The 70,009-nt window shown below is 52.1% G+C and overlaps 4 protein-coding genes and 4 pseudogenes across 5 annotated transcripts; 3 read left to right on the plus strand and 5 right to left on the minus strand.

The window, feature by feature from the left end:
- Positions 1–10,231: 10,231 nt before the first annotated feature.
- On the minus strand, positions 10,232–11,773 carry LOC147341170 (heat shock transcription factor, X-linked member 3 pseudogene; annotated as a pseudogene). The gene has a single exon (XR_015159267.1). The product of XR_015159267.1 is annotated as a heat shock transcription factor, X-linked member 3 pseudogene (transcript).
- A 3,994-nt stretch (positions 11,774–15,767) lies between these two features.
- LOC147341171 (uncharacterized) lies at positions 15,768–18,128 on the minus strand. The gene is made up of 2 exons (XM_086388519.1): positions 17,769–18,128; positions 15,768–17,723 (listed from the first exon to the last, which is right to left on the minus strand). The coding sequence occupies exons 1-2, from the start codon at positions 18,126–18,128 to the stop codon at positions 17,130–17,132; spliced, it is 954 nt and encodes a 317-aa protein (XP_086244645.1). The 3' UTR covers positions 15,768–17,129.
- LOC147341172 (melanoma-associated antigen 9-like) lies at positions 16,313–16,928 on the minus strand. The gene is made up of 2 exons (XM_086387157.1): positions 16,924–16,928; positions 16,313–16,826 (listed from the first exon to the last, which is right to left on the minus strand). Exons 1-2 carry the CDS (start codon positions 16,926–16,928, stop codon positions 16,313–16,315), a joined length of 519 nt encoding a protein of 172 aa, XP_086243283.1.
- A 9,743-nt stretch (positions 18,129–27,871) lies between the features above and the next one.
- LOC147341173 (melanoma-associated antigen 10-like) lies at positions 27,872–28,909 on the minus strand. Its single transcript, XM_086388837.1, has one exon. It carries the CDS (start codon positions 28,891–28,893, stop codon positions 28,099–28,101), a length of 795 nt encoding a protein of 264 aa, XP_086244963.1. The 5' UTR covers positions 28,894–28,909; the 3' UTR covers positions 27,872–28,098.
- A 5,496-nt stretch (positions 28,910–34,405) lies between these two features.
- LOC147341174 (protein EOLA1-like) lies at positions 34,406–37,925 on the plus strand (annotated as a pseudogene).
- Positions 37,926–39,345: 1,420 nt separating this feature from the next.
- LOC147341175 (melanoma-associated antigen 10-like) lies at positions 39,346–40,655 on the plus strand. The gene has a single exon (XM_086388520.1). It carries the CDS (start codon positions 39,374–39,376, stop codon positions 40,160–40,162), a length of 789 nt encoding a protein of 262 aa, XP_086244646.1. The 5' UTR covers positions 39,346–39,373; the 3' UTR covers positions 40,163–40,655.
- Positions 40,656–54,884: 14,229 nt separating this feature from the next.
- Positions 54,885–55,857, plus strand: LOC147341176 (melanoma-associated antigen 10-like; annotated as a pseudogene).
- An 8,883-nt stretch (positions 55,858–64,740) lies between these two features.
- On the minus strand, positions 64,741–65,538 carry LOC147341177 (melanoma-associated antigen 9-like; annotated as a pseudogene).
- Positions 65,539–70,009: the final 4,471 nt, after the last annotated feature.

A 70,009-nucleotide genomic window follows, 5' to 3' on the forward strand; every position in this document is an offset into this window, starting at 1 on the left:
CAGGGTGGGCGAGCAAGAGACAGCTTCCAGATCATGGGCTGACAGAAAACCACAGTTTTGCTCAGGGAAAACATGGCTTTTGCAATTTTGGGTCCAGGTCAATCCTAAGAATATGATTAGCTACTAAGCATGTTGCAAGTGAGGGCCGGGTGCCACTCCCTGAAGGCAACTTTCCATCCTGTCCAAAGTTAACTCACAGGTTTCTCCGAGACAGAGGGAGCCGCCCAGCAGGGCAAGCAGCACCAACTGCAGCACAATGCCATTTACGCCATCTCCTCTACCTGCATTTCCTATCAGCGCTTGAGAAGTGTGCAATGAAAACAAGTCAACGAGGTGGGCTTAATGCTGCTGAGCTTCTGGTGTCATCGCCTGTATCTCAAAACCAGAGACTCCTGAATCACGTTAACACCCGAGAATTGTGTGGCTGGATCCAGGTTTTGTGAGGCTGTAGTGGGAGACCGCACCAGGCTCCGGATGTCCTGAAACAAGATGGTGTATAGGTTTCTGGAATTACAACCTAGTGAATACACGTGCTTGCCAAGGGTCCCTCCTCTTTTTAGCTCTGCTAAGTCACTTCAGTCGTGTCCGACTCTGTGCGACCCCATAGACGGCAGCCCACCAGGCTCCCCATCCCTGGGATTCTCCAGGCAAGAACACTAGAGTGGGTTGCCATTCCTTCTCCAATGCACGAAAGTGGAAAGTGAAAGTGAAGTCGCTCAGTTGTGTCTGACCCTCAGCGACCCCATGGACTGCAGCCTTCCAGGCTCCTCCATCCATGGGACTCTCCAGGCAAGAGTACTGGAGTGGGGTGCCATTGCCTTCTCCCTTTTTAGCTCTAGGTTCCTCCCATTTCTACCACAGAAGACCATGGTTGGTACCAAAATATTCCACATCCTGAGGCAGTTTGGCAGATGGTGGGGTGTGTAGTCATCCAGGTTGACCTGGGGCTGGCCCTCAGTCCTGCCTGTCCCAGGAAGGGCATTCCTGCAGGCCGAAGGCTGGAAGAAGGTAATGCATCCAATATCCCTGGGTCTCTGTCAGTCCTCTGAAAGTGTTGGCTCTTATTGGGGCTGGGGTCATGTGTGCCTAATGTTTTGTCCAAAAGCCTTGGGGGCCACGAGAGTTTAGAGATTTAGAAATCATTAATAGGGACACAGAGATCATCAATATGCAGGCAGGGGCTGGCAAACATACTGACATGGCTGCAGTGAACCATGAGACTGTTAATACCAAGTGGGATACGTAGAGAAAATTCAGGATACTATAAATAGCTTCTTGGTATCATCTATTTTTGGTGGGACTACCAAAAGGGTTTAGATCAAGTTGCTGAAAACACTTGGCTGCTGAAGTGTTCTGGGTGATGAAATGGTGAACAGAAGATCATGGACCTGAGGCAGCAGGCAGATGTTGACTCCCGCACAGTTCAGGGAAGAGGCTTCCAGCTTTATGGATTCCTGGTCATGGTACAGCCCCTAGTTCACAAAGCCTGTCAGTTTGACTCAGCTCACACTGCCTTCTGACCCCAGGGGCCACTATATACATCTTTACTCAAAATCCACCAATGGCCCTCAAGTCCCAACCCAGGCCACATCCTATAGGACCTTTGGGACTGGGGGCTGATGGTGGCCATGTTCTCCTCCTTTCCGAGTTGGAGGCTCTTCACTGTCTGCCTGTCTCCCAGCTGCAGGTTTCAAGGCACAAGCCTGCATTGCCACTCATTCTGGGGAAAGTTCTCTTGGGAAAAGAGATGCCTCTTCAACCGCTATTCGTAGTAGGTGCTTTCTGGTTTATAGATTGCTTTCATGTGCTTTCATCTTGTGACCTCCTCTCTCCTATCAGATGCACCGACAAATAGGATTACTCCTAATGGGGACATTTCACACTGTGCTCATCCTTCAGATAAAGAAAGGGAGACTCAGAGAGGGAGTGATTTGCTGAGACTCACACTCCAGCAGTGGTGGTGCTGGGAACAAATCCAGGTTTGAGATGGCAGAACGGAGTGTCTGCTTCCTCCCACACTGCCTCTGTGGAGGACCAGAGCCTGCCCAGCCTACCTGGCTAGTGCTGCACATACCAGCACGCAGCCTTGCCTCTGCAGGCAATGAATGCAACTTTACAGCACATCAGAGTCTCTAGAAATCCTTTGCCAAAAATCCCTTGGGGGACCTGAACTGACGGTGTCAGCTTGGTGACCCTACACAGACTTGCCTGTTCCAGCCACACACCTGGGCTCAGTTCCCTCCATGGGTCTGACCTATCGGGGGGACCTCCGCCCATTTCCCAGCCAAGGAGACCCTCTTCACTACAAGGCCCGATCCAGATGGCCCTCCCGTCTAAAAACCCCTCCATGGTCCTTTGATATGAGTCAGTGGTTGGTTCCCCACTCTTAATACTCCCCAACCTCTGCCTCATTTCAGGCTCTGCACTGCACAGGTCTGCCTGGAAAATGCACTCCAGTCTCCCAACACTCCAGCCCTGAGTGATGCAGGGGTGAGTGGACACCTGACACCCTGCACGGTGGAGGAGCCTCTTGCAGGACAGGTGTCCTTGGGCTTGAACACGCTTTGCCTCATGAGGTCTGGCACACAGACCTGCCCTCTCCCATCAGGCTGTGCTTACACCAGAGCTAGCAGATGGCTGGGTGGCCAGTGCACTGGAAAGAGTTCTCCTCCCCAACCCAGCAGCTATCTGCTGTGAAAAAAGCCAAGAGCCCCTCCCACCAGGCTGCATGCAGGGCAGAGCATGGCGCCACCCAGGCAAAGCACTTGGCATCCTGTGTGTAGACACAGCCACCGCTCAGGCACCAATTCCTTTTGTCAGTTCTACTGCTCGGCCAGTAGTGATCATGAACCTCAGGCACTGTGAGGGCCCAGGCACCAGGGCCCACTGTGGACACCTCCAATGCCTATCTGTGCTCTGCACCTCCCGACCGGCTGGCAGGAACAGTCAGGTCAACGTTGCAGGTGAAGGGATGCCCTGCCCAACTCTGCCTGCTCCCTGTCCCCTTCGTGGTGAGTCCCCAGCCAGCCTCTGGCACCAACTCCCCCCTCCACCCCACCCCCGGGAATAGCCTCACGAAAGACCCATCCTAAGAAGGTTGGCCCGAGTGAGAGGTAGTGAGATGGGGCCTTGCTACAGGGTTGACATCCCCTGTCCCACTGTTTATGAGGACCCATCCTGGGGGTAGTCGGTGTGTACTCAGCCCTGGGCTCAAGGCCACAGCCCAGCTGCTAGAATTTTGCTGGGCTAGCAGGGGGAGAGGAATTCCCTGGCAAGTGAGAAGATCCAGGCCTGTGGATCATGGGAGGAATAGAGGGAAGTGACGTTTTTGCTTTGCTGTCCACAGGGGATGAGCAGCTCAGGGTGAAAAACAATGAGAACCAAGGGGTGGCCCAGGGTCTCCCCGATAGCTGACAAAACCTCAGGCAGTGGACAAACATCTGCCCAGGATTCAACAGGAATGGCTGAATCTCAAAGATACTGAGCATTCTACCAAGGTAGGCCTGACCTGCTGGCATCAGAGGTCCTCTTGGGAAAACCTGCATCCCTGACATTAAGGCTGGGAGACCAGGAGGCAGGCCCCTGAAGACCAGGACTACCCAGACATCTCTGAACTTCTGAGCTTGTGGCAGCAGCCCACCCACCCCACCCCACAATGAGCTGGAGAACCCCTCACCCCCACCCCCAAGGGAGCAAATGGGACTGGAGCCCTCCCTCACAGGTGCCCTCCGTCCCAGGAAGCAGGGGAGCTCGCTGCCTCGAGTTGTGGCAGGACCCACAGGACTACCAGCAGGAGAACCAAGGAACCATGGGAAGAGGTGGTCACCTACTGCCCGGCCACCAAGCAGAGCGAAGTCACCACACAACATAGGCTCAGCTCGCCGGGCCTGGTGATGGAGGAGACGGACAACACCTCCTTCCCACCATTCCCACTGCCCAGGGACTGCAGCAGAGGTCAGGGAGTTGTAATGAGTGGCCAGGAGCCAGGGGCCATGACAAGGGTTGCCACTGCCCAGGAGGCCAGATCCACAGAGTGGGGAAGGTGATCAGTACAACATGGCCTCCTTGGGGCTTGATGGGTGGGCAAGGGATCAAGGTACAGTCCAAAACAACACTGAGGCCAAGAGCAGCCGCCCCAGTAAACAGGTCAAGATCCCTCGTTCAGGTTTGGCCCCTGAGCCAGTTCTCAGATCTGGAACACGGATGGAGTGGGTCCCAGAGGAAGGACCACAGCAAACAGACACTGGAACAACCCCAGCTCCTCTCACAAGGACCTTGGGCTCTGCGTTGGTGACCCCACGCAGGGAGGTGGGACCACCAGAGGGGTGGAAGTTGCTGGACCCAGGGTCAACTTGACACTGATGTGAGATACCCAGGTAATTCTGACTCTGCAGCCACTTCGGGAAGACCCCCTGGGTTGGGGTTTCTGGGCACAGGGGATCAAGGGGCAAGGGACACTGGGCCAGTCCCGAGGATTCATCAGTCTGTCTTGAGCTGGGAGAGCCTGGAATGCAGTATCCCCCGGAGCCAAGTGCAGGGCTTAGTGAGACATCTGTCAAAGAGTCCTTCAGAACCTGGGGGCACATGTTATGTGAGGGAAAAATGGTAAGGCCAAACAGAAACCCTGCATGAACTCCAGTGATTAAGAGAGAAACGCACAGAAAAAGAGGGGGAATACATGCCCCACTCATGAACTGGAGATCCTTCTCAGCTCTGGTGGTGCCTTATGGGCATCCTCTGCTCCTGACTTCTCACATCCTCCTGGTGCTTCGCCAAGTCACCATGGTGGGCACGCAAGTACTCAAAGGGTAGCTCGATGGGGCTCCCACCCAGAGCATGAGAGTCCACTCACTAAAGTCCTCTCACCATGAGTATGGGATGGCAATGCACACTTGAGACCACCCTCCCTGCTCCTCGATCTCTCAAACAAAGCACCTGGACCCATTCAGTGGCCCTCAGCCAGTGTCCAGAAGCCCCCTCCAGTGCTGGGAGGGCCTGGTGCCTGAGTTGTGGACAACCTGCCCAGACAGAAGACAGTGAAGAGCCCATAGACCCCAGAGCTTGAGTGTGATGGAGATGCACAAACCAGCATCTCCAGGTCCCAGATCAGATGTGATATAAAGGCCTGTGATGTGAATGCAAGCCGGTCAGCGCCAGAGTCTCACAGAAGGTCCTGAGGTCCCCCTGGGGCAGTGTCCCATCCCCTTGGCAGGCAGCACCCCGAGAAGTGGCAACCAAGTGGCCACTCATGTCCTCTCAAGATACTGTGGTGAAACTGAGATGAAATAAAAACATGTCCAGTTCTCAGGCTTGCCCCTCGATCTGGGGTGTATGGAGAGGGATGCAGCCAACAGGAGCTGCCCTGGGGACAGAGGGGAAGGCTAGTCAACCTCCTGGAGCTACATGTCCATGCCTGGGCTTGTCCAGTGTGTGGGAGTCCAAGGCCCAGAACTATAGCTAGGCAGGGACCGAGGGACTGACATGGATATGAAGGAGCCCTCTCTCATGGGCAGAGTGCTGGATGCCAGGGCAGAGTCTCCTTGGGGACTGCTCGGCCCAGGTTCCAAGCCTGGGGGTGGATGGCAGCCCCCATTGGGAGGACCTGAGGGACCACGCACTGACCTCTGGGGTACTTAAGGCTCCAAGAGACCAGGTGAATACTGAGTCTGCCACTAGCCTGCAAACAGAAGAGGATAAATCTGAAACACAACCAACCAGGGCAGGATAAGCACCCAGACCCAAAAGAAGTGCCCAAAACTCAGCACAGAAAAGACACACAGCTCAGTGGAGAGATGGGCAACAGGCATTTCAGAGAGGAAACCGCATCGGCCAAGGAGGACATGCGGGAACCCGAGAATCTGGGTTGAGCCCGTCCCAGGTCAGTGCTGCCCTCAAACACACAGCAGGAGCAACGTGGAACCCTCACCAAGCCTCAGAGACCCAGGTGGGGTGGGAGGCAGCACTCCCTGTGGCTCAGTCCCCACATCTGGGCACGTGAGGAGAGCTGGGGCCAGCAGCAGGGAAGGGATGGGTGCAGAGAAACACCATGGAGCAGGTCCTCACAGCTGCTCCCATCAGCAGCCACACATCATAGGTCTCCAGTTCACTGGGCAAGGTCTCGTTCAAAACCAGGATTTGGAGGAACAGCAGCAGCCCACAATCTGTTCACAGGACCCTCCCTCATGATCTGAAACCACTACCAGGAGGTTCTGGGGTTTCTGGAGACAGCTGGTAACCACTCTTGGGGCGAGGAGCAGGTTGCCACCATGAGGGAGTTGGGTGTGGTGATCGCTCGGGTTCCTGCAATGCTGAGGCCTCAAATCCAGGAGGCAGCCTCTACCCCTCAACTTGTGCCTGGGAGGCTTCTGCAAGGAGAGAGCAGGCTGCACGCTGGAAGAGAAGACTGCTTTACCACTCAACATTCCCATGGCAGCAGTTGTGTGGGTGCCTGGCTAATGGGAACCAGGGAGACACCGACCTTGCCTTCCTGGAACTTGGTGACCCTTGGGGGGGGTCCAGATTCGTGCACAGCAGCCACAGCCTGGGAGGAAGAGAGGGGCAAAGACAGGCAGCAGGAAGATGCAGAGTGCCCCAGAACTCCCAGATGAGAGCATCTGGCACCCGAGTGAACGGAGAAAAGAATGTTACCGTCGTACCTGGAAGGAGGACAATAGGTTGTCAGGACAAGAGGAGCCAGTGGTCCAGGGACAAAACTGCACGAGAAAGTGTGGGGTCCCGGATGTGCTCTGTGCAGAGTGCAGGGCCAGCACAGCTACCCAGAGTGCGGGGTGATGAGGAAGGAGACCTGAGACCACTGGAAGCCTCCCCCCAGGGCACCACAGACAGGTTGGGGCTTAAACAGGAGAGGGCTCAGCTGCACTTTCAATCCGAGGTTGACAAGGACATAGTGTGTGGTGTGACACAGAACCGATGGTGTGCAACTGGAGGAGAAGAGACAAGAGGGGTCTAGGCAGGTGGGGAGACTAGGCTGACAGCACTGGCCCCAGGCCATGAGGCCTGAGCTCAGCTAGTAGCAGTGGGGACAGGAAAAGGAACATTTACTCTGATCAGGCACTTGGGAGGCAAGGAGACAGTAGGGAGGGCGGTGGTCAGGAGCAGAGTCAGGTGGCTGCCCTGGGTGGGCTGAGCCCCCGGATGAGAGCAAGAGTTCAGAAAATAGTTTTGAAGGTGAAGCTGTCTTTCTCTGAGACATCCCAGGTCCCAGGGGCAGCAGGAGACACAGTGAGGATTTTCCTTCTCATCTGCCAAAAAGACAAAGAAAAAACAAACAAACAAACAAAAAAAAGACTGTTGCTCAGCACTGGGTCAGCAGCCCCAGGGTGGCTTGGAGGCGAGCTGGCCTGGGCTTTAGGCCCTGAGATGGGGGATTCCGCCCAGAGGCCACGCCTCTCACGGCTTCCCTGGCCCCTGGGGTCCAGTCTGAAGCTCAAATGTGATCGCTGTCACTTTGACTCTCGCCAAGTCTCGGGGAGTAGACGCCTATGGCAAGGGCTCCAAAGGGCACGGTCTGGCCTCCTCCAAGAAGCTGGACAGGCCCAGCCTCCATGGGTTCCCCGGGCCCACAGCTCCATCCCTGTCAGCTCGGCCCTGCTCTACCCCAGCCCAGCTCCCCAGGGGCACCACCCCGCCCTACGCCAGCCCTGCCTCCTTCTCCAGAATCTCCTCCTCACCCTGGTCTTTCCCACACTTCAGCCCAAGACTCCTTGCCCTGCTCCTCCCACCTCCGTCCCTCTCTTCTGCTGGCTGCTCACTTCCTGATCCTCCTCCAGGTCTCTCTCCAGGCTGCTGGTCTCGAGGCTCCTTCAGGCCTAATCTTCCAGGCTCCTCAGAGTATGGAGGCTCCTATTTTGTCTCCTAGCAGACAGGGCGAGCAAGGGAATGTGCTTTGTTCCTACGTGCATGCCTACATGAGTATGGGAAGACATACACACTGGAAATCAAGGGCTTCAGTGTTTGTGGGCAGGACGTGACCAAGGCCAGCTTGCACTTTCACCTGTCAGAGGTCTCAGGTGTTGGTGGCAGATCACTGTCCTGCCTGGTGGCCGCAGCCTGGCCATCCCAAAGCGCCCATGACTCGTTCTGCTTGCAGGAAGGCGGGACCTGCTTCATATGCAGAAGGTACCTCCTGGCAGGCTTTCCAGGCTCTGCGGCCAGGACCGCCTGCCAGGCAGCCAAACTCCACCGTCTGGTCCCCTCCACGGCCACAGTCCCTGCCCACCATCCTTCTAAGTGTGTGTCCTGGCATTGTGTCCTCAACTTCCTTCCAGCCTCCTCCTTGTCCCTGGACTGTGACCTCACGCAAGCGCCACCTGAGCACGGCGAGCCAACCCCACCAGGCCCTGACCCTGTAGGGCTCAGCTGCTTGTCCATGGTTCCCCTCCTGGTGGGGCCTAACCACAAGTCCATGGAGGACGACGGCCCACTGACTTGGCGGGCCCCCAGATCCTTCCAGAGTGGCAGTGTGAGGGGAGACGTCATTTGCTCTTGTTCCTTGTGGAGTCTCCTGGGCTGTAAATCTCCATCACTCCTGGGGGATGGGTTTCTGTGCTGTGGGCCCTGTCCCACAGCATGGGGTCCCTGTCCCAGCCACAGGAGGACAAGCCAGCTGCTGTGATGAGCAGAACCAACCCTGAGGGAACCTGCACGTGTGTTTCACATCAGTTGGGCCCTCCTGGGTCCCCGTGGTCTGAGGCCACTGCCCTGAAGAAAAATGTGGTGGCTTGTTGTCCAACATTGCTGTCTCGTCACAGGTGATTTTCTCCCTGTTCCAAGGGTGCAAGTGAAGACGCCCAGACAAGCAGGAAGAAGAGTGTTTTCTCCTCTGGCCGCCAAACAGGCACCCTCTGCTTTGAAAGGTAGGAGCGCTTGCAGCCCCTTCTTACTCAGGGATCCCACCCACACAGTTGAGATTTGGTGGCACCCAAAAGGAAGGGGTTGGGTTGGTTGAGACACTGAATGGTGGAAACTGGGCAAGCCAGGGATCCAGTCACATACCCGAGTAGAGGACATAGCAATGGCTAAACCCCTGGCAAGAACAGGGAGCGCTCCCTTCACAGACGTTCCTACTCTCCTTCATTCTTTCTCTAGGATCTGGGCAGGGCCCAGGGCATCTGCTGACAGTGGAGTCAGTTGTGTGGGAAGGGCTGGGAGGAAGGTGCCTCCCAAAGGCTTAGGGAAGACACCTGGCAGGGCCGTCCAGTGTGGCCCCAAGGCCAAGGCCAGATTGGTTAGCACAGATCTGCCCTCAGCAGGCCTAGAGTAGCATGAGGGATCTTCAGAGCATGGGCAGTGATGGGGCTGGGACCTGAGGGGTGGGGTGAGGGTCAGGGGGAAGCCAAGCCCAGGACTGTGCCTGTCTGTGCTGAGAAAGGACCAGAGGCAGGTTATTAGGCTGCAAAGCTAGCGGGACCCTTGCCCCCTCCTCAGTGCTCCCAGAGTTTCAGGACCCTCTGTCTTGGAACTCACCAAGTGCCTCTGTCCACCTGTCCTGCCCTCCTTCCTGACTTCCCCACAGACTGCATGTGATGGACGGGTCCTCTGGGTCACCACGCCCCTGTCAACAGACAGCATGGAGACAGATGGAAAGAGCCAGACCTCTGTGACCCCCTCTTCAGTGTTACCAGGCTTGCAGGATGCTTGGGCACTTGGGCTTATGTCTGGACCAAGGGGTGTGTGTTGGACATGGTACCTAGATCCTAAATACAACTATGAGGGCAGAGCAACAAGGGCTGGTATTCAGCTTGTGGAAATCTTGTACTTGTCTTTGGGTTTGGGGTCATGTGTTTCCAAGGCCCTTGGCAGGTGGAGTGACCCTGCTTTCCAGTGGGCCTCTTGGGCATGCCCCTAGATTGGGAGCTGAAGACACTCAGCTGCTGATCAGAAACTTGTGGCATTGTCGGCGGACCCAGGAGGATCGCATTCTGCTTCAGGGTGCATGACTCATGGAAGTTGACACTCCCATCATCAGGAGCAGGACTGGGTCTTCTGCTGTGTGAAAGGCAAGGCCCAGGGTCCCACCTGTCCTAGGCTGGCCTCAGCGCATGGCTCGGGAGCCACACTCTCGGCCAAACGTGTGAAATGCTGCTGCTTCAGATGAAAAGGGACCATGGGGACCAGACTGAGGCCTGCTTGGGGTGTGGGCTTCCAGCCTCATCGGGCTCACCCAGTGCCGTGTGTGAATAGCATAGACAGACAGAACACAGACTCACACTTCTCATTCAATTCTTTATTTACTCCCGTCGAGTTTTGCTGTACTTTATTAGAGCTAGAAATAGATTTTTGCTTACAAGAGAATGCTTTTGAGTGTCCCTAGGGACCTGGCAGCTCAGGGATTGGGATTGTCCTTGAACTGCTCACAGAGGGCACACGTGTAATCTGAGGACTCCTCCTCCTCCTCGTCCACCTCAGGGGCCTCATTTGGGGCCACAACTGAAATGGCCACCTTCACGATGGAATCATAGGTGTTGTACCTATGTCATCACCAAACCATAATCTGGGTACCTTGGGGGACTCTTGGGCAGTTGCCCTGCGCCGTCCCTTCCAGCAGTAGCCGGGGATACAGACATGGAATTGCTGGACATGCCCTCTCCACTGGGGCCACCCAGCTCACTGGGGAGATGGTTTTCCCTGGCCTGCCCGGCTATACTGCCTATAAACCAAAGGCCACAAAACAGAAATGAGCACTGGCGGGGGATTCTGTGAACCGTTGGGGTTCCCTTCTGGACCTTCTTGTCAGCCTCTTGGGTGGACTCATTGTGATGAAATCGAGGAGAGTGTCTGGTCACCACCACTTGCTTCTTTCTCTTTGGGGACACTGTTGAGCTGGTGGTGGGCTGAGCAGTTGTTTTGGGGTCGCCTTTCCTCTAGATGTTCTGCAGGAGCAAAGGCTTGTCTCTCTGAAACTTGGAATTGCGATAGATCTGAAAGGAAATGAATCACTTTAGCCACCGTGGGGGAGAATGGCCATTCCTCGCCGCCCTCCTCCCCACCACTGTCCTAGCCTTGCTTAAGTACGGAGATAAGGTCTCTTCATTCCTGGCAGGTTATGAGGCCCTAGCAAGTGCACTCCCTAGAACTCCCCCAGTGCTGGCCACACTCGATGTGTTACCGGCACTCCCTGACATCAAGCGGCCCCTCGGGGTCTGGAGTCACCCCTGTGGATCCTGTCTAGGGGATGGTGGAACACGACAGGCCCTACTTTCTCTTCTTTCCTTAACCACCCTCTCATGAGAAAAAAATCTCTCCTGGGAAATGAAACCTGTCTAGCACTCAGCTCCTCGAGTCTAGTCTCCCCAGGGCTTTCTACATTACCATCATCCTCTTCTTCCCCGCAGAGCGGCCTGAAGGGCAGATTTTATTGAACATACAGGTTCAGTTTGTGAATGAAAGTCTTAATGCTGTCTGTCTCGAAGATCCTGTCTGCACCTCTGTGCTGGAAGACCTCCGTCTGGAAGAGATCTGCCTTGATGACCACCGTGTCTCCCTCATCGTTCCAGTGCACAGGGGTGAAGGCTGCATTCTCCATGATCATCCAGAGCTTTCTTGGGAAGGACAGCCTGAGGAAGGCATTGTTCTCTTCCTCATTGGCTGTTTCTGGATTCAGGCCCTGTCGGGGCGGGTTGTTGGGGGCCCAGATCTGGACTTTCAGGTTGGTCCCATAGCTTCTCCAAAGCCTCCCCTGAATCCACGTTTGGATCTGGGGAGACCTGCTGTGGCCTCTCCACCAGTTGATGGGGCCAGCGGGGCTGCGCATGTCTCATCAGAACTCTGACTAACCATGAAGCCAGTCTAGCTCAGGAGCATTCACTACCTAAGCAGTGAACACTCATGGCAGAAGGGCCTCAGACCACGGTCAGGGTGCCCAATAAACACTGTCTGGAGATTCTAGAATCTCGGCTGTGGGCCATGCAGCCAATTAAGTGGTCAGCTTCCTTAATTCCTTCCTGATATCACAGAGGTGATGCGGAGAGGCAGCCCTGGCCCAGTGTGGGGGAGGGGGGATGGGAAAGGAGATGGGATCCCTAGCTTGTCTCTTCACTGAAAGTACAGAAAAGTATGTTTCAGGTTGCCTGAAAAGGCTTCCATCTGCTGCCAGGCGCCTTGTTTCAGGAGGCCAGGCCCTGGATGGGTTGACAAATGTGCTCCTGGCTTCACTCCCCTCCCTAGTAATGGGCAGGCCTGTGGCTGGCTTTTCTTGAAGAGCCCTGATGAGTCCTAGCTCGGCTAACACCAAGAGAGACCCCAGGAGTCAGATGGGACCCTGGCAGCTGTCCCTCCCAGAAGATGGGGTCCGTAGTGTCCTGGTTGGCCTAGCCTGAGTTGGTGGCCCCCCTATCCTCGCTCCTCTTCTGGCTTTGGCCTCCTCCATTTGGCGCTGCTGGTTGGCAGGTTGTGTTCAGATGGCCCCAAAGTCAAGAGTCCTGTTGTCTTGCCCCCACTGCCCCTCAGGTTGAATTCTCCCCAGAGTAGGGCTGTGCTCAAGCACAGTGGGAGCGACCTCACGTTCCATTTGACTGTTCCCAAGCACCTGAAACACAGACTCCCAAGGAGGCCGTGTGGGAGGGCATAGCCAGGCACTCCGCTTAGCTTGCAGCCTCCCGGGCTCTGCCCACCCCCAGACCTCATCCTGCTGCAGATCACAGGCTGTTGTCTTCAGTTTCCATTTGTTCTCATAAAGACTGCTCTTGTGGCCCTAGAGTGCTCAATATGGGAAAACCTGTGTGTGTGCTTTCCCCATCCCTTTCCCAGAGTCTCGGATTCAGCCTCCCTTGAGGCTGCCTCAAAAGCCCTATTTCCTTTTGTCAATGGGGTGGTTGGGCTTCTGCTACCCCCAGTCCTGGCCTCTCATGTACAACTTGGGTCTCCATGGGTACTTGCCCTTTGAAGGACTTGATTGGGGGCTCAGGGTACAGCCTGTTCTGTTGAAAACAAGCATTTCACTGGTCCTCTTCTCTGCCCCTGCCCCTGTCCCCACCACCACTGTGGACCTGTTCTCCCTTACCCAGATCCAGGTCCATCAAGTGATTTTGCTGGCTCTTGGGTTAGGCGCTTTTCAATGGGCCTCCTTTACATACACTCACTCTCAGGGACATGTGTGACTTGTTGAGTTAGATGTGACCAAAGGAAACCCGTCTACCTGTATTTGAAAATGGCTGAGAGTCTGGGTGTGGGACTGGAGGAAACCCTAATGAGAGTCACCTGTCTTCACTGTAAGTGGACAGTTGAGCAGTGGGTTTGGAGATGCGTGTTCTCTGGCCTTTGTGGGCCACTGTTGTTCAACGTCACCATGTAGGGGACAGACTGGCACCTTGGAAAGGCCTATGTGCAAGGACCCTAGGGCACTGTCCCTCAGTTCTTCCACTCAGCAGGCTCTTTTGTCCTGTGTGAGGGCCACAGCCTGGTATCTAAAAGGGGACTGCTAAGAGGGTGTGAAAGAGGCTCTCCCAGGGGTCATTTGGGCTAAGGACTGGCAGCGTGGATGGAGCTCCAGGCCTTGACTTGGGCTTGCTCCCTGGCCTTCTTGCTTCTAAACAGGCTTACAAAGCATTCCTTCAGGTTGGTTACTCCGGTTGGGACATGACCCTGGAGGCTGTGAATATCAGTGGGGGCCCCTGGTGGCTCCTCAGAAGGGGACGGAAGGCCATGGCATCTGTGGGCAGCCTGGCTAGGTGGCCGTTCCTGCCGCTGCACCATCCCACCCCCACACTCGGGGCCCCTCCTTGCCCCCTGGGTCCTGAGGGAGCTGCCTTTCCTGGTTTCCCTCCCCAAGGCACCACCCAGACCCTCGCAGTGGGTTTGTGTGTCACCAAGGGGTCTTTGTCAGCCATGGCTCAGGACACTTGTGTTGTGCACACACAAGCCCTCGTGACGTTCAATACCTGCCTTTCTCAGCCTGGATTTCCTGCCCTTGTGCTTGGTGGCCCAGCCCCGGTGTCCCCAGCCCAGAGGCCCTCCAGCTGTTCCCCTCCCTCACTGCAGCTGGGGAGACCTGGAGCCTCAGGGGTCCACCCGTGTTACCTTCCCTCCCGTATTGGAGGAGGCTCCTGTAGGGGCCTTATCCAAGTGGGCACTGGGACCATAGAGTCAGATCTTCCCTTCCTCCTGCTCAGTGAGGAGCTGGCCAGCCTGGCAGGTTCAGTTGGGCAGGAGGCACCATGGCAGCAGCAGGGACAGGGCACCGCCCTCACGTGTGAGGTGCTGGGACTGGACAGACGCCGGCCCCCGGCACAGTCAGTTCTCAACAAACCCCAGAGCAGCCCCACGGTGCTTCTGATTCTCCTTGTCCCCTTCCTTCCCTGGGCCAGCTTTTGTCACCTCAGAGGCATCATGTGGCACTGAGAAGAGGAAAGCGTGAGAAGTCGGAAGGTCAGGCCTTGGCATGGGGTGGGCGGGAAGGGCAGGGGCTCCAGAGGAATTAAGACCAGGGCTCTGAGCCCACCCCAGCCGTCACTAGCACGTGATCCTGCAAAGAAGCCCAAGCCCCAAGGCCTCAGTTCTTCATCTTGGAGGTGAGCAGGTGTGAGGAGCCCTGTGTGTTCGGCTGCAGGATGTGCTCGAGGGATGCGACTGAGCTCACAGGGCCTGAAGGCCATAGACACTGTGATGGTGGGGCAGGAATCTCTCACACTGTTGCCCCCAGACACTCCTCCACTCTCAACTGGATGGGGTTGGCATCTTTGTGATCCAGGGCGTGTCAAACAATATGAACCTCAATAGGATGTGGAATAGCTAATCAGCCAAACAAGATGTTTCATAGATAAAACTATGTAACTTTTCCAGTTAGACCATTGTGGACCATAGTGCTAGTCCCTCGGTCGTGTCTGACTCTCTGTGACTCTGTGGACTGTAGCTCACCAGGCTCCTCTGTCCATGGAATTCTCCAGGCAAGAATACTGGATTGTCTGCCCTCCTCCAGGGGATCTTCCTGACCCAGGGATTGAACCCAGGTCTCCACATTGTGACCAGATTCTTCATTGTTTCAGCTACCAGGGAATGCCCATTTGCATTTAGAGGACCTGTTAAATTTGAGTGTGGAAGAATGTTCCAGCAGGACATGACAAGATGCTCCAGGAAATAGAACAAGAACCTCTCCTTGCCTCTATCCCCACTGATTTCCCATCCAAACCCTTACTTTCCATAACTTCAGCCCCAACCAATGTCAAGTCCTTGATTACAATGGCCAGTTACAGTCTAAAATTAAAAACTAATTAACACCTTGGGTTCTGGCTCCCTGGAACCAGGAAAGAGAGGGTCAGTCTATGGATTTCTGGGCATCACTTCAAGGGAGTGTGACCGGAGTTCTGCAGGTTTCCTAGCAGAAAGGGGGTAGAGAAAACTCCTACTTTGCCCCTGTGGTCAACAGCAATGTATAAGAGCCAGGACCCCTTCCTCCCCCAGAAAGAGATCCCTCTGGGGTTTAACCAAGGCACAAAAGGACGCCACACAGCAGTGTCCAATTTCGGTTTCTCCTCACCCCTAAGACACACTGCACATGATTTTGGCTCCTAGACAAACATCTCTCTAGGTGTGGGGGGTCTTCTGATTCCCCTAGGGTCCCCACTGCTAACACAAGGCCTTTCACGGAGAAGAGGCTCCATGAAGGTCTTGGGAATTAAGGAGCCAAGGAACAGGGGCTATTTGACTCAAATTAATTGTCTGCTATTTCCTTAGATATCCCAGGCAAATCCAAATAAACAGAGATCCCTTAGCTTTACAACATGACATGCAAAAAGTCTAAGAAGCAAGAATTCCAACTATCACTTTTTATTTTCTAATTCTTCCAACAACCAATGTGCTAAGTAAGTTCACATTTCCAAAACTGTTCTAATTCTAATTACATACTATGCTGTGCAGGACCATGAAATAAAATCAAGAGTCCCCAGTCTCTTTTATAAAACAGCAAAAACTCTTGTTCTTGAACTGGCTAAGTACAAACACACTGTGATCAACGTCACTGAATTGTTAGATACTGGAACGCACTGTATTCTATTAAAAGCAATAACATTTGAAAAATTCCTAAGAAAACAGAGATGAGTCTCCATGTCATTGTAGAGAACAGGAACACAAAGACGCCACACACCGAGTTCCCCCAATGGGCTTGGGCTCTCACTGCTGAGAAGGCTGACTGGTCCCTCTTCAATCATGGAGGAAAGGATAAGCCTCCTTTCTTGTCCCCTAGGACAAGCTGCTGGACATGGGCCTGGAAGGAGCCTGGCTTCTGCTCTGGCTCAGGGTCCCTCTTCCTCCACCTTCAAGCCTCTGTGGGTGGGGTGGGTGGAAGGAGCTGACCCTTTCAACCCACTCTTTCCAGATACTCCAATACCTTAAACTTGCTGGTCTCCACATTGGCCTGGGGACCCCACAGGAACTTGTAGTGGGCAGGGTCGCTGTCAGGCACCTGCTGGTACTCCAGGTACACCTCCTGCACCCACACATGGGCCAGCAGCTTCGTGGGCTCCCCATAGATGTAGTGGTCCCTCCCAGGACACAATCCCATCCAGCAGAGTTCTGCCCAGACCTCCTCAGGGGCACAGTCTTCATACATGACGATCAGGCACAAGATCACCACCAGGAAACTGGCCTTGGGCAACCTCTGCCCACCCCGCAGCATCTCATTGAGGGTGAGACCCAGGGTGGGGACCAGGACATATCTGTGCTCATTGGGGTCCACCTCCTTCACCTCCAAGCCAAAGACCACCTGCAGGCTCTGCCCGGCTTGAAAGATTACCAGAGGGAAGTGGTCCTGGTAATCTTTAAGGACACTATTCAGCACTTTTGCCTTTGAGATCGGCTCCTTGGTGATATACCTGCTGAGCAGGAATCACACCAGCTCATTCATCTTCACCGTAGTGTATCTTGGAGTGAGGACCTGGCACATTCCTGGTCACACAAGGTGCCTGGCACTTCATCTTGCCTGCTGAGACTGTGCTCTTCGGATTGGCTCTCCAGAGTGGCAGCCAAGGCATGGAAGACGGGCAGACACCCAGAGAGCTCTGGGGGAGACTGGCTGTTGCAGCAGCAGCCACCTCTCCCAGGGTGCCCCGGACCAGGAGAGAGGAGAAGGAGGAAGCTGCATCTCCTTCCTCTACCTGCTCCTCCTCCTCCTCCATCTACTCCTCCTCCTCCACCTCCACCTCCACCTCCACCTCCTCCTCCTCCACCTCCTCCTCCTCCACCTCCACCTCCTCCACCTCCTCCTCCTCCACCTCCTCCTCCACCTCCTCCTCCACCTCCTCCTCCACCTCCTCCTCCTCCAGCTCCACGTCCTCCACCATCTCCTCCTCCTCCTCCAGCTCCACCTCCACCTCCGCCACCTCCACCTCCGCCACCTCCTCCTCCACCTCCTCCTCCACCTCCTCCTCCTCCAGCTCCACGTCCTCCACCACCTCCTCCTCCTCCTCCAGCTCCACCTCCACCTCCGCCACCTCCACCTCCGCCACCTCCTCCTCCGCCTCCTCCACCTGATCCAGCTCCACCTCAACCTCCAGCTCCACCTCCACCTCCACCTCCTCCCTCACCTCCACCTCCTCCTCCACCTCCACCTCCTCCAGCTCCAGCTCCAGCTCCACCTCCATCTTCACCTCCACAACGTCCTCCACCTTCACCTCCTGCACCTCCACCTCCTGCACCTCCTCCTCCTGCACCTCCTCCTCCTGCACCTCCACCTCCTGCACCTCCACCTCCTGCACCTCCTCCTCCTGCACCTCCACCACCTCCACCTCCACCTCCTGCACCTCCTCCTCCTGCACCTCCTCCTCCTGCACCTCCACCTCCTGCACCTCCTCCTCCTGCACCTCCTCCTCCTGCACCTCCACCTCCTGCACCTCCTCCTCCTGCACCTCCTCCTCCTGCACCTCCACCACCTCCACCTCCACCACCTCCACCTCCCCTTCCTCCTCCACTTGCTCCTCCTCCTCCACCTCCTCCACCTCCTCTTCTTCCTCCTCCACCTCCTCCACCTCCTCTTCTTCCTCCTCCACCTCCTCCACCTCCTCTTCTTCCTCCTCCTCCTCTTCACCCCAAAATAATTGTGCCTGTATCAGGTCCTCATTTGCTCTTGGATTCTGAAAGACTCTCTCAGGCTGGCGGAGCTCATGCATCCCAGGCATGATGACTAGGATCAAACCACAGAGAGGAGTGAGGCAGGGGGACAGATGGGGACCACGGGCCTGCAGGAGAGAGTGGGTGAGAATGGCCTTAACTGAGAAATGCACCCTGGGCGGTCTGATACAGGTCTCCTCTTAAGGGGTGCTCTTGGGCCTCACAGGGGTGCTCCTCCTGGGCAGGCTGTCCCCTGGCTACCCCAAGGAGGAAGGGCGGTGGCTCCCTAGGGTGCAGTCAGCAGAGCCCTGAGCTCTGGGGCTGACACGGTGGAGGGATTTGGGCTTTGTGGGGTCCCCTCTATTCTGGGATGGGGTAACCCTGGTGCATGATCACGGCACCCTTCTCACCTTGACTTCTGGCACTGCCTGGACCTCCTCTGCTCTCTGACCTCAAGACAAGGGCCTCAGAACTTCACCTTTGCCTCCTCGTTCCCGAAGCTCCTATGAGAGAAATGGAGGGATCACCTAGGGTGCACACTGTGGCAAAGCCCTAGGTCTTCTGTGCTTGTTGGAGGGATAGATTCTCTGAAGTCCCCCAGCTGTGGGGTGAGAGGTTCCCTAGGGGCTCCCTTGTAGTGCTCCCCTTTTCCCTGGCATGGCCTGGACCCTCCCCTTTGGGGGCTGCCCAGGGCCTCCTGTGGGTCCTAGGCAGGGGAGATGCTCCGTCTTCAGCTCCTCCTCACGTCCTGCCTGGCCTCCCAGCACTGACCACAGGGGCGGGTTCTGCTCAAGCCAGGGAGTCCAGCCTCTGCCGACCTGAAGCTTCTGCTGTCCACCTGAAAACCTTACCTCCCGAGGCCCCAACACTATAGGTGAATAAACTACTCACCCTGCTCACCCTGCTCTGGGGCCTCTGAGACCCCCAACAAGGGCTAGCAAATCTCCCTGCCTTGGGGTCCAATCGCCTCAGTCCTTTTTCGTGTGGAGTCTGGACTCCAGGCAGGACCAGGAATTTTCCTGTCCGCCACTTTGAGGCCCCGTCACTCTCACAAGGTCCCGAGTTGAGGCCCAGATGTCAGGATATGCTGCACGTGGTCTTCCCTCCTGGGGACAACCCGGGTCCCCTGTGTTCTGGGGTCCAGCTCCACTCACTCCTCCCTCAGGATCCTTACCTTCACTCCCGCTAAGACCTCGGCTCCATCCTCTCCCCAACTGAGGCCCTGCTCCTCACACCAGGGCCCCAATCTCTCTGAGACCCAGATGTCAGGAACTCCGCCTCCTGTACCAGGACCCCAGTCCGAGACGCGGGTGTCAGGAACTCCGCCTCCTGTACCAGGACCCCAGTCCGAGACGCGGGTGTCAGGAACTCCGCCTCCTGTACCAGGACCCCAGTCCGAGACGCGGGTGTCAGGAACTCCGCCTCCTGCACCAAGACCCCAGTCTGAGACCCGGATGTCAGGAACTCCGCCCCCTGTACCATGACCCCAGTCTGAGACCCGGATGTCAGGAACTCCGCCCACCATACCGGGACCCCAGTCTGAGACCCGGATGTCAGGAACTCCGCCCACTGCACCGGGACCCCAGTCTGAGACCCGGATGTCAGGAACTCCGCCCCCTGTACCGGGACCCCAGTCTGAGACCAGGGTGTCAGGAAGTCAGACCATGCCTGTTGCGGTCATCGTATCCCAGGGTCTCTCAGGACCGACAGCAGGATGGGCTTTTCTGAGGTCTTTTCTCATTGGGGTCCAGGGTCCCCTCAGTCCTCCCTCAGGCACCTCACTTTGCCTCTAGTTAGGACCTGGGATTCTCTCCTCTCCCCAGACGAGGCCCTGTTCCTCTTAACCGGGGCCACAGTCTCTCTGAGACCCGAATTCTGAAAGTCAGGACCAGCCTAGAACACTAATTCCATACCAAGACCTCCCAGACCACCCGAATGTAGGGGGTGGGGGTCTGTGGGGTCCCCTCAGATTGGGGTCCAGGATCCCCCAAATACATCAGTGTATGCCCTTTGAGTCCCATGAGGACCTGCACCCTTCCCTCTGCCCACATGAGACCCCACCCCTTATCCTAGGTCCCCAGTCTCTCTGAGACCCTGATGTGGAAGTCAGGACACGCTGCCAAGTGCTCATCCCAACGCCAGGGATGCCCAGGGCTGGCAGCAGCAGCGTGAACTGTGGGGTCACCTGTGATCTCCCTCTGGGTCCTCATCCTGAGCCCTGGCAGGTCCTGGGATGCCAAACTCCTCGGCAGAGGCCAGACCCTCACACCAAGGGCCTCACTGCCCTGAGGCCCCAGGAGGAGGCTATGGACATTGCAGCAGGGCTCCAAGCCCAGGGCTTCTTAGTGGTTGAGGACGCCATGGGCTGAGATGATGTCCCGGGAGTCACTCAGCCTTCCCCGTGTTCTTCACCTTGACTCTCAGCTAGTCTGGGCACCACCCTCTGCCCACCTGACTTTGTTTCCCTTGAGACCCAGGCCCTGTCGAGCCAGCACACCTGAGAGGGAAACCGGGGTGGGGGACTCATTCCCACAACCCTGCCAGGGTCTCCCAAGGCTGAGAGCAGTGATGACCTGTATGTCCTGGGGCCTCAGAGCCCCTTGTCCCCAGGGTTCTACCTTAACTCCTAGCATGGCTGGGCTCTTTCACTCTGCTGACCTGAACCCGAAGTCTGTGACCCAGGCCCTCACTTCTCTCTCAGAGGAATCAGTAACGTCACATCCGGACGCCATGCCCCATGGTCCCCTATGGCTGTCAGGAAGGCAGCACATGCATTCCCTGGGAACCCTCAGTCTCCTCTGGTCCACACCTCGAGTCTCCGCAGGACGTGGGGCCCTCCCTCTGCCCATCTGAGACTGCACCCCACAGACCAAACCTCTGGCTCCCCGAGTTCACTGAGGAAGTGGGCTTGGTGGAGGGGTTCTTAGACTGACAGCCTGGCCCGGGGTCCCCAGTAATGGTGGAGTTGCATTCTATGAGACCCTCTGTTCCGGGGTGTTGTCCTCACTCAGGAGGGGGCCTCCTTCTCCCTTGAGAGAAGGCTGCAGTCCCAGCACAGATGCTGGATGGAAGGCAGCTGCACCCATAGTAAACACGTGAAAGTGAAAGTGAAGTCGCTCAGTCGTGTCCGACTCTTTGTGACCCCATGGACTGTAGCCTACCAGGCTCCTCTTTCCATGGGATTTCCCAGGGAAGAGTACTGCGGTGGATTGCCATTTCCTTCTCCAGGGGATCTTCCCGACCCAGGGATCGAACCCAGGTCTCCCGCATTATAGACAGACGCTCTACCGTCTGAGCCACCAGGGAAGCCGTGGTGTTTACTAAACTTGATTGTGTGGTGGTTATTGTCAAAGCTGGGAAATGGACTCACATTGTGCTTTGCGTGTGGGGGGAGAGGTGACGCTTTGTGAGTAATAAATCGTTGAACCAGGAAAGAATTCTTAATCTGTAGGTGTCCTCTAGTCCCATTAGGTGTTCCTACTTTTCAGTCAGGGAAAGCAAGGGAATTTGAAATTAGAAAAGTACGACAATATATAGATGCCAACTTTATTTTTTTTTTAATTTATTTTAATTGGAGGCTAATTACTTTACAATATCATATTGGTTTTGCCATACATCAACATGAATCCAACTTCAAAAAACTGAAACAAGCAGAAAAGGATTCTGAGCTGCAGAATGGTTTCCAGAGTGTCATGTGGATGCTGTATCTGAGCCAGAAGAGACAGCATCGCCCATGGGATGTTTAAAATTTCACTCACGCTGAAAACTGTTTCTTCCTGAAATCTGGAAGCATCACATGGGTGAATGACACTACAATTGCAGTGAGGTTTACTCCACTAGAAGAGAAGCCTCACTAGCAAGAAGGGATGGAGTTCAAACAAAAATCTTGCCATGTTGATATGATACATTTATAAATGGTGAAATGATTACTGACACAGTATTAGCTACCACCTCCATCCTATCACATTTCTTTTCTGTGGTGAGAATGTAGAAGTTCTACTCTCTTTGCAACAATCAAGTATTTGACAAAGAATTGTGAGCTATAAGAATCCTGCTGTACAGTGGATCCCAAAACTTGTTAGTAGTATAAGTGGGGGCTAGTACCCTATGAACAATCTCTCCCTATTTCCCCATCCCCTAATTCTTGGTGAACACCACTCTCTTCTCTGTTTATCTGACCATTTTACTTTTTAAATTTATTTTTATTTATTTTTTAATTTTTGGCCTTGCTGCTCAGCATGTGGGATCTTAACTCCCCAACCAGGGATCAAATCCATGCTCCCTGCATTGGAAGTGCAGACTCTTAGCCACTGGACTGCCAGGGAAGTCCCAGTTTGTCCTTTTTAGACTCCACATATAAGTGATAACAAATCGTATTTATCTTTTTCTGTCTCCCTTATTTTACTTAGCATAATGCCCTCAAACTCTTTCCAAGTTGTTGTAAATGGCAGGATTTCCTTCTCTCACATGGCTGTATATTGAATACGTCACATCTTCTTTATCCATTCATCCGACAGACACTTAGGTTGTATCCATATTTTGTATATTGTGACCAATGCTGCAATAAATGTAGGGGTGAAGATATATCTTTTCCATATTCTATTTTCATTTCCTTCTGAATATACACTCAGAAGTGGAATTCCTGGATCATATGGTAGCTTTCTTGATTGTATTCTTTGATGCACATAGGTTTTTGTTTTTTTAATGAGGTCCAATTTATCTATTTTTTTATTTTTATTTCTTGGCTCTGTTTTTGGTGTCATATCCATGAAATCATTACCATCAAAGTATTTCTAGAGATATAAATAAACACAGGATAGGAAGTACACATATAATTCTTTGCTCTGACCACCAAGAGGTCCGAGAATCAATGACCCTTCAGTACCAGTGAACACACTTAGTGTACAGATGTAGTTTTGTCAATATCATACGACAATAAAAGGAACAAGGGCTCCACGGAAAAATTGATGATTCTAGAATTGGGACGGGAAAGATGGAAAATGAGCCTGGAGCATCTTTGTAGGGTGTGGAAAAAAAAGTGCTCAAAAAATTTCAAAAAAGGAAGCAAGGTTTTCAGGGGTATGACAAAGGTATATACAAAGGGAGCTGACACGAAGAGCTCCCAATGGCCAATCTGAACAATTTTAAAATAAAAATATATAAAGTTGTATTGGATTTTAACCCAAAGTGTAATATAAATACCATGAGTCCATACTGAGAAAAATAAATGATTTCTTAATTACACAAACAAGGATGGACAAATCTCCCACCGAGAAAGATTCCAGTTTATGCAGACACTCCCACTTCTAGAAAGTGGAGCACAACTCCCCACCCCTGAAGCAAGACTTTCTTCCAAAGAGGACAGGATGGAAAGGGGGCATAAAACAATCACTTTATTGCACAGACACATGACAAGCACTACCTCAGCCAGATGATCAATGAGAGTGTCATCAGTGATCAATTGTGCTAATAGTATATACACTTGATATGATGTGATGAGAATGGGATTTAACATCTGTAATATTCCTCCCCCAAACTCATAATCCCAGACTAGGCACCAGTAAAATATCAGACAAATGCTAATCAAGGGACATTGTACAAAACATCTACTGAGTACTCCTCAAAACTGTCAAGATCATCGAAAATAAAGAAATGTTAAAGCTAAGAGGAACCCAAGGAGACATTACAACTAAATGTTAGGATCCTGGAGCAGGTAAAACCTATAGAAATCTGAATAAAGCATGGGCTTTAGTTCACAATAAATAATGCATCAATACTTACTCATTAATTGTAATAAGTGTATTGTATTAAGGTAAGATACTAGGAACAGCAGAAACGGGGTGAGGGCATATGATTCTGCTATTTTCACAAATATTATTCAAATCTTAAAGGGTCACAAAGGAAAAGGTCAAAATAAAGTCTATTGACAGTGTCAATGAAAAAGACAAGGAAACTCTGGGCAAAACATGCTGAGTACGTTAAAAAAGGAAACAAAAAGGAAACCAAACACAAGCACACAGAACCTGTAAGTGTGAAACAACCCTTGCTACATTAGCTTCAGCTTTTCCTCTCCCTTAACCTCCAATCCCATATAATATACTAACCGGGCCTCTTCCACCACAGAAACATCTCTGGATCCACTTTTTTCTCAAGCCCCACAAACACTGCCCTGATCCAACCTCATAGATGTTTTGCCTGGATGTGGCAAAAGCCACCAACCAAGGCCAGGTGTAGACCTGGAACCCTGTACTTGCTCAAAAACTGCTTTAAGACGTCTGCCAGTATTATTTGCCACAGAAGTCTGTCAAGATCCAGGCAGGGGTAAGTGTCTTGCCAAGGATACAAGGGTCCAGAGCAAACTTTTACCTTGGTGTACGTCTCAGCGTGCTCAAGTCGCTCAGTCGTGTCTGACTCTTTGCAACCCCATGGACTGTAGACCCCCTCCAGGCTCCTCTGTCTATGGGATTTCCCAGGCAAGAATACTGGAATGGGCTGCCATTTCCTCCTCCAGAGTATCTTCCCACCCAGGGGTCGAACTTGCATCTCCCACATTGCAGGCAGATTCTTTAACGCTGAGCCTCCAGGGAAGCCGTGAGGAAACACAGGGGCTTCACAAAGGAGCAGAACATTCACTGAGAATCATTAAGCCAGGGGTGGCACCTGTCCAATCTGTGATGCCCTGGGCAAGATCAGCTTGGGAACATGGTCGTGTGTTTCTACACAGAGGCTACTGCTGAAGATGCTGGATACTGGAAATGACCTCCATATAAGTTGGTTGTGGGGAGCAGTTTGGGCACCCTAGCAGCCAAAGGCCTGAGGTTCTTATGTACCCAGAGCAAGATCCCAACCACACCTAGCAGTCATATCCAATAAGGTGCATGAGGAGTACCTGTTATGAAGGTGTCATGTATCCATCCTGGAGTGGCCCCCGGGGCTGTGGTCCTGGAATTGGCCCCAGAGCACGGATGTCCTCATGGAGACCGAGGCAGCAGCTCACCTGCAGAGGCATCTGCTCCCCTCTCCCTCTCCCAGCCAGGTCAGATGGGATCTCTAGAGGCTTGCTGCTTCCACCTCTATGGGGCGGCTGACCCTCTTTGCAGCCTGCACCCCTGGGACCTGGTTACTTTCCAAATCCTCATTGGAGTCTGGGGCCTCTTGCACCTAGGAGAGCATCCAGGATACCAACCCTGCCATCTGCTAGAGCCTGTCCTCTGCTCAAACAGCCTGACTAGCTCCTAGCTGGCTCTGTGGATGGCTCATAAGATACCCCTCTGTCTCTCACACTCAGGCTCAAAAGCTAGGACCTCACAGTCACATTCACAAGACCCCGAGTTTCCTCCAACACGTGGGATTCCACAAGGAATGGTCTGATACACCTCAGGATCATAGACATGTGCCCTGCACTTCTATGGCAATGAATACTACTGACCCACCACAAGGAGATCACCCAGACACTGTGTCAAGTCCTGTTGGCTCCACCTGAAGCACTGTGGAAGGGGATGCTGCCCTGGGACTTCCAGATAAAGATACACACATGAGGTCATCAGGACCAGGGCCTAAGCGGCTCTGAGTGGGGGGCAGGCAGGACAAATCCCAAGCCCAGGTTCTGGGGAAGGGGGGTGCTGTGGGCAGCAGAAGTGGGTGGCCTCGGGCTGGACCTCACAAGGAGGATGCCCCCAACCCCAACAGGGAACTTTGGCAGCTGGCTGCTGCCCTCCTGATGGAGACTGAGCACAGCCCCAAGGGGGCTGACAGTGTGGTTCAGGGGGGGCAGCAGGGGTGTGACTGTGGGTGTGGTGGGAGGAATTCCTGCAGCCAGCTCCCTGTGGGGCAGCCTCTCTCAAAGGTCAGAAGTGCAGGACTTTAGTCTCTGGGAGAGGAACCACACTCGGAGTGGTTTGTGTCTGTGTGTTGCCCTAGCTTGAGGATTAACCCCTGGGTGCCTATGTTCCTTCAAAACAAATGGTCCTGACAAAAATACTTCTGCTTAAAATTCATTGGCCATGGTTCATCACATGACCCTTCCTAAGTGAAGAGGCCTGGCAAGGTCGTGTCCCCATGTGTGCAGGGAGAGAGGAAGACAAAGGTGACTGAACACCTGACATCTCTTCAATCCCACACTTCCAAGCAAATGCTCAACAAAGAACAGTGGTTAGAATTTATGACGACAAAATCTCCTTTGTTTTGGGGAGGAGAGTCTGAGCAGGTCACATGGGTCTTGAAATTCTCCACCTTTTCCAAGTGTCCACTGACTACCTGGCAGGTGCCACATATGTGAGCAGAATCACATCTCCTGTTCCCATTGTTTCTGGCACTCAGCACGGAAAGCTGCCCCTTCAGCCCCCTGCACCCATCTGCACCCCCTACCACAGTGACCTCACCACCTCATTAGGCCTGGAAGTCGCTCCTGCCTTTTGATGCCAGGCACAGCCTTAACCTGTAAATCCTCTGCTGCCTCCACACTTCTCAACCTGCCTGAACCCAGGGACGCTGGCAGATGTTACATCTTTACTGGCGCGTACTTATTTCTAGTGTTATTCAGATCCAGAGTCTGTCCCTCTCTCCACAGGAAACTGTTTTGTTTTCAAGACACCTCAGAAAATCGGCAGGTCAATAGGAAACAGAATAGAAAACCAGTCAAAATTGCTGCTCTGAGTGTTTTCCTCTTGGAGGATATATTATTCAATTTGGGCATTGTGTGTGTTTGGGGGTGGGGAGCAGTGTCTTTCCCAGCTGTGAAACTTATTCCCAGGATTCCAGACACCCAGCATGTCCTGTCCACATTTGCAGCTTCTCCTCACACATTTCTTCCCACTGAAATCTAGACCATGCTCACAAGTGGCTGAAATACAGTCCAGATGACCAAATAAATTGTCATTTCAGTATACTTGGTAATCAGCTTTCCCAGGGCAGAGAGGATGGCTAGCCAAGGGAATACAGGGAAATACTTCAAAGAGCAAGATTCGCATTTCTTCAGGATTTGTAGCAGATGGGGGGTGGTAGAAAACACCTCCTTTGCCCCTGTGGTCAACAGCAACGCTTCAGGAGCCAGGAAGGACCCCTTCCTTCCTGCCTCAGAAAGAGGTTTCTCTGGGCTTTATCCAAGATGCAAAAGGACACCTCACAGCAATGATCCATTTCAGACTTTCCCATCAACCTCATGGCACACTGCCTGTAAGTCTGAGGGCTGCCACCAACCAGCCTCATCACAATCACCTCCCACAGAAGGAACCCAGTTTCTCAAAGCCCCAAACCACCCTGGCTCAGGCACTGACACTTGAGTGCTCCTCCTGGAGCCCCACCACCCCTTCCGGTGTTGCCTTGTTCCGTGGGACTAGGGGACATCTCTCCACCTTCCTTGTGTGACTGTGGCTCTGAGACCATTGCTCGAGGTGGGGGTGTCCTGCTTCTCCTAGTGTCCCCACTGCTAACATGGCCTTTCATGGAGCAGAAGCTCCATAAAGGTCTTCGGAATAAATGAGCCAGTGAGCAGGGGGCTCAGATGAACTGTCTGCTACTTCCTTAAATAACCCAGGCAAATCCAAATAAACAGAGATAATTTAGTTTTTGAGAATGATACACAAGAAGGACAGAAGCATGAATTCACTATGATTACTTTTATCATCTAATTCTTCCCCCATCAATACGACTGCTCAGTAAGTTCACATTTCCAAAACAGTCCTAATTCCAATTCCACTGTATCCTGTTCAGGACCACAAAACAAGATGGAAGAGTTCCCAACTGCTTTTACAAAATAGCAAAACTCTTGTTCTTGAACTGGGTAAGCACAAACACATTGTGATCAACTTCATTCACAAAGCTGAGACACTGAACTTTATTTAGCCTTCCATTACAACAATTCAAGTTTGACAATTTTCTAAAGGAAACAGAGATGAATCTGCCTGTCATCATAAAGAACAGGAACCCAAAGACGCTACACAATGGCTCCCCCAACTGGCCCAGGCCCTCAGTTCTGAGAAGGCTGAATGCTCCCTCTTCAATCACAAAGGGAAGGATTACCCTGGCTGCCGCTCTGGCTCAGGCCTCCTTGTCCTTCTCCTTTATAGCCTCTGTAGACTGGAGTGGGAAGGCCCTCCAAGCCCTTTGTCTGACCCTGAGCACAAATGCCATGACTTGCTGTTTGCTGGTCTCCGCATAGGCCCGGGGACCCCACAGGAACTCGTAGTGAGCAGGGTCACTGTCAGGCACCTGCCGGTACTCCAGGTACCCCTCCCGCACCCACACTTGGGTCAGCAGCTCCCTGGGCTCCCCAAAGATGGAGTGCTCCCTCCCAACACACACCCCCATCCTGCTGAGTGCTCCCCAGACCACTTCCTCAGGGGCGGGGTCTCCATTCCTCATGATCAGGCTGAGGACCAGCACCAGGAGACCAGTCTTGGGCAGGCCCCGCCCATTGCTCTGCATTGCATCACAGGTGAGGCCCAGGGCAGGGATCATACCATAGGTGTCCTTCCTGGGGTATACCCCCCTCACCTCCACACCAAAGACCAGCTGCAGGCACTCCAAGGCTAGTCTGAAGACCACCGGGAAGTGCTCCTGGTTGTCCTTGAGGACCTTCTTCAGCATTTCTGCCTGGGAGGTCAGCTCCTTGGCTCGATACTTGAGGAGCAGGAAGTTCATCAGGTTAGTTATCATCTCCTTCAGAGCTTGCAGGGGCAAGGCCTCCCCAGGGGCTGAGGAGGACACTGTGGAAGAGGAGGCCGAGGGGGATGCAGCCTTCCCCACCTCAGCCCCCAAGAGCTGCACCTCCACCGGGCCCTGGGCCTCGCCTGGGTCTTGAAGGTCTTCTTTGAGTTTGCTCAGCTCACTCATCTCCACCAAGAGCACGATGCCTGTGATCAAACCCCAGACAGGCGTGAGACAGGGGGACAGATGGGGACCACGGGGCTTAGGGGAGGAGGGGGTGGGAATGGCCTGGGCTGAGAACCCCACTGCCCCTGTGGTCAGTGCACAGAGGCCAGACGGGACATGAGGAGCAGCTGAGGACCAAGCATCTCCCCAGCCCAGAACCCACGGGAGGCCTTGGGCGGTCTGATACAGGCCACTTACAGGTCTCCCCTTGAGGGTTCACTCAGACCTCACAGGGGCACTCATCCTGGGCGGCCAGTCCCTTGGCTACCTGAAGGAAGAAGTGAAGTGGCTCCCCAGGGTGCAGTCAGCACAGCCTGAGATTTCTGGCACTGACAAAGCAGGGCGATTAGGGCCTTCTGGGGTCTCCTCTGTTCTGGGATAGGGAACCCCACTCAGGAAACCCTCCTCACCTTCACTCCTGGTACTGCCTGGACCTCCTCTGCTCTCTGACCTCAGGACACGGGCCTCAGACTTCCGCCTCAGCCTCCTGGTTCCTGGAGCTCCTGTGAGAGAAATGATCAGGACACCTTGGGGGTAGAGTGTGGCACAGCCCTGGGCCTTTTGTGCTTGGAGGAGTGGATTCTGTGAGGTCTCCCCAGTTGTGGCGTGGGAGGTCCCCTCAGGGCTCCCTTGTAGTTCTCCCCTTTCCCTTGGCACGGCCTGGACCTTCCCCTTTGGGGGCCTGTAGGGTAACTCAGAACAAGACCCGAGTCTGTACAGAAAGTGCTGAGGGGCCCCACATTTGGCCACACCTGCTCAGGGCCTCCCGGGGGTTCTAGGCTGGGGAGATGCTTGGTCCTCAGCTGCTCCTCATGTCCCGCCTGGCCTCCAAGAACTGACCACGGGGCAGGCATCTGCTCAGTCCGGGCAGTCCAGCCTCTGCCAACCTGAAGCCTCCACCCTCCACCCGAAAACCTCACATCCTGAGGTCCCTAAGCCAGACAGAGGTCAAGAAACTGCTCACCCCACTCTGGGCCCTCCAAAACCCTCTTGCAATGGTCAAGATCCCTCCCCGTTGGGGTCTAACAGCCTCAGTCCATCCTCACATGGAGCCTGGACTCCAGGCAGCACCCAGGGCTGTCCCATCTGCCATTTTGAGACCTCGCCACTTTCACAAGGCCTCCAGTCTCTCTGAGACCCTATTGTTAGGAAGTCAGACAGGCCAAGTGTGCTCTCCCCGCAGTCTCCCAGGGCCAACTACAGGGGCAGGGATTTGTGGGGTTCTGTCGGTCCTCACTCAGGGTCCCCCCAGTCCTCCTGCAGGTACCTCACCTTGCCTCCGCACAGGACCTGGATTCTCACCTCTCCGCAACTGAAGCCCCACCCCTTATTCCAAGACCCCAGTCTCTTGAGGACCCGGATGTCAGGAGGTCAGCGCATGCCTGTTGCGCTCATCCTGACCCAACGGTTGCCCTGGACTGACAACAGAGATGGGCTTCTCTGAGGTCTCCTCTGATTGGGGACCAGGGTCCTCTAGTCCCTCCTCAGGGTCCTCAATTTGACACCCCGCAGGACCTGGGAATCGGCCCCCCTGAGGCCCTGCCCCATATGCGAGGTCCCCAGTCTGAGACCCAGATGTCAGGAAGTGCGACCCTGCATGTTGGGCTCATCCTACCCCAGGGTCTCCAAGGGCCAATAGCAGCTACAGGCTTCTTTGAGGTCTCCTCTGACTGGGGTCCAGGATCCTCTCAGTCGTCCCTGAGGGTCTTCATCTTGAAACCCTGGAGGAGCTGGACTTCTTCCCTCTGCTCACCTGAGGCTACATCCCTTTTCCCAGGTCCCCAGTTTGTCTGAGACCCAGATGTCAGGAAATGCAGCATGTGCTCATACACCGTCTGTGCTCCCTGAGCCTTGATGTGAGGGTCCCGCCTCTGTTCAACACAAAGGGCATCCCCGGATCTGCCAGGGCTCAAGATGAGGTCCTTGAGGGAGGATATAAGGAACCCCACAGATCCCTGACCCTGCTGTCAGCCCTGGGCCGCCCTGGTGGTAAGATGAGCACTTGGCAGCCTGTTCTGACTTCGCATCTGTGTATCAGAGACATTAGGCAACTGTTAGAAGGGGCAGAGCCTCAGATGGGCAGAGGGAAAGATCTTAGTTCTTTTGAGAGTCAAGGTAAGGACTCTGAGGAAGGATTGAGCGGACCTTGGGCCCAAGAGCAGAGTGGCCTCTGGGAGGACATAGGGCGGATGAGCACATGCTGTATTTCCTGACATTCGGGTCTCAGAGAGACTGGGGTACTGTTGGAGGGAGTGAAATTCTTGACATTCCGGGTCTCAGAGAGACTGGGGTCCTGGTATAAGGGCTGGGGCCTTAGTAGGGGACAGGAGAGAATCCGAAGTCCTACCTGGAGACAAGGTGAGGTCCTGAGGGAGGACTGAGGGGACCCCAAGGGAGGACTGACAGAAGCCCACAGATCCCCGCCCCTGTTGTCCGCGCTGGGAGCCCCTGGGGTGAGAAAGCACACTAGGCCTGTCCTGACTTCCTGACATCAAGGTCTATGAGAGACTGGGGACCTGGTGTGAGGAGCAGTGGCTCAGGTGGGGAGAGGACAAAGCCCAGGTGAGTTGGCTCTTCCCATCAGGTGGCCAAAGTATTGGAGCCTCAGCTTTAGCATCAGTCCTTCCAATGGATATTCAGGGTTGATTTCCTTTAGGGTTGACTGGCTTGATCTCCTTGCTGTCCAAGGGGCTCTCAAGAGTCTTCTCCAGTGCTACAGTAGTACTATTTTATACATAGTAGTGTGCATCTGTTAATCCCAAACTCCTAATTTATCCCTTTCCCTGCTTTTCCCCTTTGGTAACCATAATTTTGTTTTCAGTCTTTCTGATTTGTAAATAATTTCATTTGCATCACCTTTTTAGATTGCACCTATAAGTCTTACCATAGAATATTTGTCTTTCTCTTTCTGACTTATTTCACTTAATATGATACTCTCTAGGTCCATCCTCAGAGAAGGCAATGGCAACCCACTCCAGTACTCTTGCCTGGAAAATCCCATGGGCACAGGAGCCCGGTAGGCTGCAGTCCATGGGGTCATGAAGTCAGACATGACTGAGCCATTTCAGTTTCACTTTTCACTTTCATGCATTGGAGAAGGAAATGGCAACCCACTCCAGTGTTCTTGCCTGGAGAATCCTGGGGATGGGGGAGCCTGGTGGGCTGCCGTCTCTGGGGTTGCACAGAGTCGGACACGACTGAAGCGACTTAGCAGCAGCAGCAGGTCCATTCATGTTGCCACAAACGGTATTACTTCGTTATTTTTCATGGCTGAGTAGTATTCCTGTGTTGTGTGTGTGTGTGTGTGTGTGTGTGTGTGTGTGTGTGTGTGTGTCTGTGTCTGTGCGTGGGTGTATACCACATCTTCTTTATACAGTCATCTGTCAATGGACATTTAGGTTGCTTCCATATCTTGTCTGTTGTAAATAATGCTACAATGAATGTTGGTGTGCATGTATCTTTTCACATTAGAGTTCCTGTCTATCTAGGTATATATTCAGGAATGGGACTGCTGGATCATATGGTAGTTCTTTTTGTAGTTGTTTAAGGAACCTCCATACTGTTCTTCATATTGAGTGTACCAACTTACATTTCCACCAACAGTGTACGAGGGTTCCCTTTTCTCTGCTCCCTCTCCAACATTTATTCTTCATAGGATTTTTGATGATGACCATTCTGACCAGTATAAGGTGATACTTCATTGGAGTTTTGATTTGCATTTGTCTAATAATTAAGAATGTTGAGCATCTTTTCATGTGCCTGTTGGCATTCTGTGTCATCTTTAGAGAAAGGGTCTTCTTTGGAGAAAAGTTTTCATGTCAGGGTCACACAGGCTGGGTGGCTCAAACTACAAACCATGTTGGTTCAGGAGGCCAGCAGCCAATGTGGAGGTGTCAACTGACATTGGCTTTTGTGAGGGCTGTGGAGAGAGTCTGTCCCATCTCTCCCCTCTCACTTCCGGGGCATTGCTGGCCATGGTGGGTGTGCCTGGGCTTGGGCTTCCTCTTCACCTGGAGTTGTCTTGTGTGCCTGTCTGTCTCTAAATGTGTCATTTGTATGGGGACAGCCATTCTGTTAGAGGAGGGTCCATCCTAATGAACTCACTGGACTTCCATCAGCTCTGTGAAGACCTTTCCTTTGTCTGTAAGGTCACGCTGAGGTACTTGGGACTGAGGCTCCAGCACCTGAACTTGAGGGGACACAATGTGACTCCTCACACCCTACAAACACTCTGAGGTAGGAACACACTGGAATGTTCCAAGGATGGAAGGATGGCCTTCATAGCTATTGTGGGTGAATCCAGGGGCAAGGAGAGCAGGCTGCCAGGGTAGGAGGCAGATCATGTGGGACCTCGTGGGCCTGTGAGAACTGTGGCTCTGCTGTGCTTGGGGAAGAGAAGGCCCAGGATGCCCTATGCTGGGTGCCTCTGAGACTACGTCCCCATCCTCATAGTCTCGTGGAAACGGAAGCTCCCTGCTAGAGGTGCTGAGGATCTACTGAGGTTCAGGCCAGCGGCTCTGCTCCCCTGCCATCACCCCACTCCAGTAAACAGGGACGCCCTTCCAGGTACAAGGAAAGAAGTGAGGAAGGAGGTGCATGTGATCAAGTCCCCTGCAGTAATGGGCTATCTCTCTATCCCTGGCACCTCCTCAGCCATGGAAAGATGTGAGAGTAACATAGTGGGTTATTTGAGGTTTGAATTCTGTAATCCCTGCATGGTGCCATTCCAGGCCTTAGCAGTGACACAGAGTGCACCCGTCCCAGTAGTTCCTGCTCTCCTTCGTTCTTTCTCTAGGCTCTAGGTGGGGGCTGGGGCATCTGCTGACAGTGGAGGCAGTGGTGTGGGAAGGGCTGCAAGGAACGTGGTTCCCAAAGGCATGGGGAAGACACCTGGCAGGGCCGTCCAGGGCCAAGGCCAGATTGGTTTGCATGGATCTGTGCTCAGCAGGCCTGGGCTAAGATGGGGATTCTGCAGAGCATGGGCAGGGATGGGGCCAGGGAGTTGAGGGGTGGGGTGGGGGCAGTGTTTGGGCCGGGGGAAGCCAAGCCCAGGACTGTGTCTGTCTGTGCTGAAAGAGGACCACAGCCCTGCCACTGGGCTGTGAAGCCTAGGGGCTTGCCCTCCTGCCTCACTGCTCCCAGGGTTTAAGGGCCCTCTGTCTTGGAACTCACCACATGCCTCTCTCCCACTGCCCCGCCCTCCTTCTTGACCTCCCCACAGACTGCATGTGATGGATGGGTCCTCTGGGTTGCCAACCCCTGTCAACGGACAGTGTGGAGATGGATGGAAGGAGCCAGCCCTCTGTGACCCATCCCCTCCCCCATATTCTGTATTAGCAGGCTTGGAGGATGCTCGGACATGTGGAGCTGATGTCTGGCCCAGGGCTGTGAGCTTGGAGGCTGCTGTGTCAGGCTCCTGGCCTTTGTGGTTCTGTGTTTCCACACCCACGTGAGGTCCTGGGAGCCCTGGGAGATGAAGTTCGGCTGTCTGTCCTTCCGACAGCCTTACGGTGTCAAGACCGTGGAGATGTGGTGGTGGCCCGTGCTATGTGGACCCAGCACTCTACCCTGGCTGTCCACATTGGGCACTGGGACTGGGAGGATGTGGACTGGCAAGAGCTGCTAGAGCAGAGGCTGGGGATGAGCCCTGTCCAGATCCAGGCCTTGCTGCGAGATAGGGAAAAGTTCGGCCACGGAGTGATCGCTGGCAAGTGACACCCTGCCCCGCGCTGCCCACATGGCCCCTGGTGCTGCCCTGGATCTCAGCCAGCTTGTGGTCATTTGTTTTCTGTTGAACCGGTTGGTAGGGGGAGGAGGGGTGGGGCTGAGGTTTCTTCAGAGGGGCAGCGAGGGTCCCTGGGCTTGGAAATGGTGGCCTGAGGTGTCTGACCCCCACTCTGGGCCTCAGTCCCCATTTGTGCTCTGAAAGGCAGAGGCATATCCGGGTCTGCCTGTGGCACTTGCCTCTGTGTGTGTGGGGGGGGGGGAGGGTGTGCCCAGCAGAGACCATAAGAGGTAGAACAGCACCCAGTCTGGGTTCCCCAGCCCTAATGCCTGCAGCCGGGCCTGAGCAAGTCCCCTGACTCCACAGGAGTGAGGCCCCACAGCAACTTCTGTCTGCTGGTGAATCGCTTGGGGACCTGATGTCTGTAGGCTCCCCGCTGGTGCCCCCCTGTTCTGTCCCTGAAGCCTGCAGTGGGCAGACTGAGAGGTGCCCATGGCCTGGTGGGTTCATGGAGCACCAGGCCTCTCCCTTTCATTTCACTCCCTCCCTTGCTTGGCCTTACCCCGAGTTCCCTTTGCTGAGGTGAATCCGCCTGAAATGCTCAGCCAGAGGACCCAGTTCACTCTGGGTCTCTTCTGTGATGCAGTCTTAGTCTCTAGCAGGCATGACTTTGAATCGCCTTGTTCTCCTTCTGTGTCCTGTCTTTGCACACAGGTCTCGTGGATGGGGGTCACTTTGCTGTGCCCAGAAAACCTAGGTTGTGATGAGGTGGAGGAGCTGGAGAATCAAGCCATGCTGCCCGACCTGCAATGGAAGTGCCTGACTGCGCTTGCCGACCCTCGCTGGCTGCTACAGCCGGTCCTGGGGAGGGCCAGGAAGGACATCTTCCAGGTGGACATCCCAAGCACCTGACCCACTTTGGTCAGGAGGCCTCTCCAGACTGGGCTCTCGAGAGGAAGGTGACCGAGAGACCAGCTCATGGTGACACCATCTGGTCGCCACCATGCCCTGGACATGCTGGTCTGGTTCGGTCTGAATCCGCCCCACCCTGCAGTGAGCTGCCCACTTGGTGCAGGGCTGGGGGCCAGGACTCTGGGCTCAGCAAGAGTCTCCAGGACTGTACCTTTACAAAAAGATGTCACCACTCGTTTTGGCCCTGCTGGGTCTTTGTGCTTGAGAGAAATGTGTTGTTAAGAAACCGGTTAGTGCTTTTCCCTCTCTGTTCTGGTCCAAATTCCCCGATATTGGAACAGTGTCCAGGGGACCGATGGGGAATGCCGGGGGTGAGGCTGCGTGTCAGCAGCTGGCTAGGCCTCCAGCACATGGAGAGGCCCGCAGGCCCAGAAACCAGCCGTGGTCTGTCCTTGCAGGTGACCCTTGCCCTGCTGAAAAGTGTCCCTTGGCTCACAAAGCATGTGTGTTGGACACAGTGCCTGGCTGCTCCATATCCAAAGTTAGGCTCCTAAATACAGCTGTGGGGGCAGAGCAACAAGGGCTGGTGTTCACCTTGTGGAAACTTGTACTTGTGTTTGGATTTGAAGTCATGTTTTTGCAAGGCCCTTGGTGAGTGGGGTGACCCTGCTTTCCAGCGGGCCTCTTGCGGTTGCCCCTGGATCAGGGTCTGGAGAGGCTCAGCTGCTGATCAGAAACTTGTGGCATCATCAGCGGACCCAGGAGGAGCCCATTCTGCTTCAGGGTGCATGACTCATGGAAGGTGACACTCCCATGGTCAGGAGCCAGACCGGGTCTTCTGCTGTGTGGCAGGCAAGGAGCAGGGACCAGCCCATCTTGGGCTGGCCTCAGCGCATGGCTCCGGAGCCACACTCTTGGCCGAATGTGTGAAATGCTACTGCTTCAGATGAAAAGGTACCATGGGGACTGGACTGAGGCCTGCCTGGGGCGTGGGCTTCCAGCCTCATCGGGCTCACCCAGTGCCATGTGTGAGTAGCATGGACAGACAGAAAGAACACAGACTTGCAGTTCTCATTCAATACTTTATTTATTCCCATGGAGTTTTGCTGTACTTTATTAGAGCTAGAAATACATATTTTTATTACAAGAGAGTGCTTTTGAGTGTCACTAGGGACCTGGCGGCTCAAGGATTGGGATTGTCCTTAAACTGCTTACAGAGGGCACACTTGTAAACTGAGGAATCCTCCTGCTCATCCACCTCAGGGGCCTCATTTGGGGCCACAACTGAAATGACAACCATCACAATGGAATAATAGATGTACATAGTCATCACCAAACCATAACCTGGGTACTCTGTGGGGCTCTAGGGCAGTTCCCCTGCGCCATCCCTTCCTGCAGTAGCTGGGGTACAGACGTGGCATTGCTGGACATGCCCTCTCCACTGGGCCCACCCTGCTCACTAGGGAGATGGTTTGCCCTGGCCCCCTCAGCTACACTGCTCATAGACCAAAGGCCACAGAACACAAATGAGCACCAGCCAAGCATTCTGTGAGCTGTTTGGATTCCTTTCTGGGCCTTCTTGTCAGCCTCTTGGGTGGACTCATTGTGATGGAATTTAGGAGTCTGGTCACCACAGCTTGCTTCTTTCTCTTTGGGGTCGCTGTTGCACTGGTGGAGGGCTAAGCACTTATTCTGGGGTCACCTTTCCTCCAGATGTCCTGCAGGAGGAGAGGTGTCTCTCTGAAACTTGGAGTTCCGATAGATCTGAAAGGAAATGAATCACTTTAGCCACTGTGTGGGAGAATAGCAATTCCTCACTGCCCTCCTCCCCACCACGTCTTGACCTTGCCTAAATATGGAGATACAGTCTCTTCATTCCTGGCAGCTTATGAGGCCTTAGTGAGTGTGCTCCCTAGAGGTCCCTCAGGGTCAGCCTTCCTTGAAGTGTTACTGGCTCTCCCTGATTTCAAGTGGCCCCTCAGGGTCTGGAGTCACCCCTATGGACCCTTTGTAAGGGGGTTGGTGGAACATGACAGGTCCTGCTTTCTCCTCTTTCCTTAACCACCCTCTCACGAGAAAAAAGTTCTCCTGGGAAATGAAACCAGTCCAGCACTCAGCTTGTCTAGTCTAGTCTCCCCAGAAGGGCTTTCTACATTACCATCATCCTCTTCTTCCCCACAGAGTGACCCGAAGGTCAGATTTTCCTGAACCCATCCAGGTTCAGTTCGCAGATGAAAGTCTTGATGCTGTCTGTCTTGAAGATCCTGTCTGCGCCCCTGCACTGCAGGACCTCTGTCTGGAAGAGATCTGCTTTGATGACCACCATGTCTCCCTCGTCATTCCAGTGCAGAGGTGACGGCCGCATCCTCCACCATCACCCAGAGCTTCTAGGGAAGGACAGCCTGAGGACGGCATTGTTCTCATCCTCGTTGGCCGTTTCTGGGTTTGGGCCCTGTGGTGGCAGGTTGTCTTGGGCTCTCGGGTTGGTCACCCTTCTTCTCCAAAGCCACCCCTGAGAATCCACGTTTGGATCCAGGGAGGAATCATGGCGGTCCCCTGCTGTGGGCTCCCCATCAGTTGATGGGGCCAGTGGGGCTGCAAGCGCCTCGTGGGAAGCCAGTCTACCTCAGGAGCATTCTCTACCCAAGCAGTGAATGCTCAGGGCAGAAGGGCCTCAGACCAGGGTCTCAGTTTCCAATATTGTCTGGAGATTCTAGAATCTGGGTCGTGGGCCAGGCAGCCAATTAAGTAGTCCCTTCCTTACTTGTTTCATGATGTCACAGAGGTCATGTGGAGAGGCAGCTCTGGCCCAGTGTAGGGGAGGGGAAAGGGGATGGAGATGGGATCCATAGCTTGTCTCTTATCTGAAAGTACAGAAAAGTATGTTTCAGGTTGCCTGTAAAGGCTCCCATCTGCTGCCAGGTGCTTGCTTCAGGGGGCCAGGCCTTGGATGGGTTGACACACCTGCCCCTGGCTCCACTCCCCTCCATACCAACCGGCAGGCCTGTGGTTGGCTTCTGCTGAAAGGCCAGGCCCTGGTGAGTCCTGGTTCAGCTACCACTGAGAGAGACCGCAGGGGTCAGATGGGCCCCTAATGACTGTCCCTTCCATAAGATGGGGTCCATAGCAGGCTGATTGGCCTAGCCTGATTTGGTGGTTCTATCCCTTCACCCCCTGTACCCGGCCTTGCCCCTCTTCTGGCTTTGGTCTCTTGCAGCTGGTGCTGCCGATGGTAGGTCCTACTCAGATGACCCCAAAGTAAAGTCCCGATGGGACTACCTACCCCAGATCTGGGGGGACCTCACAGAGTCAACCCCTCATACCAGCACTGAAGGCCGAGGTCTGTGCCACAGTCTACCCCCGGGGTGCCCCCTCCATTTGTCTCACGGGGGCTCCAGGAACCAGGAGGCAAAAGTGGAGGTCTGAGGTCTGTGTTCTGAGGTCACAGGAGTGCCAAGGTGAGGTGGGTGTCCTGAGTGTGCACAGGGGCTCCCCATCCCAGAACAGAGAGGACCTCAAAAGGCCCTAATCCCCCCACCTTGTCAGGCCCAGAACCTCAGGCTGTACTGGCTGCAGCCTGAGCCGGAATTTCTCTTTCTCATTTGACAGGGGACTGACCACCAAGGAGGAGCGCCCCTGTAACGCCCAAGAGCAGCCCTCAAGGAAGACCAGTAAGTGGACTCAGTCAAAGCCACCCATGGAGCATCTCAAAACTGAGACCATTTACACTCTCTCTCTTTCCCAGGTCAGTGGTCTCCATTTGCCCCCTGCCACAGCCACACTGGGCACAAGACCCCAGTCATCATGCCTGTGGTCCCGACGAATGAGCTCTGCACTTCTGAGGAAGACCTTCAGGGCCAAATCCAGGCCGAGGGCCCAGTGGAGGCACAGCTCCTGGGGGCTGAGGCGGAGGATGCCTCAACCCCTCTGGCCTCCTTCCCTCCAGTCTCATCTTCCTCTGCCGCTGGAGATGCGGAGATCTTGCTCAAGCAGGCTCTGAATGGGATGACGACTCAGCTACTGGAGTTCCTGCTCCTCAAGTATGGCACCAAGGAGCCGATTTTCCAGGCTGAAATGCTGAATACAGTCCTCAGGGATAACCAGGCCCACTTCCCAGTGGTCTTCCGTAAAGCCACACAGTGCCTGCGGCTGGCCTTTGGCCTGGATATGAAAGAGGTGGACCACAGAGAGCACATCTATGTCATGGTCCCCGTCCTGGGCCTCACCCTCAATGAGATGCAGATGAATGAGCAGAGCATACCAAAGGCTGGCCTCCTGGTGACGGTCCTGAGCCTGATTCTCCTAGCAGGGGACCGGGTCAGTGAGGAGAACATCTGGGGAGCACTCAGCAGGATGGGGGTATTTGCTGGGATAAAGCACTGCATCTATGGGGAGCCCAAGGAGCTGCTGACCCAAGTGTGGGTGCGGGCGGGGTACCTGCAGTACCGGCAGGTGCCTTACAGCCACCCTGCTCATTACGAGTTCCTGTGGGGTCCCCGGGCCTATGCAGAGACCAGCAAGCAGAAAGTCAAGGACTATCTGCACAGGGTCAATGGAAGGGGTCCCAGGTTCTTCCCACCCCGGTGGGCATAGGTGTGAGGGAGGAGGAAGAGGGGCCCTGAGCCAGAACAGCAGCCAGGCTCCTTTCAGGCCCACATCCAGCAGCTTGTCCTGGGGGTAGGAAGGGAGGCTGATGCTTCCCTCTGTGTTTGAAGAGGGAGCATTCAGCCTTCTCAGTCGTGATGGCTGGGAGAGTTGGGGGAACTGGTGTGTAGCATCTTTGGCTTCCTGTTCTCTACAGTAACATGGAGATCCACTTCTGTTTCCTTTAGAAATTTTTCAAATGTTATTCCTTTTAAAAGAAGGCCTAACGAGCTTCAGTGTCCAATTATGTTAGTAGCGTTGATCACAGTGTGTTTGTGCTCACCAGTTCAAGAACACGAGTTTTGCTGTTTTGTAAAAGTGATTGTGAACTCTTTATTTTATTTTGTGATCCAGAACAAGATTACATGGACTTGGAATATAACTATTTTGGAAATATGATACTACTTAGTAAGAATTAGGAAATAAAATGTATTTGAGGTGAGTTCCTCTGTACTTCCTGTCTGTCATTTTATACAGCTAAACTATCTCTGTTCAACTGGATTTTTTCAAGTTATTTTTTAAGAAAGCACAAAAAGCCTGATCTGACTTAATAAGTGCCCCGCTCTGGCTCACTTATTCCACAAACCTTCATGGAACTTGTCCTCTCTGGAAGGCCCTGTGTTAGCAGTGGGCACACTAGAAGCAGGACACCCCAACACCTAGAGTGATAATCTAAGAGCTGCAGTCACATGAGGAAGGTGGAGAAACGTCCCCTAATTCCTCAGAAGACAGCAACTCGGTGCATGGCAGTGAGGTCCAGGAGGAGCACTTGAGTGTTGATGCTTAAGGGCGGTGTGGGGATTTGGGAAGCTGGGTTCATCCTGTGAGAGCTGATGGTAATGAACCTGGGTGGTGGCAGCAGCCAGAGTTATACACAGTGTTTTATGGGTGAGAAGAAAATCTGAAATGGGACATACACATTAGAAGATCGTCTTCTGGCCTAGATAAAATTCCTGGGGCAGGAAGGGATGTTACACTGTGGTCAGAAACAGTTAGACACCTGTTTATGCTGCTTGATCTAGGTACACCAAAAATTTGCAAAATGGGGAGTGGTGAGTGGACTTTGGTTTGCTGCACAATCTACTCAGTCTTGGAGAATATAGTTGAAGATGTCTTGCTAAGCACCCCCAAACTTTTGGTAGGCTTTTAATGGAGTGTCTTCTTTGAAACTGGTGGCTGTGCACTTAACCTAATGGATGAGCTTATCCAGGTGGTCAGGCCCTAAAGCCATAGATGAGGAGGGGTTATGGAAACCACAGTGGCAAAATCTGCACTGAACTTGAATTCACACACCTCAGCATTCTCCTTGGAGGTGGAAAGTGCGGCATTGTGCATATCCTAGCTAGATTTTATGAATAAAACTCCCACTGCCCTTGTTCTCTCACTGTCACTTGCCTGATACCTGCCCTCATGAAGCTCATGGCTGTCGGGGAGCCTACGGGCACCTTGCAGGTGCTCAGGCAAGTCCCATCGTGTGGAGGCAGCCGGCCTCCCAGGGGAGACTGTGTCTGGCATCAGGAGGCAGGGGCACATCCTCAGCTCACTGAGACTGTGGGCAGCATCACTGCAGAGGGAAGGGCAGAAAGAGCACTGGAGGGAGCTGGGGGGACCCCTCCCTGACGTTCACAAGAGCCTTGGAAACTAAATCAGATCTTGCATTTGAAAGTGGCAACACAGAGTAGTGACTAGAAACAGTTGGAGAGATTCAAGTCACGTTTGGCTTTCTCAAAAACTCCTCAACTTCATCGCAGGCTACACCTACTGGCTGCTGTCTGTTGAGCACCGAGCACAATGCAGGGCAGGCGAGAGACTCCAGGTCCTTGCCCACATCTCTCCTCCCTCTGCTTCCTGGAAGCTGCCTGCAGGGAACATGGGATCCTAGGTAAACCTCCAACAGTTTGGGAATAAATACCTGATCAACTCACCAATTTAAATACAAAGACAGAAAAACACTTTTCATATAAGTAACAATAGCATCTTGTTTGGGGAAAAAAACATCCCATTTGTGCTGATATCTGGGGTGCAGTGGAAAGACATTCTGGAGGAAGGTGCTGCCACATCCATGGGGCTGAGGTCCCAAGAAGCTGGAAAGGCTCCTTCCTGACTGATTGATGGAAGCTCTGTCCAGGCGCTGTCCATGCAGGGCCAAGGTGAGGACCTGGGCTCCTCCCAGTGGCACTGATCTCGTGAGGCAGCAGTGAGTGGTTGAGTGAAATGACATCTTAATTCCCTGCCCAGGAATTGAACCTGGGTAGCCTGGATGAGAGCCCGGAATCCTAGCCTGGAGACTAGCAAGGGCTAGAGGCTGAATGCTACTGTTTCATGGATCATTGCCTCCAGTGAAAAATGCATTTATCACAGAGGCAGAAACTGTAAATGCAGGCACAAAGTTTATTATTAGAAACATAGCACAACAAGTGGGAGAGCACATAAAGAAATGGCTTAGTTGAGACAGAAGCAGGCAGAGATGCAATCCTGGAGAGAAAGAGTGTGGATGTCACACCTGGTGAGCAGGAGCACAGTCAAGAGGCGGTAAAACCATTTATATGAGGCAGTCCTGGATTTTTGTCTTCTTTCAGGCCTATCATCTGGTTTCTTTCTCTACACCTGACCTCCCTGGGACACTCCCCTGCGTTTGTACACACCCCTCAGCCAAGATGGACCTCGAAGTGAAGGTTTCCATGAGGAGCAAGATTCATTATGGTCTTGCATTATCCCTTGACTTTTGAGCCACAAGGAGCCTTGCTTCACATGTCTGGTGTTTCCCTTGTCCCAAAAGATGGGGGAGTGGAGATCCCTTTGTCCTTTACTCAAACAAGGTTTTGCCCCTCTTTGTCCTTGCCATGACTGTTGCATTTAGGTATTTATAAGAGACAAACACTGGCTATTTACGCTGTCTGTATTGTTTTATTCATTTCAGAAAGCAAACAGGAGGCTGATTGTAAGTGCCTCAACTGTAGCTGACCTATCCCTTGTCACAGGGGATACTAACATTTGTAGGTACCCAGCCTGGAGCCCCTTCCTTGTGCCCCATGAAATGCAAACAGGAGGACCGTTGAAAACATCTAACTTGGAGTCCATCCATCCATACTCCTCTGCCTTACTGTGTGATGTATAAATACTTTAACCATAATAGTAGTGGTTGCTGCTGCTGCTGCTGCTAAGTCACTTCAGTCGTGTCCAACTCTGTGCAACTCCGTGGATGGCAGCCCACCAGGCTCCCCTGTCCCTGGGATTCTCCAGGCAAGAACACTGGAGTGGGGTGCCATTGCCTTCTCCAATCGCAGTGGTAAATGGTTACTAATTCTGTTCCATTTATTCACTGGGACAACAACATGATCTGACTTGCCAAAATAACCATCAGGGCACAGAAGCCTTGAGATATAGCTTTGTGATTGAGTCCAACACAAATACATGGGAGTCATACTCCTGGAATTTCTGACAGGGCACAGAGATTGCCCCTGCCCGTGACTTCAACCTCCAAAGGCTAAGTCTCTGTGTCTAACTTGCATTTCATTCTGTTGTTCACTTTTGGTTCCATTTCAGAGCACGGTGGTCATAGTAATTTTCAGAAAGCAGACATTAAAAGGGAAGACCCTGCAGAGATCAGCTTAATCCAGGCGAGGGGGTCATGCCACTGTATCCTCCCCACACTGATCCTGTGAGTAGTCTCTCACAACGAGCTGCCCCCAGGGAGGCAGCCCCTTCAGTGGAGGGCAATTCTGGAAAAGAATTTTGCTTTGAGTCCTCATCCACCAACTCCGGTGGCCCTGGGCAAATGAGTGGGCTAGTCACAAGGAGGAGATCTGGGTGGCACCACAGCATCCACTATAATCCACCCCTCCCAACACTGACATACACTCCCTTCATCTGGAGAGATCACCTCATCTGAGGACAGCTCCTTGAGGATTCTGGTTGGTTTCCTCTCCTCCTAAAGAAGCTCAGAGAGAGAGACTGGACAAATGCTGGGCCCTCACAGATGCAGCAGCTGCTGCACCACAATTGATGGTCACTCTCTCTTGCCCGAGATCCGTTCTAAATCCCCTGTGCTCTCAGCCAGGACCTCGGCCATTTCCAGTGGCTTCCCTGGTGAGGTAATACAGATTTTGTCCCTCAGGGTTCTGAAGCCCTGGGCCCGATGCCCTTCTCAGACCCTTGCTCTTGGACTTGTCAATTCACCACTGAAACACAAGAGAAGATTCTTGTCTTCACTGCAGGAACACAAGACACATCACCTGGCTGTTAGAGATGTTTCCTCGCTGTTCCCCCTGTGCCAGAGTAACCCGCACACTCCTTAGGATCAAGGTCAGCACTGCCTGCCAGGATGGGGACAATTCTCTGTGTGTGCTGGTCCCCTAGCAGGAGGAGCCCAAAGTGCCCAGATGGGTACCATGGCTCATGGGTCAGTAGGACTGCTATCGTGCCTCCTGGGGGAAACTTCTAGCTTTGGGAACAGCCTGTCGTGTGTCACCACTGTCAATAGGGTAACCGGTAGCCACATGAGGCTGGGTATTGTGTACTCAAATGTGCTTAGTGTGTCCCAGGGCCCGGCCTTCTACATTAATATAATGTGAAGTCAAATGTAAATAGCTAGATGTGGCTAATGAGGAGAGTCCTGCTGTGGAAATATGGAACCTACTCTTGGGAGACTGGAAGTACAAGTTCTCTGTGGGTCCCTGGGAGTGATGGATGGTAGGTGGGGTCATGGGTCCGTGGGAGTGGTGATCAGTGGGGTCACTCTACATGCTGGTTCAAGGACCATGTATCTTACTTCGTGGGGGAACTAAGGATGACAGATGTGGAGTGTGTCTGATCCCTGGAGAGTGACAACCCAGCACCATGGGCTCCCATATCCCAGTGTGCACATCACATGTGCTTTGTAGAGGTCATTCCATTGCTCCAGAACACCAGCAGCTTCTGGAATGTGGGGGCTGAGACAGCGACTTTGAATCTCACAGCCACTTGCCCTCTGAGCCCCTGGTATGCTATTAGAGGATCTCTTGGTCCTGCATAGTTTTGTGAAATATTCTGTGTCACTCAGTCCTGCATTCTGTGAGCCCTCAAATACTGGCACCAGACAATGTGCTGCAAGCAGGAAAGTGAAACCCACATCGAGAATGTGTACCTATCAATTTCAGCAAAGATAGTCCTCTCCTCCTTCAAGGATGGAAGTGAGATATTGTGATCAACTCACCATTGATAGCTCAATGGTTTTCTTGAGGAACAGTATGGCACTGAGGATTCAGCAGTACTCTGTGATGAAAATAATATAATTATATATACAGAAATATATATATATGTATATATTTATAATTTAATGTGTCTAGAATTACGTATTTATATACATAAACACATTTTTATATATACTATAGAAAGGCAACCACATCAGGATGGGTAAGCTGGGAAGACTCATGGTATAGTCAAGAGCCGTACCCTGTGTGGGCAATGCACGCAGAGTAGGATAATCACCACTGCAGATGTTCTTCCCAGGAAGTGAGGGGTCCAAGCCCCACGCTGGGCACCTAGCCTGTAGGTCAGGCACCAGAACAATAGGCCCACAAAACATTGGTTTGAAGGAAAGTGGGTCTTACTCTAAGGAGAGCCAGGCAGCTTTAGCAGCTAGAGACTCTGCTTTTCAAGTACATACAGAAAATCTCAGCCACTCCAAGACTCTGTGTGAATGCAGAAATTTAAAAGAGCCTGCGTGAGACCTACCTGCTCATCTCTGAGAGCTCCTGGAGAGGCAGTAGGTAAATGGAGCTCACCCTGGGGCAGAGCTACTGGTGGCAGCCACTTGAGGGTGCTCGTTCTACCAAAGGACACGGGTGCTGGCAAGTGCCATTTTGAAGTCCTCCCTGTCACTTATTAGGAAGACGTCTCAGCCCCACCAGGCAGCTTGTTGGCATCAGTACTGGGAAGACTCAGACCAAACAGATAGGTGAGCATGGCCACAGCTCCACCCATCAGCACGCCAGTTGCATTAGGATCCTTGGAGTCCCCTGCCCACACAGGACCTGGCCCTGCCACCAGGGTGCCCAGGATGGTGCTCCACCCACCAGTGTGCCCATATAAGCCCAGGGATCCTCAGCTCTGCAGCCAGAGGCCCAAGCCCTGCCCCATCCACCAGTAGGCTGGCACCAACTTCAGCAAACCAAGGCAGGCAGTCAGAAACCCTGGGACCAGCTCCGCCTACCAGATGGCTGGCACCCATTCCAGGAACACATGCTCTGTAGCCGGGGTCCCCAGGGTTGTGCTGCACCCAACAGTGAAAAAGCAGCAGCCCCAGGTCCACTGTAGCCCTACAGCCTGCCATGTCAGGTCCAAGCCCACCCGCTAGCAGGCAAGCAGCAGACCCGGGACCCCATAGGAGCTGGATTTCTAGATGAGAAGGAGGATACTTGATTCAGGACACCCTGCACCCTGAAACCAGCTGTGTCAGGAATGAGCCCCACACAACAGCAGGCTAGCACTAGATCTGGGAACCCTTGGCTGTGTAACCATCCACCCCAGAACACTGCTCCACCCACCAGTGGGCTGGCACTAGACCTGGGACCACCCAGGTCTCAGCAGCCAGACACCTCATGACCCAACCGCACCCACCAGTGATCATCAGCCTCTGCACAGGCAAGGCCTGGCAACCAAGCAGACCAGGGGTCAGCAATGCCTACCAGGCTGCCCAAACCAATCAGCCTGCCTCAAGAGACGGGACCATGCAGTCCTCACAGGGGCAACACTAGAGCATATATCTCTGGTGACAAGAGGGCAGGGGACTGCTGGAATACATAGGCTGTCTCCTTCTAAAGACCACTACTCCAAGATCAAGAAATAAAACCAACCTGCCAAAGATATAGAAATAAAAATAACCAATGAGGAAAAATGAGGGAACAGAAGAATATGTTCCAATTGAAGGAATGAGATAAAAACCCCAGGAGAAAAAGTAAGTGAGATGGAGAAAGCAATTGACCAAACACAGAGTTCACGGTAATGATCATAAAGATGCTGAAAGAATTTGAGAGAAGAACAGATGTACATAGTGAGAAGTTACATAGTGAAAGTAGGGAAAACCACCAGACCACTGAGGTATGACCTAAATCTAATCCCTTACAATTATACAGTGGAAGTGACAAATAGATTCAAGGGATTAGATCTGATAGACAGAGTGCCTGAAGAACTATGGACAGAGGTTTGTGACATTGTAAAGGAGGCAGTGATCAAGACCATGCCCAAGAAAAAAGAAATGCTAATGGGCAAAATGGTTGTCTGAGGAGGCCTTACAAATAGCTGAGAAAAGAAGCAAAAGGCAAAGGAGAAAAGAAAGGATATACCCATCTGAATGCAGAGTTCCAAAGAATAGCAAGGAGAGATAAGAAAGCCTCCTCAGTGATCAATGCCAAGAAATAGAGGAAAACAATAGAATGGGAAAGACTAGAGATCTCTTCAAGAAATTTAGAGATACCAAGGGAACATTTCATGCAAAGATGGGCACAATAAAGGACAGCAACAGAATGGACCTAGTGGAAGCAGAAGAGATTAAGAAGAGGTGGCAAGAATACACAGAAGAACTATACAAAAAAGATCTCATGACCCAGATAAGCACGATGGTGTGATCACTGACCTAGAGCCAGCCATCCTGGAATGTGAAGTCAAGTGGGCCTTAGGAAGCACCACTATGAACAAAGCTAGTGAAGGTGTTGGAATTCCAGTTGAGCTATTTCAAATCCTAAAAATGATGCTGTGAAAGTGTTGCATTCAGCATGCCAGCAAATGTGGAAAACTCAGCAGTGGCCACAGGAATGGAAAAGGTCACTTTTCATTCCCATCCCAAGGAAAGGCAATGAAAAAGAATGTTCAAACTACTGCACAATTGCACTCATCTCACACGCTAGCAAAGTAATGCTCTAAATTCTCCAAGCCGGACTCCAACATTTCATGAACCGTGAAACTCCAGATGTTCAAGCTGCATTTAGAAAAGGCAGAGAACCAGAGATCAAATTGCCAACATCTGTTGGATCATCGAAAATGCAGGAGAATTCCAGAAAAGCATCTACTTCTGCTATGTTGACTACACTAAAGCCTTTGACTGTGTGGATCACAACAAACTGTGGAAAATTCTTCAAGAGATAGGAATGCCAGACCACCTGACCTGCCTCCTGAAAAATCTGTATGCAGGTCAAGAAGCAACAGTTAGAACTGGACATGGAACAACAGACTGGTTCCAAATCAGGAAAGGAGTATATTGTCACCCTGCTGATTTAACTTATATGCAGAGTAATCATGAGAAATGCTGGACTGGCTGAAGCACAAGCTGGAATCAAGATTGCCATGAGAAATAACAATAACCTCAGATTTGCAGATGACACCACCCTTATGGCAGAAAGTGAAGAAGAACTAAAGAGCCTCAATATAAGTGAAAGAGGAGAGTGAAAATGTTGGCTTAAAACTCAACATTCAAGAAATTAAGATCGTGGCATCCAGTCCCATCACTTCATGGCAAATAGATGGGGAAACAGTGGAAACAGTGACAGACGTATTTTTCTGGCCTCCAAAATCACTGCAGAGGGTGACTGCAGCTATGAAATTAAAAGACGTTTGCTCCTGGGAAGGAAAACTATGATCAAACCAGAAAGCATATTAAAAAGCAGAGACGTTACTTTGCCAACAAACATCTAGTCAAAGCTAAGGTTTTTCCAGTAGTATGTATGGCTGTGAGAGTTGGACTATAAAGAAAGCTGAGTGCCAAAGAATTGATGCTTTTGAACTGTGGTGTTGGAGAAGTCTCTTGAGAGTCCCTTGGTCTGCAAGGAGATCAAACTCATCCATCCTAAAGGAATTCAGTCCTGAATATTCCTTGGAAGGACTGATGCTGAAGCTGAAACTCCAGTACTTTGGCCACCTGATGCGAAGGACTGACTCACTGGAAAAGACCCTGATGCTGAGAAAGATTGAAGGAGGGAGAAGAAGGGGACTGCAGAGGATGAGATGGTTGCATGGCATCACTGACTCGATGGACATGAGTTTGAGTAAGCCCCAGGAGTTGCTGATGGACAGGGAAGCTTGGGGTGTTGCCATCCATGGGGTCGCAAAGAGTCGGACACGACTGAGTGACTGACTGAAGTGAAGTGAGAAGTTTAATGAACCTGAGAAAACAAAACAAAGAACCAAACAGAGCTGAAGAATGGCACAGCTGAAATTAAAGTTACACTAATAAGGATCGAGAGTGTATTAGATGATCCTGAGGAACAGGTCAGAAAACTTGAAGAGTGAGTAGTGGAAATCACCCAAGCTGAACAGATAAAAGAAGCTTTAAAAACAAGGACCATTTAAGAGACCTCTGAGACAACAACATCACACACTCTCACCTTTGCATTATACGGGTCCCAGAAAGAGAAGAGAGAGAGAGAGAGAGAGAGAGAGAGAGAGAGAGAGAGAAATGGTTAGATAATATAATGGAAGATGCAATACCTGAAAAGTTACCTATCCTGGGAAAGGAAACAGACCTCCAGTTTCAGGAAGCACCTAGAACCCCAAGCAGGATCAACCCCCAGAGGGCCACCTCAACGACACATTGTAATTAAAATGTCCAAAATAAAAGATAAAGTGGGGATACTGCAGCAGCAAGAGAAATGCAGTAAGTTACCTGCAAGAGAAATTCAATTAGGCTATCAACTGACGTCTCAGCAGGCATGCTGCAGGCCACAAGGAGGGGCACCTTGCTTTTAAAATGCTGAAAGGAAAAAAAAAAACAACTGCATTCCATAGTGTTCTATCCAGAAAGCCTATTGTTCAGAGTTGAAGGAGAGTTCAAAAGTTCTGCAGCAAAGCAAACTAAAAGAGTTCAGCACCATGAAACCAATTTTACAAGAAATTTTAACAGGACTTCTCAAAGTTGAAAAGAACAGGCCACAGCTACAACTATGAAAATTACAAAGGGAAATCTCATTGGAAAAAGCAAGTAAACAGTGACAGCAATAATCAACCACATATAAGCGTGGAGGAAGGACAAATGATAAAATGAAAATCATCTATATCCACAAAAAGTAGGTGAGGGATAGATAAAGCAAAAGGACCTATGATGCCCAACCCGTTAAACATGGGGCAGAGAGTACAATGCAGTGTTGTTAAAATGCATTTGATTTACTAAATCAGCAACTGAAAATAACTATAAATACATAACCATATATACACATATATGTGTGTGCACACACACATATAAACATACAGCATGCATGAATCATGTATATGTATACATATATACACATATGTAAACATATAGCGATGTGAAATGTTAGAGGTGTTCTTGCTAGGGACAAGTCCTAGAAGTGTGTTATCTATCCCATCTAATTTTTGAAGCTGCCCTGAAACAGAAAACCAGAGCTATATAAATATAATATCTTTATATTTTGCAATATAAATTTATACTGAAAAAATAATATTTAATATTACAATGTGAACATCTATCTAGCAAATTCAAAGGAATGAGCCCTTGGAATAGTCAAATGAATAAGAGACTTCAGAAAAATAAGGGATGGACTATTACCACAGCCAAATCAAGTGCTTTGCCCAGCAAGAGCAAGAGCAGTGTAGAATGTGTAATAGAAAATGCCTCATTTTAAAACTGCAATAAATTGCCAAAGTTATCTAAAAAGAATCCTAACAAATATGTAGACAAGATCCCTATGGAGGCATTACACAAGCTTACTGGTAGACGCAAGTTCAAGAGTTCCCCAATAAGTAGAGCAGTAGAGCAGATCCAATGATGGGAAACAGAATTCTGTGACGATACCAATGTTCCTTTTTTTTTTTTTCATAGATTTACAAGATTAGTGCTATAAACTTATCTACCAAAAGGACAGTGAATCTTGAGCTTCTGTCCTCCGTTCCCAAAAGAACTCTCGAGAAACTAAGATGGGAGAGTGAATGAAATTAAATGTATTTATATCTATATAGCTGTAGCCTGCATAGAAGCAGGTGACAGGATGGGTAACAGGAAAGTTTAAGCTTCTGCCCATATTTCATTGTGTAAATTGGGAGACAATGTCTCAGGCCACAGATGCCAGAAGCCACAGGGTAAGATCAGGACAGCACCAAGAATGGGGCGATTGAGCCTGTAGGGCTGCAGTGTCTGTGCTAATAACCACTTGAAATCACCTCACCTTAGGGTGAGGACTGGCCTTTCCGAGACGTACGCTTTAAATAGCAGATGAAGATTGGACTAGAAATAAGAGAATAGCATTGAGCATCAGAGTGAATCAGGCAGCGTAAGAGTGGATGCTCTTTTCTGAAATTTGGCAAGATGGAAAATATATTTCTGACTCTGAATGCGGCTTAAGAGAGTGAAAATCAGGGCTCTGAACTACGAAAAGTTAGAAAACTTGATTCAAAAGACCTCCCCAGACCGCGCTGCTCAGCCTCTTCCATGCAGAGAAGGACTCTTAGAACAAACGAAGTCTGGCTGCGGGCAGGGAGGCAACACTGGAAGGTGTGCTTTCTCGGGGACCCTCCTCTGCAGTCAGGGGTGCTGCAGCCCCCACCCAGCTTCCAGTCTGGGACGCAGAGTCACTCTGAGCTCGGGGTGCAGCTGGACGGAGTCGCAGACCCGACTGGGAGGGAGCCCGTTGCAGCCAGCATTTCCTCAAGGTCTCCCAAGTGACGACCCTCAGGAGTGAGTTCTGGGGAGGGGGGCATCTGCCCAGGGGGTCCAGAGAATCCAGCTCCACACCCAGCTCAGCCCTGGCAGTCCCTGAGCCACGGGTCCCAATGTGATGTCACCCAACTTCTGTCCGCCTCAGAGGTCTGAGAAAGTGCGGGCCTGGGTCTGGGAGGAGGGTCCAGTCTGGCAGAGAGGAAGCCAGCCCTATGGGGGGGTCACGGGAAGAGCCTGAGAGAGGACTAAGACCCCACAGGATCCGTGTCCTCCCTGGGAGACCCTGAGCAGGCGCTTCAGAATTCAGACCAGATGGGGAGGGCTTGGTCTCAGGGCAGAAAATTCAAGTGGGCAGAGGGAGGAGCCCAGGTCCTGAAGGGAGCCAAGATGAGGAGCAGAGGCAGGAGTGAAGGGCTCTTGGAGCCCTGAAAAGTGGGGCAGTGGGAAAGTGGGGTGTCCAGGGAAGCCCACCCCTGCCGTCAGGCCTGGGAGGCCCCAGGCGGATGGGCACGTGGCAGGGTGTCCTGACATTCGCATCAGGTCTCAGCCAGACTGGCACTTGTTGCAATGGGGGTGGGAGTGGGGGCTCAGGTGGGCAGATGAGAAGCCTAGGGACTACTGGGACAGAAAGTGAGGACCCTGAGGGTGCACTGAGGGGACCCTGGACTCCAGAATATGGGTGAGGGTAGAGTGTCCCAGAGAAACTGGCCCTGTGCTCAGCTGTGGGAGGCCCAGCCCGAGATAAGCAGCCTGTGTTGACTTCCTCATCTGGGTCCCAGAGAGACTGGGAGCCTGGGATAGGGGTGGGCACTCAGGTGGGCAGAGGGGAGGGTTACATGGGACCCAAGTGAAAGTGAGGATGCTGAGGGGGGATTTAGGGGGCCCCGGGCCCCAGAACAGAGGCGACCCCAGCAAAACCCGTCCCTGCCTCCAGGCATGGGAGACCCCCAGGTGAGAGGAGCAAATGTGGTGTGTCCCAACTTCCGCATCTGGGTCTTAGAGACTGGGGTCCTGGTGTGAGGAGTGGGCTGTCTGCATGAAGATGGGCCACCCAGGACCTGCAGGGACACTAGGTGGAGACCCTGAGGGGGAGTCAGCCCTGGACCCCAGAACCCAGTGTCCCCCTCTCCGCCTCTGCTGTCACCCTGGAGCCTGGGCGTGTGGCTCCAGGTGCTGCCCCCTGAGGGCAGCCTCTCCATTTGGACCAGCTGCAGGTCTGGGTTGAGGGGTCAGGAGGCTGCAGGTGGGCAGAGGGAGGGGCCCAGGCTCCATCAGACAGTGAGGGAGGACCCAGAGGAGGTCACCTAGGAAGGTCCTTAGGAAACATCCCCCTCCCAACTGTAGCACCTCGGGGTTCGGGGGGATGCGGCTGAGTTTGAGGGGCCCCAGGGTGAGCCTGGGCAGGAAAGGCCTGAGGCTGCCCTTGGGGAGGACTGCCGGGTCCCCTGCTCAGAAAGAAGGGAATCCACCTGCAGGGCGGTCCTCTGTACCCCCACGGGAGCCCAGCACGGAGGCCAGGGTGATGCACTCTTCCTGCCAAGGTGCTTGAGGTGGAGCTTGGTGGTGGGCGGCGGGGTGGGCGGGCTCTGGAGGGCTCAGGCTTCGGGGGGAATCGGTCAGCATGGGTCAGGCCAAGCTGCACGGCAATCAGAGCAAAGGTCCTGAGGATGGACTGAGGATCAGCTTCCCCAAGAACAGTGGGGACCCTGTGTGGTGCGGGTGGGGGAGCGCCTGTGGTGGAGGCGGACCCAGAGGGGGAAGACTGTGCTGGGGCAGCCATCTGTGGAGCATGTCTGCTCGGCAGCAGGAGGAGTCCCAGAGTCACCAGGAGTCAAGGTGAGGACCCTGGGAACCCCAACTCCCACCACAAAGAGGGGGCCACAGAAATCCCTCCTTCATGCCCTAGAAACCATCAGAACCCTGAGGCCCACCTTCTCAGCCAGATGGTTGGTCAAGGCCAGGGGGCCTTCCTCTGAGGGTCTGGACTCCGGCCCTCGCAGAGGTCAGGGGGAGCACTGGGGAGACCCCCTCCTCACACACAGTACTTGGAGCCCAGCCTGCCGTGCCCCTTTGGTGACACTGGGGTCGCCCAGAATAGGTGGGTGCATTGGTGCTCTCACTTGCAGTGTCATGCATGTTAAGGCCTTTGCTTATGGAGATGGGTCACAGTCAACAGAGGGCACTGCCCCCGTCCTTCCAGGGTGTCAAGGAGGAGACTGAGCCACCTGCCCGTCATCCCAGCAGAGGGACTCCATAGAGTTTGGCCGCCCCTTGTTGTCCCTTGTGAGCCCTTTAGCCCTGGGCAGGCGTGACCAGTATTCAGGGCCCCTCTCTCATCTCATACTGAAATTTCCTTTCAGTACAGGGAATTTGTCTTGAGAATGTTGCCTCAGGACCACTGCCAGGAGGAAGTGGAGGGCCCTCTGTAAGCACAGGGGGAACCACTCACCTCAGGACAAGCGGAACCTCACCGAGTACAGCCCAGGCCTCCGTCAGCACCAAGGGCCCCAGTGCCATGCCACAGTCTACGGCCGAGGTGCCCCCTTGTTTCCTCTCACAGGGGCTCCAGGAACCCAGAGGTGAAAGCACAGGTCTGAAGCTCGTGTCCACAGGTTGCAGAGCAGAGGCGGTCCAGGCAGTGCCAGGAGTCTAGGTGAGGTGGGTGCCCTGAGTGTGCATCAGAGGCTTCCCATCCCAGAACAGACGGGACCTCACAAGGCCCAATTCCCCCCATCGTATCAGCCCCAGAACCTCGGGCTGTGCTGACTGCACCCCTGGGTGCCACCTCACTTCCTCCATCGGGTTAGCAGAAGACAGCCTGCCCAGGAGGAGCGTCCCTGTGAGGCCCAAGAGTACCCCTCAAGAGGAGACCTGTCAGTGGCCTGTGTCAGTCCACCCAGGGTGGACTGAAACCCTGGATTCAAACCCTGGACTCAAACTCAAACAGCCAAGGCGGCTCAAACCCCCTCTCTCCCGCAGGCCCGTGGTCCCCATCTGTCCCCCTGCCTCACTTCTGTCTGTGGTTTGATGCCTGGGATGAGCGAGCTCCATGAGGAGAGTGAGGCCAACCTTCAGGACCCAAGGGAGGCTGAGAGCCCAGTGGAGGGACTGTTTATTTAGGGGGAGGAGGTGAAGGAGGAGGAGGAGGAGGAGGCTGCATACGTTTCTCCCTCCTCCTCGCTTTCCTCCTCCTCCTCTGTCCTGTTCCTGGGCACCCGGCAGGAGCTGGAGCTGGCTGATGCTGAAGCCCCCATCCCCCCTGACCTCGAGCCCTCAAGGTGCCTTTCTCTCCCCAGTGCCATGGCTGCCGCTCCATGGAGCCAATCCAAAGATGAGGCCTCCAGCAGCCAAGACTAGGTGGGGCCGAGAGAACCCAGTGGGAAGGTGCCACGTCCACGCACCCAGACCCACTGCACTGCTGGTGGTGGAGCTCATGCACTTCCTGCTCCTCAAGTGTCACAGCAAGGAGCCAACCACGAAGGAAGAAATCCTGAACATGGTCCTCAGAGAGGACGGGCACCACTTCCCTGAGGCCCTCCGCCAAGCCTCGGAGTGCCTGCAGCTGGTTTTCGGCGTGGATGTGAGGGAGGTGGACCACACGAAGCACACCTACATGCTAGTGAGCGATGGGCACAGCATGCCCAAGGCCGGCCTCCTGGTGGTGCTTCTAGGCGTGACCCTCCTGGAGGGCAACTGAGCCCACGAGGAGGAGATCTGGGAAACCCTGAACGACATGGGCGTATACACCTGGAGGGAGCACTACATCTATAGGGACCCCAGGGAGTGCTGATCCAAGTGGGTTCAGGAGGGGTTCCTGGAATATCAGTAGGTGCCCCGCGGTGACCCTGCTCGCTACCAGTTCCTGTGGGGTCCCCAGGCCTATGTGGAGAGCAGCAAGCGGCACGTCCTAGAGCATCTGCTCAAAATCAATCCAGGGGCTTCCAGGTCCTTCCCACTCCCACCTGCAGAGGCTGAGAGGGAGGAGGAAGAGGGGCCCTGAGCCAGAGCAGCAGCCAGACTCCTTCCAGGTCCACGTCCAACAGCGTGTCCTGGGGGCAGGAAGGGGGGCTGATCCTTCCCTCCGTGACTGAAGAGGGAGCGGTCAGCCTTCTCAGTCTTGAGGGCCTGGGCCAGTAGCGGGGACACGGTGTGTAGCATCTTTGGGTTCCTTCTTTCCACAGTGACTTGGAGATTCATCTCTGCTTTCTTTACGAATTTTTCAAATGTTTTTTTCAGCTGAAGGCTTAATAAACTTCAGTATCTAACTTTGTGAATGACAATGGTCACACACGTATAGGTACTTACCAAGTTTAAGGACAGGAGTTTTGCTGTTCCGTAAAAGAGCCTGGGAACTCTCCTATTTTATTTTGTGACCCTGAGGAAGCTAACATTTCATTGGAATAGGAATTTTCTTGGAAATGGGAAAGAACAATATAATTTATGGAGTCAAGAAATGGGGAAATTGGGAATTCTCTGACAGTGTAGTGGTTAGGACTCAGCGCTTTCACTGCTGGGGCCCAGGTTCAATCCCTGGTTAGGGAACTAAGATCCCTAAAACCATCAGGTGTGGGGAAAACAATAAAAAGAAAAGAGAATAAAAATAAATGTTAATTCTAAAATCTTTTGTCATCTGTTATTCTACAAAATTAAAATATTTATGTTTATTTGGATTTGCATTAGTTATTAAAGAAATTAGGGTAAAATTGGTCAGAGTTAATAAGTACCTTGCTCACTGGCTTATCTCGCCCAGAGTCTCATGGAGCCTCTGCTCTGTGGAAGGCCGTGTTAGCAGAGGGTTCAGTAGAAGAAGCAGAACACCCCCACGCCTAGAGCGATGGTCTAGGAGCTGCAGTCACACGAGGACCGTGCAGAGATGTCCCCTACTCCCACACAACAAGGCAACACAGTGTGAGGTGGTGGGGCTCCAGAAGGAGCACTCGGTGCCTGAGGCAGGGTGGTTTGGGGCTTTGGGAAGCTGAGTTCCTTCTGTGGGAGATGGGGAAAAAAAACCTGGAAGTTTTGGATCACATCCCCTTCAGTTCAGCAGGTGGCACTTAAATTTCAAAAGGAATGTGATCTCTATTATTGTAAAAGCAGCAAAACTGATGTGGCAGAAAGAGGCTATGATCTGCAAAGGGGTATAGAGCTTGCTAACAGGACACGGTGTTCTTAGGGTCAAGAGAGATGGGCTGTCCACAAATCTGTGCCTTAATTGCTGCTAGGTCACGTCAGTCGTGTCCGACTCTGTGTGACCCCATAGATGGCAGCCCACCAGGCTCCCCCGTCCCTGGGATTCTCCAGGCAAGAACACTGGAGTGGGTTGCCATTTCCTTCTCCAATGCAGGAAAGTGAAAAGTGAAAGTCAAGTCGCTCAGTCGTGTCCAACTCTTAGCGACCCCATGGACTGCAGCCTACCAGGCTCCTCCATCTATGGGATTTTCCAGGCAGGAGTACTGGAGTGGGTCGCCAGTGCCTTTGTGCCTTAATTAGTGTAAGTGAAAATGCTCATCGCTCAGTCATGTCTGACTCTTTGTGACCCCATGAACTGTAGCCCGCCAGGCTCCTCTGTCCATGGAATTCTCCAGGCAAGAATAGTGGAGTGGGTTGCGATTCCCTTCTACAGAGGATCTTCCCCAGTCAGGGATCAAACCCAGGTCTCCTGCATTGCAGGCAGATTCCTTACTATCTGATACATAGCAAAGATGAGTGAGCAGGAGTATGCAGAGTGCTCCACAAGAGTCATGACGTCTTCCCCAGTTCCCAGACCTGAGTCAATTGTCAGACACAGAATCCATTGACCAAAGGGAAGGAGGGATCCTCATGTGTAAAGACTCTGCAACACCCTGGCAGACGTATGCAGCCATCATTCCCCAAATCTGTCCCACAAAGAGACCACATCGTTCACCTTGGTGACTGGACGCGGGGGAGAGAGGAAAGACGCAAACACTGTAAGGACGTCTAGAAGCGGGATGCTGTGGGCAGTGATAGTCAGGCCTTCACTCCGTGAATGTCCGCCGTGGAGGGGGCGCATGTGTGCACCAGGAACATACGGAGGTCTGGCCTAGATCTGACCCAGAGAGCTCCTGCCTGCCACCTCCAGATGTGCGATTAGAACAGACGTGCTTGATGATGGGCACAAGCCCTGAATGCACACAAGCCCATTAGTATAGAAGCTATCAGAGCGGGGAGACCAAGTGCACTCCCTGCACCTTGACTGTGACAGTAAATACAAACCAAGATTCCCTCTGGTTTGGGAGATGTGAAACATTAATGACACCCTTAACACCAAAAGGATGCAGGGAGGTGGTCCCCACCGAACCTCCTCAGCAGTCTGGATCCTACTCAAACCTCTAGGCTCCTAAGGAGGACACTGGACCACCACCCACTCGATAGCAACTGCTTTGCCAGGTTTGTTATTTTTGCTGGAACACATGGCCACCTCCTCGGCATACAGCATGTGGACATTGGTCCTCATGAGCTAGGTTCTGTCAGACCCACAAAGGGAGGCGACTGCAACAGTAATCCACCGCAAAACAGAAGTGGCTTCTCTGAGGAGATCAGACCTAAGCAAGGCCATAGATTACAAGAAGGTGAGCTAAACCCCAATATGACCTGCAAATGTGTCACAAGCACCTCTGCTGCCATTTATTCCTGGAGATTAATGGGCCAGGAAGTTCTTTTCTCACCAGCTGCTGGGGGTGTAGAAATGCTGAGCATAGATGAGGGGTGGGTTGGCTGAACTGAAACTGCAGGTGGAAATGGACTCCTGCTGCAGTACCACCTCCACCACATGTGGCCATAGAGACAGGGGCGAGCGGAAATCTGCTCCGAGTGGATGCAACTTCTGATGGTGCCTCTAGGGATCCACTATATATGGATAAAGGAAATGGCCGGAGCCAAGAATAGACATGGGCTTAAAGATGATGGAAAATGGATTAGCCAGCCAGTCAGGTACTTAGAATGAGAAATTTTGGTAGATTGCCACAAGTAGGTTTGGAGAAGGGGTACATCAATGAACCTATAGGAAGGGACACCAAAAAAGGAAGATATCTGCATTGCCTCTTGCTACTCACAAAAGCATGCAGCACACAAGAGGCAAGAAACATCACTGAAGACCCAGTGCCTGAAGAACTGAGAGCGCCCAGCCTCTGTCAGTGGTCCCTCAGGGCTGCACAGTGCTCTCATGCGAGGAGGAGCCGTGGGGCCAAGGATGATGCTGCATCTGGGCTCAGCAGCACAGGCGCCACCAGCAGGCCAGATGAGCTACGGCACCTACCAGGTGTTTGCCCCACCATGACAGAGAGTGATGCCGATCCCTCAGTGGCACCGTCCCTCCAGATCATTGAGCCACTAAAGGTGAGTTGATCACAACATCTCACTTCCATCCTTGAAGGAGGAGAGGTTCATCTTTACTGAAATCGATAGGTACACATTGTAGATGTGGGTTTCGCTTTCCTGCTTGCTTTTTGCTTTTTTGCTTTGTCTGGCACCACTATTTGAGGGCTCATAGAAAGTAAAACTGACAGACACAGGGTATTTCCCAAAACCACACCAAACAAAGAGATTCTCTAACAGCACACCAGGGGCTCAGAGGGCAAGTGGTCATGGGATCCAAAGTCGCCATCTCAGCCCCCACCATCCAGAAACTGCTGGTCTTCTGGAGCAATGGAATGACCTCTACAAAGCACATGTGATGTGCACACTGGGATATGAGAGCCCTTGATGACGGGATGTCACCCTCCAGGGGCTGGACATGCTCCACATCTGCCATCCTTAGTTCCCCACAAGGTAAAATGCATGGTCCTTGAACCAGAGTGTAGAGTGACTCCGCTGATCACCACTTCCACTGAACCATGACCCACTTTCCATCACTCCCAGTGACCCACAGAGAACTTGTATTTCCAGTCTCCCAAGAGTAGGTTCTATATTTCCACAGCAGGACTGTCCACATTTGCCACATCTAGCTATTTACATTTGACTTCACATTATATTAAGGTAGAAGGCCAGGCCCTGGGACACACTAAGCACATTTGAGTTCACAATACCCAGCCTCATGTCGCTACTGGCTACCCTATTGCCGGTGGTGACACACGACAGGCTGTTCCCAAAGCAAGAAGGTTCCCCCAGGAGACGTGATAGCAGTCCTACTGACCCATGAGCTGTGGTTTCCATCTGGGCACTTTGGGCTCCTCCTGCTAGGGGACCAGCACACACAGAGAATTGTCCCCATCCTGGCAGGCAGTGCTGACCTTGATCCTAAGGAGTGTGAGGGTTATTCTGGCACAGGGGGAACAGCGAGGAAACATCTCTAACAGCCAGGTGATGTGTCTTGGTTCCTGCTCCACTTCAGTGGTGAATTGACAAGTCCAAGAGCAAGGGTCAGAGAAGCTTCAGAACCCTGAGGGACAAAGTCTGTATTACCTAACCAGGGAAGCCACTGGAAATGGCCGAGGTCCTGGCTGAGAGTACAGGGGATTTAGAATGGATCTCGGGCAAGAGAGAGTGACCATCAGTTGTGGTGCAGCAGCTACACCACAGCATTTGCACCACTGCAGCTGCAGGGCCCAGCATTTGTCCAGTCTTTCTCTCTGAGCTTCTTTAGGAGGAGAGGAAACCAACCAGAATCCTCAAGGAGCTGTCCTCAGATGAGGTGATCTCTCCAGATGAAGGGAGTGTATGTCAGTGTTGGGAGGGGTGGATTATAGTGGATGCTGTGGTGCCACCCAGATCTCCTCCTTGTGACTAGCCCACTCATTTGCCCAGGGCCACCGGAGTTGGTGGATGAGGACTCAGAGCAAAAGTCTTTTCCAGAATTGCCCTCCACTGAAGGGGACTGCCTCCTTGGGGGCAGCTTGTTGTGAGAGACTACTCACAGGATCAGTGTGGGGAGGATACAGCGGCCTGACCCCCTCACCTGGATTAGGTTGATCTCTGCAGGGTCTTCCCTTTTAATGTCTGCTTTCTGAAAATTACAATGACCACCGTGCTCTGAAATGGAACCAGAAGTGAACAACAGAATAAAAGGCAAGTTAGACACAGAGACTTAGCCTTTGGAGGTTGAAGTCATGGGCAAGGGCGATCCCTGTGCCCTGTCAAAAGTTCCCGGTGTATGACTCCCACGTATTTGTGTTGGACTCAATCACAAAGCTATATCTCAAGGCTTCTGTGCCCTGATGGTTATTTTGGCAAGTCAGATCATCTTCTTGTCCCAGTGAATAAACGGAACAGAACTAGTGAGTATTTACCACAGCTATTATGATTACAATATTTGTGCATTGCACAGTAATGTAGAGGAGAATGAACAACCACTACATTCTGGATTTCAAATGCCAGGGTTCCTTTATTGCTCCAGTGAGGAAATGCCCGTGACCCACACGTGGACAAATAAGACTGTGACGAAGCCAGCTACTTCCCACCCTCATTTGAGCCTGGGGATGATGGGGTCTGGGGAGCAGGCTGGTGACTGCACCTGTCATCTGCTACAGCCTTTCATCTGCTCCAACTGCCTGTTTGTGGACACTGAGGTCCTCTCTGGCTCTGTGGTGGCTGACACACCATCCTGGCAACACGCTGCTGGCTAAACCTCAGAAAGGATAGTCTTCTACTACCCAGGCTCACTGATCACTTTCATCAAAGATTGGGGATTTAGGAATCATTTGAATAGTCATTCATAATCATAGCCTTTTGTCATTATTCACATCGCACAGGGTTGTTATTTACTAGCCATCATGACACTCAGCAAAAGCGACCTCGACTGTCCCTTTATCTGAATCACAACAATTGTGACAGGGGACTATTATCTGGGGACCTTCATATATGACTTGTAAGGGAATGCCAACCCTGCGGCCATCTTGGGCTGGGAGGTTGTCTGGACAGGAACAGGAAGAGTAGAGCTCCGAGATGCAGAGAGTGAGGCCAGATTGGAGACAGTGGGGGCAAGGGGTCCACAGTAGGGGTGACGCGAGCTCTGGGCTGGACGCCAGGGACAGGGTGCCCCCAACCTTAGAGGTCCACTTGGGCTGCTGCCTCCAACGCACCATCAGGAGGACCGAAGAGCTCTGAGACAATGGAAGGGTGCTGCTCTGAGAGCTAAAGTGAGCAGGTGACAGGAAGGAATTCCTGGACTTTGTTTCCTGAAGGGTGGCCCCTTGTATGAAGTCCACCACCCCCGCTACCATCAGGAGACATGCAGAGTGTGACATTTCATGAAAAAGGAACAAATACACAGGACCGTAGCTCATCCTGGTGTGCAAACATAGTGGTATGTTTCACGACTGTGCTGGTTAGAGAAGGAACCCGAGATTCCGGAGGCTGCTTCGGTATAAACGGCCTTCGTAGTCTCGTGTACCCCAGCTGCTTTCTCACCATCCCCAGAGGCTCTTAGGCCAGTCCCCCATCTACGTGTCTCCTCTCTCCTGGCCTGGCCCTGCCACGTAGGGAAGGGAAGGGGAGAGAAGAAAGGACACCAGAATGAGGGCAGAGGGCGAGGACTGTGTGGTCCTCACGTGGTTCTGGCTTGAAGCTCAGCTCCAGACTCCTAGGCTGCATCCTGATAGCTTATGGTGAATTGTGTTGGTTTCATGATCTCTGAAGAAGATTTAGCTTTGGGACCAGGGACCAGGTTTGATCACTCAAGAGCTTTTGTGTAGAGGAGTTTCACTAAAGTAAGAAAAGGGACAGAGAAAGCTTCTGACATAGACATCAGAAGGGGGACTGAGACTGCGCCCCTTGCTGGTGTTAGCCAGGGAGTTATATACTTTTTTATAATTGGTTATTACAATTAATCAAAAGACTGTCTCAGGGTTGTATAAATCTTACCAGACCCACTCTCACAATTTACATTTTAGGATAACAGGACTAGAACTTAAAAATAGAAAGATCCTACCAGACCCACTCCCATAATATACATTCTAAAATATCAGGATTAGTCAGAAGGTTTTCAGGTAGGAGAAACTGTCCTCAAGCAGGATACATTGTTGCTATATAATCCCTAGTACAGAGTTGAAGCTGAGTTGTTGGTTGTGTAATCATCAGTTTGAGGCTTAAAGGAAAAAACATTTTATGTGACTAAGACTAAGAAATGTAGAGGGGAAAAACATTTGTCCCTTCTTCCTCCTTGAGAATTCGAGACCCCTATCTCCTCCTTGAGAGCCCCAGACCCCTTTCTCCTCCTCAGGGAACCTAGAGGTGTTATCAACCTGCCTAGGAATTGACTCACTCAATCCCTGCCCCTTGGCTCAGGGCTCTCCACCATCCTCAGTCCCTCTGGCTGTACCACCCCCAGGATACCATCTGCAGTGCCCAGAGTCCAAAATGCTCCTTCCTCTTCCACCCTGTCTACATCACAACTGCCCTGGAGGGTTTTAGGAGGACAGCAGTCCTTGGAAAAACACCCACCTTCTGACTGCGCCTGCTGACTTCCCTGGTGGATTTCCCTGGTGGCTCAGATGGTAAAGCGTCTGCCTGCAGTGCGGGAGACCCAGGTTCGATCCCTGGGTTGGGAAGATCTCCTGGAGAAGGAAATGGCAACCAACTCCAGTATTCCTGCCTGGAGAATCCCAGGGACGGAGGAGCCTGGTAGGCTACAGTCCACGGGGTCGCAAAGAGTCGGACACAACTGAGCGACTTCACTTCTGACTGTGCCACTGGGAGGAACCCAGGTCCTCCCCCTTGGCCCTGAACGGATGGTGCCTGGACAGCTCTTCCGTCAGTCAGTCAGTCAGGAGCCTTTCCTGCTTCTTGGGAGCTCAGGCCCATGGATGTGGCACCACCGGCCTCCAAAATACATTTCCACCTCACCCCAGGCAAAGTGCAAATGGTATGCTTTTCCCCCCAAACAACGTGCAAATATTATTTAGATAAAACCTTTATCTATATTTAAAACAGTGAATTTGTTGTTGTTCAGTCACATCCCATTCTTTGCCATCCTATGGACTGCAGCATGTCAGGCTTCCCTGTCCTTCACTGTCTCCCAGAGTTTGACAAAATTCATGTCCACTGAATAGATGATGCCATCCAACCATTTCTTGCCTTGGTCACCCTTCTTCTCCTGCCCTTAACCTTTCCCAGCACAATGGTCTTTTCCAATGAATTGGCTCTTCACATCAGATGGACAACATATTGGAGCTACAGCTTCAGCATCAGTCCTTCCAATGAACTACTTTAAAAAGCATTGAATTAATCACATATTTATTTCCAAATTTTGGTAGGTTTACATAAGGATCCCATGTTCCCTGCTAACATGCCCCCACTGCTAACACAGGGCCTTCCACAGAGCAGAAGCTCCATGAAGTAATAAATGTGGAATAAATGAGCCAGTGAGCAGGGGACTTATTAAGTTGGATCAGATTTCTTTTTTACTTCCTTAAATAATAGCCCAAAAAGGTCCAACTGAACAGGGATAGCTTAGCTGTATTAAATGACAGACAAGAAATATAAGAAGCAAGAACTCACCTCAATTACATTTTGTCTCTTAATTCTTCCCCAATGATATTACTGTTAAGTCTTTTCACATTTCCAAAATAGTTCTGTTCCAATTCCATTTCATCTTGTTCAGGGTCACAGAACAAAATGGAAGAGTTCCCAATCACTTTTAAAAAACAGCAGAACTCTTGTTCTCGAACTGGGTAAGCACAAACACGCTGTGATCAGCATCATCCACAAAGCTAAGACACTGAAGTTTACTTAGCCTTCTATGAAAACAGCCAAAGTTTGAAAAATTCCTAAAGAAAAGAGAGATGAATCTGCATGTCATCGGAGAGAAGAGGAACACAAAGATGCTTCACACTGGTTCCCCCAGCTGGCCCGGGCCCTCACTTCTGAGAAGGCCGGCTGCTTCCTCCTCAATCACAGAGGGAAGGATCAGCCTGGCTGCTGCTCTGGCTCAGGCCCCCTCTTCCTCCTCCCCCTCAGCCTCTGCAGACAGCGGTGGGAAGGCCCTCAGAGCCCTTTGTTTGACCCTGAGCAGAAATGCCCTGACTTGCCACTTTCTGGTCTCCACATAGGCCCGGGGACTCCACAGGGACTCATAGTGAGCAGGGTCATTGTCAGGCACCTGCTGGCACTCCAGGTACCCATCCCGCACCCACACTTGGGTCAGTACCTCCCTGGGCTCCCCAAAGATGAAGTGCTCACTCCAGACACACCCTCCCATCCTGCTAAGTGTTCCCCAGACTTCCTCCTCAGTGTCAGGTCCCCTGCTAGAAGGATCAGGCTCAGGGCCGTCACCAGGAGGCCAGCCTTGAGCATGTTCTGCCCATCCCTCTGCATCTCATTGAGGGTGAGGCCCAGGATGGGGACCAGGAAGTAGATGTGCTCTCTGGGATCTACCTCCTTCACCTACACGCTAAAGACCGGGGCAGGCACTGTGTGGCTTTACGGAAGACCACGGGGAAGTGAGCCTGGTTATCCCTGAGAACCGTACTCTGCATTTCAGCCTGGGAGATTGGCTCCTTGGTGCTATCCTTGAGCAGCAGGAACCCCAGTAGTTCAGCTGTCATCACATTCAGAGCCTTTAGCAAGGACTCTGCATGGGTGACGCAGAGGAAGAGGAGACTGGGCAGGAGGAAGTCATAGGGGATGAGGCCTCCTCTGCCTCAGCCCCCCTAAGTTGCACCTCCACTGGGTCCTGGGCCTGGTTTTGGCATTGAAGGTCTTCCTTGGGCTTGCTGAGTTCACTCATCTCAACCATGAGCATGATGACTGGGATCGAACCATTGAGAGGAGTGATGCAGGGGACAGACGGGGACCTCAGGCCTGGCGGGGGTGGGGGCGGGGGCTGGGCCTGGAGGGCGGTAAATGGTCAGTTGAGAGACATGCTCTGGACTGCTCTGACTCAGGCCACTTACAGATCCCCTTCTGAGGGCTGCTCTTGGGCCTCACAAGGGCGTTCCTCCTTGGTCGACTTTCCAGTATCAAGTGAGGAAGTGAGATGGCTCCTGAGGGTGCAGCCAGCACAGCCAGTATTTCATGGGATGAGGGGGGAAGTGATTTGCGGCATGTTAGGTCCCATCTAATCTGGGATGGGGAGCCCTTGGTGCACACCAAGGGCACCCGCCTCACCTTGACTCCTCACACTGCCTGGACCTTGTACTCTGTGACCTCAGGACACATTCTCAGACCTAGGTCTTCACCTCGAGGTTCCTGAAGTCCTTGTGAGAAGTAACAAAGGCTCATATCCAGTGTCGACTGTAGCACAGCCCTAGGCCTTCTGTGCTGGAAAGTGGGGTGAACTCTGTGAGGTCCCCCCGGTTCTGGGGTATGTTGTCCTCTCAGGGCTCACTTGTAGTGCTCATTTTTCCCCTGGAAAATTAAGAAGAGATGGCAAAAATACGGAGAACTGTACAAAAAAGATCTTAATGACCTGGATATTAACAGTGGTAGAATCACTCACATAGAGCCAGACATCCTAGAGTGTCTTTGCAGAGGAACCAGAGATCAAATTGCTAACATTCTTTTGATCATAGAGACAGCAAGGGAATTTCAGAGGGACATCTACCTCTGTTTCATTTACAACGCTAAAGCCTTTGACTGTGTGAAATGAAAGTTGCTCAGTCCATGGACTATACAGTACATGGAATTCTCCAGGCCAGAATACTGAAGTGGGTAGCCTTTCCCTTCTCCAGGGGATCTTCCCAACCCAGGGATCGAACCCAGGTCTCCAGAACTGCAGGTGGATTCTTTAACAGGTGAGCCACCAGGGAAGCCCAAGAACACTGGGGTGGGTAGCCTAGCCCTTCTCTAGGGGATCTACCTAACCCAGGAATCAAACCGGGGTCTCCTGCATTGCAGGCACATTCTTTACCAACTGAGTTACCAGGGAATCCCAAATGTATGGATCATAAGAAACTTTGGAAAATTCTTAAGGAGATAGGAATCTCTGACCATCTTACCTATCTCCTGAGAAACCTGTATGCATGTCAAGAAGCAACAATTCAGTTAAGTTCAGTTCAGTCACTCAGTCATGTCCGACTCTTTGCGACCCCATGAATTGCAGCACGCCAGGCCTCCCTGTCCATCACCAACTCCTGGAGTTCACTCAAACTCATGTCCATTGAGTCGGTGATGCCATCCAGCCATCTCATCCTCTGTCCTCCCCTTCTCCTCCTGCCCTCAATCCCTCCCAGCATCAGGGTCTTTTCCAATGAGTCATATTTTGGCATCAGGTGGCCAATGTATTGGAGTTTCAGCTTCAACATCAGTCCTTCCAATGAATATTCAGGACTGATTTCCTTTAGGATGGACGGGTTGGATTTCCTTGCAGTCCAAAGGACTCCCAAGAGTCTTCTCCAACACCACAGTTCAAAAGCATTAATTCTTCAGTGCTCAGCTTTCTTCACAGTCCAACTCTCACATCCATACATGACCACTGGAAAAACCATAGTGTTGACTAGATGGACCTTTGTTGGCAAAGTAATGTCTCTGCTTTTCAATATGCTATCTAGGTTGGTCATGACTTTCCTTCCAAGGAGTAAGCGTCTTTTAATTTCATGGCTGCAGTCACCATCTGTAGTGATTTTGGATCCCCCCCAAAATAAAGTCTGACACTATTTCCACTGTTTCCCCATCTATTTCCCATGAAGTGATGGGACCAGATGCCATAATCTTAGTTTTCTGAATGTTGAGCTTTAAGCCAACTTTTTCACTTTCATCAAGAGGCTCTTTAGTTCTTCTTCACTTTCTGCCATAAGAGTGGTGTCATCTGCATTTCTGAGGTTATTGATCTTTCTCCTGGCAATCTTGGTTCCAGCTTGTTCTTCTTCCAGCCCAGCGTTTCTCATGATGTACTCTGCACATAAGTTAAATAAGCAGGGTGACAATATACAGCCTTGACGTACTCCTTTTCCTATTTGGAACCAGTCTATTGTTCCATGTCCATATTAAAGTGTTATGACCAGGTTTCCTTGTCAATCACAAAAGAATCAGATTTTAATCATGTCTTCTATGAATTTATTCTCATGCATTTAGAAGAATACTGCTAGTTCTTCAAGATTTGTGTAAAAGACTTTCTAAGATTAAACAGATAAACAAATTTTGTTATTAACAGTAAGCTGGTACCAGACTGGAATTTAGTCTTCTCTCTGTTTAGAGAACAAAGTTTTCTTAAAAATTCAGCTTTTGATAACAGATTATAAATTTATTTGCCTTTAAGTGATTCTTATTTGTTTTAAAAATCTTTTTGTTACTTTGGTAATGTAAATAAACATTATTTAAGATTATGGTACATGTAGACAAAGCTCATTCTGCTTCAACAAAAAATAACCCTTCAAGGTTAGACTTTTGCTATCTTGATGTCCTTAAAACATGGTGACAGTCTGATTTTATATCAGGAAATTAAAAATAAATAAACAGTAGCTAAAAATCAAAGCTCTAGGGCTATGGGAAATCCAAGATGGCTGCTTAGCTTTCCCCGGCTCCCTGACAGACCTCATTTTTATTTGATGGGTTAAAGCCTTACCTGGCTACAGTGTTAATGCCCTCACATGAATTCTCCAAAAAAAAATCATGTTTCATTAAATATTAAGTTCTAGTTTTGTTAATTAAGGTCTGTGCTACTAACACTCACTTCTGTGATAGTTCCTTGTTATGTTGTATTGCTAAAAGTTTTAATTCAATTATTAAAAAGGACACTCTTAAGATTATTTCTAAAGCTTACCTCAGCAGCCAGTCTTTGGATAAAGGTCAGATGCTCCATGATGTACAACCAGGAGATTAACACTTGGCTATAATCATTTAACTGAGACAGGTGACCTGGGTATACCGGGCTATCCCCAGTGAAAGTTCTTGACTTAAATTTCTGCTTGTGACCTTACTAATAACCGCTAGCTATCTTATTTTCTATGTAGCTTGTTTCAGAAGATTATTTTTTATATTACCAAATGTGTGATAGAGCCTGTGATAAAATGCTAATATGCAGTTCCATATGAGATCAGTAACTGTAATAATGTAAATTTAGATATGGGAAGAAGCAACAAGAGGAAACATTTTCCTGGACCAAGAAGCTAGTAAGACAGGTATGGTCCAGAAACTTTTGCTACTTACAAGGCCTGATCTAGTGACAACACATTGAGTGGCCTGTCAATGGAATCTTTGTTAGACCTGGGAATGAGCCTTCCCAGCACTGCGGGACACAATAACTGTGAAATGCCCCCCAAACATGGTCAAATATGACTATGAAGGGGCCCTGCTGACTGGAAGTTGGCCCTTGCCAGCTGCCTCTACAAAGACTGAATCATGACCACTACAAGATGCTGACCTTCAACACCCCCTTGAAAGGAGTTCAGGGTGGAGACAAAAAATAAGGCACTCTGTGCTCTGGGAAAAACCCAGGAAAACAGGCCTTAAGATAGTCAGATATTTTCAGGTAAAGATTTTTATGTGTCCAACTTCTTGCATCTTCTCACACATAGAGAAACACTAATGTCACGAACCAATGTCTGGACCTGGTTCTCCTAGTTGCACCTCAGCAGCTTTCCTACTTCTATTAAACTTTGGGCCATATATCTTTAACTTTCTCGTTAAGTTTGTTTCTCCAAGTAGTAGTATGACAAAAATATCCCCTGGCCAATGCTCAGACAACACTAGAACAAGCTGCCTTAGCCTGTGGATTCTCATTGCCCTCTGTAAATGCACCCTGAGGACCTCAGGCTATTCTCCTTTTGATATCTTATACGGGAGACCACCCCCAGTGATAAGAAAGCTCAAAGGAGACCACCAACAACCAGCTGACCTGGAGATGTCCCAACACCTCCAGGCCCTGGAAAGTCTTCCGCCATATTGCCTAAGAAACTTGAGAAAGGACACGCATTTCACGGGGCAATTGGGTTCACCCCTGTCAGCCAGGAGATGAGGTATGGGTTAAAGACTGGAAAAAAGAACCACTTCAGCCAGTTTGCACAGGCCCTCACATGGTCATTCTGGCAACCCCTACTACTGTTAAAGTTATAGGTATCATCCCTTGGATCCACCACACCAGAGTCAAGAAGGCAGTGGCTTCCTGTAATGAGGACACCTGGAAAGCAGTTCAGGACCCCAAAAAGCTCCTCAAGGTCTATCTCAGAAACAAGGACCGCCACCCATAAAGGATGCTGAGCTCTGCTCTAGTCACTCCGGAAGCTGACTAAGTACATGCACAGCAGAAGCTTGAGGATTCT

The sequence above is a fragment of the Bos grunniens genome, chromosome X (genome assembly GCF_055505025.1).
Source record: "Bos grunniens cultivar Pamir isolate PY7600 chromosome X, Bosgru_T2T1.0, whole genome shotgun sequence".
In the NCBI taxonomy this organism is placed as follows: Eukaryota; Metazoa; Chordata; class Mammalia; order Artiodactyla; family Bovidae; genus Bos; species Bos grunniens.

Coding starts and splice junctions, on each gene's coding strand:
- LOC147341171 (XM_086388519.1), bottom strand. CDS start 18,128: ATGCCTGGGATGCATGAGCTCCGCCAGCCTGAGAGAGTCTTTCAGAAT. Junction 17,724..17,768: donor TGGAGGTGCAGGAGGAGGAG/GTGCAGGAGGAG, acceptor GAGGTGGTGGAG/GTGCAGGAGGAGGAGGTGCA.
- LOC147341175 (XM_086388520.1), top strand. CDS start 39,374: ATGCCTGTGGTCCCGACGAATGAGCTCTGCACTTCTGAGGAAGACCTT.
- LOC147341173 (XM_086388837.1), bottom strand. CDS start 28,893: ATGAGTGAGCTGAGCAAACTCAAAGAAGACCTTCAAGACCCAGGCGAG.